Genomic DNA, 72,089 nt, shown 5'->3' on the forward strand with positions numbered 1-72,089 from the left:
TTTGCCTGAGAAAGGCTTGTAGCCTATCCCGCGAGTCAAAAAGAAGCTGTCTTATCATCTCGTGCATCCTGTACTCTATGTGCAATGCGCTCATCATAGAGACAAGCTTGCCTTCACCCAAACTGTTTAGATATTGCCATTGGAAGACTCTGATGATCGCATACAGTGGCTGTGCACCTATAAGAACGCTGGTCTGACCTCAGGATGTCTATCCAGTTTAGCCGTGGAGGAGATCTGTGTGCCGATCGCGTGCTTCACTGAAGACGCAGATGCTGCCATGTCTTGAAAGAGATCGAGGGTGTAGATCTAGACCAATTTCAGCAGGTTACACTGAATCATCACTTGCTGGCAGAGAGTCTTAACCGGATCATGTGGGTGATATTACCCGCTACCAGCGTACCCTGATTCACACATTGGATGCAAACCGGATGGCGGCATATTGGAAACAACCAATATTTGGGCATGGGGGCACAACTCTTGGCCAGGCCCAAGTGTTAAGGAGTATCGAGCATAAAGAAGAAAATTAGAGTAAATAGTAGTTCCACTCCTATTTGGAATTGAGGTTGCTAAACAGGTCATTGAAAAAAAATGCCCAAAATTTCCTGACGTAATGACCAAAACTTAATTGGATGACAATGGCAAGTTGCAAGACACAGGGTTGCTTCATGTGGAATGCATGTTATGCCTCACAGTATGTCGCTTTCCAGATGGTCCATGACGTCACTGTATGCTCCAGGACCATGAGTCATTCACCGGAACCATACAGCCCACGAGCTTGACACTGACCAACACAGGCCCGCCAGCTCGAAACTAGGTATCATTGCGCATGAGCTTGACACTTGGGCAAACCAGGCCCATAAGAGTCCGACACATGGGGGGAGGGGGAGGTCCACAAGACCTACACTGAATAGATTAAGCTTTCTGATGTAATACATGATTTATATTAATCTCGTGGGCCTTGTTTTCCGCGAGTGTCGAGCTCGCGGACCGCACAGCTTGTGGGCCTATTATATTTGATGTCGAGCTCATTGACCTTGTTCATCTACTAGTATAGTATTTAGGTCACGGGATGTATGACTCGTGGGCTGCGTAACTCATGGGCTGTACGACTCGGGTTGTTTGACTCGTGACGTACATCTGATGAGGTGGGCCTGTTGTTTTCTGGTTAGCATCTGTCACCCTTTCATCCAGTTCAAGGGACTTTGCCATATGCCTGTTCACAAACTATTAAGCATCAACCCAAAATATGGTACTCCTCTCCCCACCTTCCATGTTTAAGCGTAAAAATTTTGTCCTGTGCAAATTGGATAATGTTGCACATAATTTCATGCAAGCTAGTCTGCATAACTAACCCAAACATAAATATTATATTTGAGGTCACTGCCATCACTGAAGACACGTAAGCTTCATTTCTGAAGAAATTGACCGCTCACATTCCTGAGACCTGTTACTATGAACCAATGCTTTGTGGAATGTGAATACATACTTTGATTATAACGTCAAGGCGTGATTTGTACATGATTAAACATTTAGGATTAAACCAATGAAGCCAAACATCAATATTTGCAATCCTACACATTTTTTTAGTGATATTCTAAAAGTCTGACCTCACATTAGAGGTCAAAGTTGGATATACACAGGGTAATGACCAATGTTCTGTGAAATGAGAAGACACTTCTTGTACACAATTTAGTATAAATGCTAATAGCATAATGCATGATTGCACACCAGGTATACAGATAACCATCGAATATACATCAAATATCAATATTTTGATATTTTGAGGTCATATGACTTGCCACAGTCCTCAGAGGTTAAAGGTAGAGACTTGTAAATAATTTCCCTTGATCTGAGGAATAGGAAAACGATTCAGTTGTAACACAAATGAATTTTTAGGACATCGGTATGTTTATCATCAACCAATAATTGCACAAAATATCAAAATTCTGATAGTTTGAGGTCAATAATTGACCTCTGGAGGTCATTAGAGGTCAAAGGTAGAAACCTGTCAAAGATCTATGGAACATGAAGACAATTCCGCTGCAACAAAAATGAATTTTAGTGCATAATTACCATAATATTATTTAACATTAATCAATGACGCAAAATATCAATTTTTATCAAATTTTTAGGTCATTGACCTCTGGAGGTCATCAGAGGTCAAAGGTAGAAACCTGTCAGGGTTCTATGGAACATGAAGACAATTCCACTGTAACAAAAATGAGTTTTTAGTACATCATTACCATATTCATAATCAATGACGCAAAATATCAATTTTTATCAAATTTTGAGGTCATTGACCTTTGGGGGTCATCAGAGGTCAATTCAGACTTACCTCCCGATCTTAAAATGAATCTTATAACATGAACTAACACTGGTGAAAGTTTCATGCTTTTGTCAAATTTTGCACAATTTTTCGGCTTATCTGCTCTACTACAACCCCTTTCCCAACCAGATATTTTGTCAGTTTTTATACTTTTATGATGTACACCCATAGGACATTCTTTTACACCAAGTTTGGTCCATGGGCTCCATGGGGTAAATTACACCCGCCAAGGGCCCTCTTAGGGGGGTCCCTGGGGGCCGAACCCGCCCTCAGGGATCAGGCTGACGGGCATTTTGTGAATGAGGAGGGTAGTCCCTACAACTCTGAGGGGTCAAAAATTTTGGGCTTGATGGGGTAATTTGAGTGGTCGCTAGGGGTTACGCCATTTCCTGACCCACTTCATCTGACACACTCTTTCTGACACACTTTTTTTGCCATTCACTTTGTACACGGGGCAGTTTTCATGAGACGGCGTCTGTTATTGGCTACTGTGCTAATGAATATTCAAGACTATGGTATGGCTTGTCGAACGTCGCGCTCAAGGCCGGCCAATAAGAGGCGGCCAGGAGCTGGTGAGCTGGAGGCGCGCAGCAATTTCTAACCTCATCCACGTGTAGGCCTTGCTACTACGTGGGCTTCCAGTACCTTTTTTTTTTCAGCTGCTTAACCCATCCACGTACGGGCCTCTGTGTACTAGTAATCTTCGTGCCTGCCTAGTAAGTCGGCAATGAACTTGGGCGCGATCTTCCCTACGGCGCGATCTACACGCGAAGGGTATTCATGCTCCCAACCCACCCCCCCCCCCCCCCCCGAGATAGCTCTGGAACATTCCATTCAATGACGGGGGTTTTATTTTGCAATGTTATCAAATAACTCTCATGTAAGCAAATTCTTGCCATAGCTAATCTATTTTAGAATAAAATCGTAATCCATCTATGATTAGATAACCTAATTCAAATTGGCAGAGACATAGAAAAATATTTGTTTTACAATCGTGATACGTTCAACTACTCATCTGTGCTGAAATCCGCATGTCTGCTCCACACATGTTATCGCTATCGCTCAAACTTCGATCGCGGTGCCGGTGGCTTGTGTGTGTTTACAACATGTGTGCATTATTATGGAGGAAGCATGGGGCTGAAAAAACAGTACCACGTGGTGAGGTAAAAAACAAATCGGACGTTAAGAAGTCGTACATTCGAGAGCTAAACAGACAAATAGCGAAAACAAAGTCCACTGAAAAGGTCTTGACACTGCAATGTATGTTCCAAATTCATGTCTGGCTTAGTTTCGAGAGAATTTTCTACACTTGTAAAGGTTTTCTTTGCAAGAGATCAGGAGTGAGATCGGTGAAGTAGCTAAACATGTACTCTATGTGACTGTTGGTGACTGTTGCATGCATGCTTGCACGTGGCTGGGAGAGTGCGGCAAGAACGCTAGGAATGCACCACCAGCACGTACGGTGGGCTGCAAATTCTTGGGGCAAAATTAGACTTCATTGTTCAGCCCGTCTAGTATTTATATATTCATAATAATTCTAATTCTTCATGAAATCACGATAAAAATTCTTCATATTTATATTCATAATACATTTAAGAAGCGTAATATGAAATATTTTGACCTTTTTTTTTTGAAATCCAAAGAAAAAAAAATGTTTTGAATAAAAAATTGATAGTAAATAATAGTTCTTGACTCAAGTCTAAACTTCGTGCGTCTTCTTCCAGTTACCCCGCAGTTGCCCATGGATACGACGCATAAATAATCAGCTGTTTGCTGAGTCATTCCTACCCTACTGCCTCTGTTCAAATTGAGAGCGATTGTGATTTTATCGGTGGCATTTATAGTTTCATGACCTAATCCAATAAAACTAGACAAATTTAAACATCAAATGTTGTGACAGTTTTTGTCAGAATTTCCTATCAATATCACTTGTTGCCACGATAGTTTTGAGATTTCACTAGCTTAATTATCGAAGCTGTTCTGAGGCTGTTGGACATTCGAAAGAACTGCTTTGTAAGAAATCACCTTTTATTTATTATCTATTTTCACACACAAGAATTTTGATGACTTACATAATCTTTTAAAACTATTCTAATGTCATAATATTTCATGATGGTATGTGTTCTGTCTTTATATGGCAAGATGGGATTTTTTTTTTCTTCCGTCCAGGGTCAAAGAAGGAAGTGACAGGAAGGAAACCAACACGATAGGAAGGAAATGAAAAGGATAGAATGAAACACCTGCTCAGCGGGCTCTTTTTTATTGATTTTTACAATGGTGAATGCAGTACATCAGAATTTAAGTAAATTTACAGTTCTAAATAATTTATCATTTGAAAAATGAGCAAAGAAAATGGGATATAATCGAGTTCTTAAAATGAAAACTAAATTAGCATCGCCATTTAGATCTAATATTTACTAAAGAATAGCCCTGAGGCAACCTTATTGTCAAGCTTTTGGTTGAGTTTCTTTAGAGAAACGAATTTTTGGAGCACTAACCCAAGTGAACAACCAAAAGGTTAAAATAAAAAACTGATTAAATGCAGGTCTCTAGGTCTAGACCACTCCTGTGCATGAGCGAGCAACAGCCCCCGTGGACAGTGTCACTCTCGTCCTTGGCCTAGGCTAGGCTACTCGTGTCGTTCTCGCCATCATCAATGATCAACGTCATGGTCACACGAAATAAATTGCATCATCAAAAGGGTTCGTATATCATCACCAGAATCATTATGATCATCATCACTATCATCTCAACCACAGCAAAACCCTGAATATCATTCCCACCATAGTCACTCCCAGCTCACAAAAACACATCAGCATACAGACATCGCAGACTTTGTAGCTAACTACGTTAGACTTTAGATCAATGTTAGTTGTACACAAAATGAAACGGAGGTGGAAAACTAGTAATGAATACACGGAGATCATCAACGATGGCATTTTACCGTAGAAAAAATACACTGAACATCTTGCACCGCAAAAAAAAAAAAAAAAAAAAAAAAATGAGGTAAAAAACTACGTTGAGGAAAACTAGGGTGAAAACTCGCTGCTTGGAAGACGAACGATGAAGACACTGTACGGTAAAAATGCACACGGAAACAAACGAGTGGGTACCATGAATGTTCTCGCACACACGTAGATAATCTACATCGTGTTCAATCAAAAAACTCAACAAACACTCGAACAAAAACTCACCTCTAAATTGTTGCAAACGAGATAATCACTTCAAAAAATGGGGGAAAACACTTGTGGTAGTACGATTGTACTCTAAGAATAACAGAGATAAGATGATACGAAAGCAAAAGAGAGAAAAAGAGAGAGAAATGGACAGGAAACCTGCAGAAGTTATGCCACACTCACTGGCACTAAAACGCAATTCAACACACACACGCACACTGGTAATCAGATATCGTCATGGACCCCCTTGAGGAGATCGATATCACGCGTAAGTCAATAGCTAAAAGCCAATCACAGACACAGAATCAGACCGAGTGACTCATTATGAAAAAAATTATCGCAAGGCTGATGAATATTCATTAGCACAGTTGCCAATAACAGAGGCCGTCTCATGAAAACTGCCCCGTGTACAAAATGAATGGCAAAAAAAGTGTGTCAGAAAGAGTGTGTCAGATGAAGTGGGTCAGGAAATGGCGTAACCCGGTCGCTAGCTCTCTGGCTATAATGAACCGTTCTTTCGAATCGCCGCGTTCATGCCAGGGGATTGTGATGTATTTGCGGGGCAAGGCAAGAACATCTTTATCGCTCGTGTCGGTCGCTCCTCCTGCCAAAGACCTACTGAGATGATACACCCATGTCAACGATTTAGATTTTATCCCTTTATTAGAATATTATTGGATACTTAGTATGTCCATGTCAGAAAAAAAAAAAAGTTTTCTATCCTTTCTCTAACAGTATTTTGCAATGACGCGCCTGTTCTTCGCAGTGGACATGATTGGCTGTAGACAAGCTGAGGTGCTGAAAACTCGCTATTACTTCCTTGAGGTTCCAGTCCGCCGGCATGAAAATGATGATCCCACTGACCCAACGTTCCCCGGAAAAAGACGAAGCCCTTCATGATTGATTCCTACTCTGAGTCTTTAATGACAGCTTGAGAATGAACGCATCTCGGGGTTAACATTTTGTTCATTCAAACTCTTTAAGTGAATTGTGAGACAAAAAGAAAGGATTGAAGTTCTCTGAAAAGATCTTTATTCTTACCAGTAGCTACAGTTGAAAATGTATGTTTGAATGTAATATGTTTTGGTGTTCTGATTATTCGTGCATTATAATTCGACACTTATGTTTCTTTCCAATCTAATTAATCAGTCACCACAGGACACATGGTTCGTCCTTGTCGTATAATCACAAACTCTGCATGCCACAAAATGACTCTCATATATACTGTATATTGAATCTACCTCCCACTGAAAACAAGGCATACACAATCACGTAATATCCCATGTAAACTTTTTCTTCGTGTATAACTTGTGCATAAAATCATGGCGCCATCGTAATCACTGTATACATGGCTATACGTTACAACTCATTCGCCTCGTGAGTCAATGCAGTATTCAAATATTCCGCTCAAATGGTTTTATAAACCTCTGTGGCGTGAACTTGTGATTTTACAATATCAATATGGTTGCAACAGGGTTTTCGGTTGGCAATTCTCATTAGACCGATTCTTACAACATGTTTCTAGTATACGCTCCTGTTCCTGTACCAATAGTTTCACCCGGCCCATTTAGGCATGTAACATTTCCATGTACACGTACCATACACGTTTTGTTTCATCCATCGCAGCATTCTGAAAAGTGCCTGTGGCCAGCAAGAAAAAGAAAATGGACTTGTAAAGGCGTGTTAACAGCAAATTTATGCGTCGTTACAGGGCGAATATCATCTTTTTGAAATTATTCTATATCGACACCCAGGGAACCGGTAATGATGGTTCGTATGAGACAGCGTTGATAGACCAGGTAGTTAAGCTATTATTGGTCACTGAGACTTCAATGCGTTTTCTTCATCAAATGGGATATTGGATTTAGCATCAGCTAGAGTTGCTATTAATTCGGACCAAACGTTACGTTTTGTAATTATTAACTGTACGATTTGAATTACTTGTTCTGTTATACCTAGAAGTAACGATGTTGCCACACACACAATACACACATGCAGAGAAAAAAAAATACCCGCCCTCGAAGTGACTCTCATTTCCCCGTTGAATCGTACTAGCCAGTGGTTTACCTAGCCACAAAATGGCCCAACGATCACTTTTTGCTCACTATTCTAAAGTCAGCGACACGCGTCTGACACGATATGATATCCTTTATTTCTTTATGGCGAGCTCAAGACCTAAGTACATGCATATTTCACAGCGTTTAGGAAAACAATGGCATCCTGTTAATATTGCAGAGCGTTTGACTCAACCTCGACATCGCTATGACATTGCACCACATATCGAAATGAATGACGTCGTATACATTTTAAAAGTTGCGGCATGTGTCGGATGAAAATGGTGTGGGCTTGTGCTCTTCATCAACTGGCCATCCCGACACTTATCTGTATTTGCATATTGATACCATCTTCTGCCCAAACCCTCCCCCCCCCCCCCTTGGTAAACCAAAGATTCTTTGAAGAGCCACCAAGAAAGAACGTATAACGATGTCGTGGCATGATATTATGGCAGGGCAAGATAAATGGTCAGTTCTATGTTTAAATAATCATGCAAGAAATTCCCCGGTAGTCATTGTATGAATGCTGTAGGCTCGTGTGCATAATCAACTCGTATTTGGGATATACATGCGTCTATATCTATTTATTGATACCATCATCGGCAGCTTGTGGGCTCCCCTATTGATCATCTCACTTGTACATACGACGCTTACTTGTCCAGTAAGTTGACTGATATAGCTAGAAAGTGGCCAATGCAGCCGACAACACAGTCACATCGATGAAATGATAAAGACTTGCTCTCTCTGAGCTGTTTCTCCGTGCCTCTTGATATTTGTGATTGCACCATCTGTACGCAACGCAACACCTGCAAAATGCCCCCAGGAAGTAAACAAACAGGTAATTCTCCCTGTTACACACCGCCATGACATCAGTTTCCCCCATTGGCTCACGGTCAAAGCTCATAATAGGAAGCTTTAGATTTTAGACGCGCGGACGTTCAAAGAGAAAAAACATGATCTGAGCGTGCGCAGTAGCGCGGATCAAGTTACTGCGCACGCTCAGATCATGTTTTTTTTTTCTCTTTGAACGTCCGCGCGTCTAAAATCTAAAGCTCCCTATTAGCAGCGGCACGCGACCGGTGTAACGATTGACCTGTTGACCCATCTCCTCTCGCTCATTTCTCGGTTGCCATTTGACCTCAGCGGCACGCGACTTGGGGGCAGAGGTTTCCGTATTATGGAGCTTCCGTTGTAGCTTCATATCCTAATTGAAAAAAAAAAATACCCCTCTCTCGTTCACTTATTTCTCACTCTCTTCAATTCACTTCCCCCATCAGGCAATAATATGTAGGGGGCGTTTCTGCGAGCTACGACAATATCCACGATCAAACCAAATGATGGCATTACGTTGCGCCATGTGTCTTGGAATCGTTCATCTCATGATGTGCCTCGGCATAGTCTCCCGTGTCCTGTGCGCGACAAGCAATACTTTCTTGTTTCCTAGGCAAAAATCGAACTCTTCTTCCTGGACCTAGTGGACTACCTTCGCGACGAGAACCGTCGGAAACTCAACGCCTAAATCTCTCGGGCTTTCATCCAGATATACATTGTCTTGATACTTGATGTCCCACTGGTAAGCCAAAGGCTCTTTTAACCCGTTTAGGACGTGTCCCGAGTATACTCGGGCTGACGTTTTCCAGGCTGTGGACTGGTCCCGAGTATACTCGGGCTGAGAGAGTGAAATGAACACGCATTTTTAAACTTAGAATTTCACCAACAATACGATGCCTATGTTGAAAATGATTTATATTTTGTGGGACTACATACATCAAAGTTGCCATCTGTGAACATTTTGTGATGATTGGTCATATCTTATGTCCATAAACAAGCAAAATATTGACAAACATGAGTGCTATTTTCACGACATTCAGACCTTCGCAACGGTCGGGAAACTGACCAATGACGAGCGACCAGCCGCACGCTCTGGCGATCTCATTTGCATCGGTATGCAAATTGTCACACTCAAGTGAAAAGCGTGCGTGCAGCGGTCAAGACCGTTGCGTGCACGCAATTGCGTGCACGCACCTACCTTATTAGCACACATTTACATGATAAAGTATTGTAGCATACTACTTCGTGTTATATCAGGAATGCAATGTCGTACTTATGGATCTTCTATGAAAGCCACCTCGGCATGACAACCTGCTTACCATTATTGGCATGAAATGTTGGGCTTCTTCTTCCGCTGCCGAGTCCTGGGATTTGCCAAAACTCGGCGAATTGAATAAATTCAAAAGTAAATCTTTTGCGTGTCCCTGCATGCATGTGATGTGTGTGAATGTTTTTGTGTCTGTTTGTTATCATGACAGCGATGTTACTTGTAGTTGTTTGAAGAGTTTTACCGTCATGAATAATATTCTGATTATGTTATAAAATCGTTTAAAAAAAGAAACCACTTGGCCAAGAACAAACCGAGTAGGGGATGTACTGCATACAAACAACGCAGTCGATTGTGCTACTTCATCGAAGTCGTAAATTCATATAAATTGAATAGACCAGGTGGCCAGAGTATCAGGTTACATTGTACCTCCTTGAATAGACAGGATGTTGATACAAAGCATTCCTAAGACGCACTCGTAGACGCCATCTGAAAAGTTGGGAAGCGAATGTGCAAGTTCTCATGTGGTTGTAACCAACATATATGTATAGAATTTCAACTTCGACAACGAAATACGCTGCAATAAAGCGAGTAAACATCTGAAAAGTTGGGGATTATGAGCATAATAGAGAAGTTCAAAGGCCGATAACAGACAGTCTCTTTATTCTGCACCGGTCCATAGAATGCATTATAGTGATGTGCTTCGTATGTATTACTTAACCGCTTTTACGGACCCCAATGATTTTATGGTTGTTGAAAATCCAACGTGCAAGTTCTCATGTACTTGATACGAGCATGTATTACAGAATTTAAACTTCGACAATGACATACGCTGCAATAAAGCGAGAAACAAGACATACGGCAGAAGTTGTCTTTTTTCTCTCTCATACGCTTAGAATTCACAAATAAAAACTATGATGTTCAGTATTTGATGTTTGCAGCATTTCAAAGAGGCAGTCAAAATAAAATTACATCCCATATTACGACGATACCGACAATGGTGATGCTGACTGTTTAGTCTTTTTTGGTTCTAGTTTTGTATGAATTCTTCATAATATGCTAATTTTCGGCTATAGTCGCTCTGTCAATTATTTATACGTTTAGAAGTCTGGGTTTTTCAGTCCATCTCTTTCGGAAGTTCACAAGTCAAATGATTTCGCGATCATTGAGTTATAATGGTTTTAGCAACACACTACCGTTTTGTAGCTCAATCGATTTATAATCAGTAGAATATGGTAACTCATGCCTAAAAAAAAAAAAATGTATGTAAATTTGTAGAAAGCACTCCAAATTTGCGAAGTGATGATTCAGTTTTGCGAGAGACGGAGATGTGATAACCCGTCGCTTCAATTGAACACTCTACTTTGTTTAGGAGCAAGGAATTTCGAGCAATAAAAGCATGAAATGTTCTTGTCCATCTCATATATTGATGTGATCAAATGTTTTCATGCTGCTATTGAAGTGGTTTATGCACTTATCGTGGCTGCCTATTTTTTTATAATAATTGCATTATACATCTCTGTATTTACGTAGACCTACTTGCATTCATACCATTAGACTTCGTGAAATCGCATTGAAGCATTTTCATATTCATTAACGATTGCAGCAAATGCTCGTTTCCTTTATACATTATGCTTATTGAATGAGAATAGTACTTCATTTTCTGTCTTTTACCGGGCGATGACTGGTATACACAATAAAAAAAAAAATAATATTGATTTACACTCATGACATAAGAGAAGATCATTTCAGCAAAATTAACCGTCTGTTATGAGAGATCGAAGAATGTCGGGAGAAATGTCCTTTATTTTCAACAAACATATCATCTTTTCGTTATTTTCTGAAGTGATGTAATGATTTTAGACCTTCAAGCTCGTGTGACATGTGCTCGCCGTTCTCCCATGGTCATGTCGTCTTCTTCTATCAGCTGACGGGTGGTCAACCTTTTTGTTTCTAATATGAATGAACTTCTCCGACGAACTCGGAAATGCTCACCTGCTCTCTTACATTGATGCGAATCTGAATTCTCGATGGGAATTCTAATTTGAATTGTGCTAATGCTACATTTTTTGAAGTGATAGGACATAGTGAAAGGCAAACGAGGCAGTTGAATGAACATCTTCATGGCGCTATCTTTTTTTCTTTTTTGTTGGCTATTTTGAATTACGTAACTACGAAATTGGAAGGCAAACGTACACAAAAAATGACTGCAAAATCTTTGCATAATGTTGTACCCTTTTGCCCTTTTTTTGCCGTTTTGCTCTTCCTTTGTAATACATTTGTCTATGCCCATAAAATTTATATATATATATATATATATATATATATATATATATATATATATATACACATTACATATGTATTATATAAAACGTAGAAAGATATTACCAAAACACAGGTTGAAGGCAAACCTCATCTTGTATAATTTTACATTACGTTTGAAAAATCTTTTCATCTACCGTCAATCAAACAAAATTTAGATGACCAGCCTATTTTTCTCTCCTTTTTCTCTTCTCATCGTATAGACTCCCCTGTTTCATCTGAAGAGCTCATACATGTTCTGTCAACTGGCTTAAACAGGACCGGTGTTTTATTCTTAGTTTTTTTTTTTTCTATGTAAGAAATAACGATACTCATTTAGGTTGGTGATTACTTTTTATAATAACTAAATATATGTCTTGTATCACTGTGTGAAATCTCATTTCACTTGATACATAGTGAATAATCATTATCTTCCCGACATTACGTCGAAGTTGTAAAGGAATTGTAAGATCGCACAGAAAAATAGCAGCATCAAACCCCGATAATAAACTCACAAATCCACTCGGTGATATCTTGTATGCATCCAATGAAAACCTATGATCGAAATTTGTAGGTAGTCACGATTGATAATTTCAGGAAGCAAACTTCTTTATACAGACTTCTTCAGGGGATGGCAGGTATCGCGCAAGCGTGGATTATGCATTTTTATTCGTCTCAAAGAAAGTTAGAAAGATGCAAAGATTTGTTTGAATATTGAACATATTCCAGGCTCTTGTCAATTTTATGGGAATTACTGAAACAGAACCAAGAAATAAACTCAAGTGGACGTTATTCTATTACGAAATTCGACTTTGATAAATCAGTATCACCAATTCTACTTGTAATATTACATCGTTGATGGTTTGCCTAGTGTTGAAATAAAGCCACGTGCTTCTGTTACAGACACGCGAGCTTTGTATTTGGATACAAGTAGCGGGGACGAACAAGGTGTAACAGATTTTCAAATGTTGTATACAATGAATAAACTTCCTTCTGTTTCCAAAATTCATTGACTAGCTATGGTAAGGAATTTTGTGAACAACAGGAAGTCAAGAGTGGGTTCGTGTGCCTTTGATATCGCCACAATACGAGATTTACTTGGCGTGTCTTACAGTCGTGTAAATGGAAATACGCAAGCCTGTACACAATCCTCCGATCGATCGCTTTTCATTGAAAGACTTTGAAGGCTTGTGATCAACGGATTACAATTTCCATAAAAGATTGCCTCCATGAATCAGTAAATTCAAGACAATTATGTAGTAGAAACTTGCGACACCCTCGACATAGCCTGGTGCCCAATAATAAAAGACGCTATTCATTTGAGTTGACGAGGGAACGTAAATTGACGATCGTACAGTTCAAACCGCGCGCGAACCCAGTTCAAACCGCGCGCGAACCCAGATAGCGAAGGGAAGCGACATTATTATTCATGAGCGGTCGTTATTCATCCAATCAGAAAGCGGATTCCTACACCGCATACACGGCAATTTGATGATTGGGTAAAGCGGGACCGTAAGTCACACCCCCTTAGTAACCGTCGATTCGGGCTCGATTTTGGAAAACCTGTCCGTCTGTGGGGGTCTTCGCTCGCCAAAGCAAACCGTCCTAAACGGGCTAAGAGCCACTACACACAAAAAAAAAATAAAAAATAAAAAATAAAAACGAATAATAGGTCGATACGCTCTCATGGTATGTATGAAATTATATGAAATTCCAGCAGGGATTACACCGACAGAAATTCCCCGGTAGTCGTAGAACTGTCGTAAATGTTCGTGCTCACGATCAACTATACTCACACATCTACATAGGGCCTATATTTATTGATACCATTGTCATCTTACACACTCCATCGATCATCTTACTTGTACTCGCTATTCTATTATAGGTTAGATCCTAATACACGCGTCCGCTGCAGCGATTGACCGACGATTGGACCGCAATGGTATTGACCGTTAAACTCCATTTTGATAACCGCTTATACTTACATAAAAAAAAATAAAAATATATTTCTAAGCGCTTCGCAATATTCGCAATTGCGCCAACTGTACGCAACGCGACTTCAATGTTCCCAGAAGTTAACAAACCGGTAATTTCCCACCATGACCTCACTTACTCCCGATGACTCACGGTATAGGTTCAGACGGCACGCGTCCGGTGCAACTATTGACCTCTTGACATAGACGACACCTGACTGTCCCAGTTCCGTAGCAGGCACAGCTGACCTCGTTACCAATCCTCTCTCCCTCTCTCTCCCTCTCCCCTAGTCTGGGCTCCGTCCCCTTTTCCTTGGTGCGATAAACCAAGAGAGGGCGCAAATTTTCTGATTGCGATAATCGAGAGACTGCGCGCCCAACGAAAAAGGGTCCGGGAAGAAAGTTTCAGTTCCGATCGGATTTTGACCGAACGCGATAAATCATTCGCTCTGACAGGTCCCGCCCACCGAGTATGGTAGTAGTCTGTTCAGCCAGTCTCAGTAAATGGAATTTGCATCTATCTGGTTTCGTAATGTGATCTATATTAATGACATGTAGATCCATATAGGTCACAAATTGGTTTCAGAGTATTCAATTCTTCTGAAGAAAAGATACAGTACCTTTTTCTTCATAGTAGGCCTAATACGAACACATAATGCTGAATTTACTGCTGAAATTGGATTAGACTAGTCATCGACTGTTCCAGGTTATTACACAGTTCAGTACCTTTCTCCCAACACCCTGCAGATCTGTCCTTGGTTTCCTCTCACCTCCCTGGTCTCACCATGGGCGGATGGAGTACTGCATGCATGCATTGCATAATTATGTACATTACCCAGTATAAGTGTTTAGTTTGGCCATGGAGCTAAAAACGAATGGCGATCTACGATCGTTTATATCTAGTGATTTCTCTCTAATGTTTTTTTTTTTTCAACTTTGTACAAAAAATAGGGCCAAACAGTAGCCATGACTGCTCGTATCATAAGTAGAAATGTTCTTGATTTTGCGATCTTGTTTGTGCAACAGGATTTTGTAAGAGAGAGGTATTTCAGTCGGCTGCACTGTGTCCGAGTGAATCCATAAACACTTTGAAAATCGAGGCACTGATTCTAAATATCAAATTGATATTGTATGCAAATTGACTGGGTATACTACGACTGCAGTCGACTGTATGTTGTACTTGTGGGCCATGCTCACAAGATGAAGCCTTGAACTTCTGGAATCCCTTTTTTTTTATAGCCGAGTATAAACGTAAAGTAGGTTTACAATTGGATTTCTATGAGTATGTCTGGAGAACAATAATTCACAACACAACCACAATACTATCAGCATAGGGCCTAAATACCACGCAATTTCAAATAAAAACATCCACAAATCTTTCTGAGTGTGGCTCTGACGATGAAATTACTAGTAATAAGTGATTTCATCGATGAATAGCCATCAAAGCTTTATGTGTTATGAAATATAACAGGTTAGAATACAAAACACGCTTTGATTACGCGAGCATACAAAGGTTTACCGCGTTGAGCTTCACAAGGAATAGTATTTTATCAGTTTTGATTTAAAAAAAAATAAGCAGGTATTTTCTTCAGACCTAATTTACCAAAGGAAGATAAAGATATCACATGTTTGATGGAGAATTTACGTGGCAAACCTTATACACGCTATGTATCCAAAAATTGAATAGGCATTGTTTTCCCGAAGGTTCGTTAATCTGAAAATAAGAGAAACTTTATTATTTTGAAGGTTTGATAGCTCCCCCCCCCAAAAAAAAAAACAAAACAAAACAAAACAAAACAAAACAAAACAAAACAAGCAAACATCAAACAAACAAACAAACAAATGAAACAATGTTCGTAAATCCACAAATGGAAAAATTGCATACTTTTAACAAACATTCGGAATTACTAACCAATATCGTTTTAAATTAACGAACCTTCGGTATTGCAAACTTTTTTTTTCTTTATTTTTCTTTTAGGGGCTATACAAACGAACATTCGGAAGACCAATCCTTTAGTATTTTAAACGAACCTTATTTCGTTTTGGATTACCGAACCATCGTAATAATAAACCCTGAAAATGAACCTTCAGAAAAACAAACTGTAACCAGAAATAAGAAATTTCTGACTCCAGAATCAGCATTTACCAATCCCGGAGGGCAGCGGATATCATACAATTCTGATATTCACCTTGCATTATAATGATGATGCCATGTAACAATCAGGAGGTAAACTATAATCATCGAGAAGGCGAGAGAGCCTCCTTGATATAACAGGTAAACTCCACAACACCATGCTGAAGGGCATATAAATCAGACACTTGCTAATGAATATATCGTAGTGCAAAATAAATTCATTACTTATTCATTTAAAATTTATGATACCACAGTCTCCGGGGTTCACTCCTCAGAACAATACATATTACATGATAACAACATGGTATGGACTCCTATAAAGTTTATCTAGCTGCCCTAGATTTTTGATCCTTCATTGTTGGACGATAATTAAAGATGTTCATTAACAGCATGATTAAAGGAGAAATATCTGGTATTTCCAATGAAACAAAATAGTACGTTACCGTTAAGACAAATTGCAATATGTCGTGCCCCACACTGCGCATCATCAATTTTTATACAGATGTTCAATGCATATAAATGCAATTTTACTAATAGCTGGGTTCGAAAGTTATATCATTCTGTGATGTGTAAATATTTGCTAAACTATTTACTTCCGGGTGAGTTGCTTTCCAATAGGTGATCTTCAACCATACAGACAAGAGAAAGTCCACTCCCATTAAAAAAGAGAAGTAAAATGCATGTCTTTTCAACAGTATGGTTTTGCGGAGGTAATTTGCTAGTCGTATCTTATTCAATTTTGCCCCCCCCCCTTTTTTTGTGTGTGTATCAATGAGAATGACCTGTATTCCGTCCTGCATTCACATTGGTGAGCACCCATTAAAAAGAAGTGTTCGCTTTCAAAGTCATAAGACAATTTGAGTCACTGTGTACCTGCGTCTGTGAAGCATTCTCCTTCTCATCATTACAATGTCATGTTGTGTTATCATCCTTCGATCAACACGGCTTAATGTATACCATTACAAGTTTGTTTCCTTTTGCTTTGTTTTGCTTTACTGCTATAGGTTAGCACTAACACCTTTTCAGGGAAAATAGATGTGTGTAACCCTCCTGTTACTTCAAAATCCATTCAGTTAATAAAATTAAAAGAATTCACATATTGTTATCGCCACGTATCAGCACATGCCGTGTGAACATAACAGCGGGTATTGTTGTGATGGTTAAGTGTGTTATTTACAAGTACATAACTACAAACCCTTCTTTTAAGTTTCGGCTAATGAACGTTATTTCATTATCAGAATAAAAAAATTGTGAGCAATAGTTTATTTTCGAATAAATGAACCTTCGGAATAACAGACATAGCTTTTAACCAGCACCATATTCCTCACGAATATAGCACTATCAGCATACAAGTGTTTTGGTAAAAGGACGCAAGGAATAATGTTGCTTTTACGTTTAGATGAAGTAGTTTTGACTATGAAAGTTGTTACTATGAATAAATTCCCTCAGAGCGTTTGTATAAGTTTATAATTGGATGAATCCTGCGAGTTATGTTGGCCAGAGAGTGAGTTTTCGTAACGTATACGTTTCCCACCTGCGCTTTTTCCATGGAAATGAGATAATAAAGTTACTTTAATGTGTTCTATAGTGAGATATGGCAGTAGTTCCTTGCAGTCTCATAATCCTTGAGGAGAAATTTCATAGCAGGGTATCACGTATGTTTCGTTGAATCTTAAAATACCTTATGGAATTCGTCAGTGAAATCCGTCTGTATTTGACTCGATCTATATAAAAAAAGAAAAAATAACAAAAACACGAACCTCTTCGTTATCCTACCCGCAGGCGCAATCCAATGAATTTCACTTGCCTTTGTTGCTGACTTGGCATGACAATTTTTTTATTCCTATCTACAATCAGGCTTTCAAAGACAGAAATCTATTTTGGCACGATCGACTATTTGAATCTGGTTCCTACATTCGATATTTTGTGAATGATGATAATAATAATAATAATATTATTATTATTTTTTTTTTTTTTTGGGGGGGGGGGTCTGGTTTTTAATATCTTTGCTAGAGTTGCTTTACCAAAAATATGACTTCTGTGACACGGGATCCCTTAAATCTATTGGAATATTGATCAAAAGTCATGTATATGAAGATCACCTATTTTAGCGGATATAGTGGGATTGACCCTTTTACGGATGTCATTCTGTTATTCTCGGAGGAATCAATCTAAAATAAAGTCTGTAATCTGCAATAAGCCTATAATGTCCAATGAAACATTTTTCATCGTACTGTAAAATCGTGGTATACAGCTCCCCTATTTGGATGGAGGCTACGTTTCATGAAAAGACTTCTCTCTCATAAGACACACAGACTTTACTTCTCTTGTATACATAATATAGCTACATAATTATGAGAATCTTTGGAATTTCCTTGATTTTATGTAAAGACTTTTATATGATGACTTCATGAAATCATGGAATGGGCAGCTTGTCTCTCATCATGCATAAAGAAAGCACGTAGGCCTACATAATGCAGTATGCGCTGTCGATCGAAGTACAAGTTAGTGGGCTCAACTTCAGAACAAAACCCCCTATTTTGGTGGACAATGCTGTAGTGTAGTGGAGGTGGGCAGCACTACCACACACTACCAGCGGGAGTGCGATCAGCTGGTATTCTCATTAACTAGTAAAACTGTCTGGTTGACTGCGAGTCATGAATATTCATGACCACTCTAGCGTGAACTCTTGACCCTGCTCGATCCGGCGAAAGTATTTTACTGGACTCTTTTTTCTCGGGTATCGCAGTTCTCGGCGTATCGCAATCCTCGGTTGTCACGCCCTCATACGGCTTGTCGCGTACAATCACGGCTACGAGTAAAAAGAGTCCAGAAGCTAGACTACCTCTCCCCTCGCACAGAGACCGAAGCAGACCCAGTCGACCTCGTTAATGGCTTCTGACCTCTCTCCCTCACTCTCACTTACATCGCTCACTCTCTTCAATGCACCGGCTATAGGCAAACCACGATATCCTCATATCATCAAACGGCGCTGCTGCGAGCTACCATATCACACCGAATTATAGGACCTCATGTTGTCACTATGTATGCCCACGACCGTCACGTTATGTTGCGCCATACGTTGATGCAGCGTCATTTCATCCACGTTGCAATCGATTATCTCATCCCCCCAAAACAACCACGTAATTGATCATTATGATCTCATACTATGTCACGACATGTTGCGACATGGGCGGATATCTATCATAAATATTTTCTTGCGCCATGCGTTGCAATCGATGACTCATGATATGAACGCGGCCATGATGTCACCTTATATGGTTCAATCGATGAGGTCATCTGTTACGCAAGAAATGATGTCATCATTTGCCTAATATAGCCCCTGTTACGTAATACAACTGATGGCGCAATCTGGGTCTAACCAGTCTCTAACCCATATCTACTATAATTTCGTGTATAAAGTCTGAAAGCAATATTATTACTTGTGAATATAATGTGATCTGTACCAAAAAAAAAAATGTTAATGTGTGTATGAAATTTGAATCGATGTTTCTGCATTACAAGAAGCGCATGTATTTTTCAAAGTGATGTACCCTAATAAAAAAAAAAAAAAAGATAATTGTATCTATCTAAATGCCAAATGTTGCAGTCTTTTCCCCAATCCTTCCTGGAACCAGTGATATGTTCGATACATCCAGCATGTGTGTGAGTGTTGTTGAATAAAATGAGTACGGGAAAAATAATTGATACACATTCTTCTAACCAATAAAAAATGCATGCAGCAGATACAAAGAAAATGTACATTCATCAAAAATGTACAAATGGGGGAAATAGTTTCACGGGATACGTAGTGACGCATAAAATCTACTTTCACAAGCACAAGTTAGAACAAGTTTTATGTTGACCGGTAAACAAAAGCTATCACAAGCTAAAGATCTATCGCAGAAAAAAATACAACTTAGCAGAAAGAAATAAACAGTGAAAAAAGAAAACCTCTCAGAACATGTATCACAACACACAGGCATAGCTACAAAAAAATTGCTTACGCGTAAAGCACAACTGAATGCGAGAAATGCAAATATCATTCGCAAACAAAATCATTCTTAATGCTATTGTGCACGATGTAAACGTTCGCAAAATTATATTAAGAAAACGGGCTAATGTTTCAAGAGAGAGAGATTAAAAAAAAAGAAACTTTTTTTCGTTTACGGCACAGTATATTGAACCGACCAAACTACAAAAAACACGAAACGAAATAACCACCTTAAAAAAAAAAAAAAAAAAAAAAGAAATCTCGACAACGAATAAATGCGTCAATTCCATGTATTGTCGGGAAATATTTATAACGAGAGTTATCTATCTGATATCATAACTCGATAATAACAGACATGGATAATCATCTGTACTGCTTATTCAGCTTGAATTCCCTCAGGCTCTATTGTTTTGTTTTGTTTTGCTGTTGTTGTTGTTGTTGTTTTTTGTTTTATTGTTTTGAAGTTCAGAGGAAAATTCAATTATAACGTCACAGCAAAAAATTGCTCGCTCTGAATATCTGTCGATATTGCAAGCGATTTGCTCCACAGCCACCAAAAAGCTGAGCGAACGTGAACTCGAGTAAAGGAAGTTCAAATCTCCCGCCCCACCTCATGGCGATGATTTCTGGCACCAGCTTGCTTGCTTACTGTGAATATCCACGGGTAATGCGAGCGATACACTCAACACCCATGTAAAGGCCGAATGAACCTGAAATCGAGTAAAGGAGGTTTTAAATTTCCCGCCCCACTCCATAGACACCAGTTATTTCCTACGGGTTACGTAATACCATCGACTTTACTGGCCACTGTACAAAAGATACATGTACCACTGCGTTTAATGCGCACAGACACTTTCAAAACTTCGCCTCTATGGTTGCACAAGCTTGTACAATCAAAGGTTGATCAAAACACGCGTCATTATCAAAAATTACTGGTAGTCTATACTTCACATGTGGTGTTCGCGTTCAATTAATAGTTATGCCATTGTAACGCATGATCGAGTGAAATACTGGATAAAGTCATGGATTCACATTTAACAACACGCGAACTATGTCAAAAATACTGAAATAGTCTTCGATTCAAGTGATGCGCTGATAAGCTAAGGTTTTGTTTGTGTTGCGAATAGAGTAAACTGCCAATTTTGCTTACCAAAGCAAGTCATATTATTAAAACAACAGTAACAACAACAAATGGATCGTTTGTATAGATACTTGGTTTGTAGTTTGAATATTATGTATATCGCATGCGTTGATGACAGTTTCGTTTGTGTTGCTCATAAAGTAAACTGTATATATTTTTTTTCTTACCAAAACAATTCATATCATTAAAACAACAACAACAACAACAACAACAACAACAACTGGATCCGTTTGTAAACACTTGGTCTGTTATTTAAATAGCTATACCTGCATATCGCGTACGTATAAATCGGTTGACACTGTGATTTTCTTTTTCTTTCTTCGTATATGTAGGCTTAATCTAACTCTATAGATGCGAGTCATTTAAAACTTCTAAGTATTTTGTTCTTTATTTAGGCTACATCATGGTCCGTTATGTCCTCATAAACTTCAATGTTTTATGTATGCAATGTATCCTACTCATTGATACAATATGAACCAGCGATAATAAAGATCACTTTGCTGCACGACGCTTCGTACCAGGCTCCAGGCAACAACTTCGTTAAAAGTTGAGTGACACGTTCACGAATAAAATCGTCACTACAGCTCATTCGTTAAGCTCCGCACAGCGCTTACCCATTCAAAAAAAAAAAAAGCAACAACAACAACAAATGTAGCGTCCCACATCTCTGATAGCTTGTAAAGTCTCCACCCTCACCTTCCTAAAACAACAAACAAAACAAACGGAGCGCTCCACATCTCATAGTCACAACATCCTCAAATTCATAATAAAAGACAACAGCAACAAATGCGGCGCTCCACATCTCTGGTAGCTTATAAAGGTTCCACCCTCACCTTCCAAATAAAAGACAACAACAGCAACAAACGCAGCGCTCCACATCTCTCATAGCTTGTAAAGGCTCCACAAACGATAAATTTGCGTTCGTGGCAAGCTCATTTGCATATTCACTGGTAAATCATTGACAATACTTTGGCTTCACGCGTATTCATCAGGCTCCACAGCTAGGACTCTCACCTTTCCTTGAAACAAAATAAATGTAACGCTCCACATGTCGTAGTCACAGGGCTAAAGGCTCCACGCTTACCTTCCTAAACAAGCAAACAAATAATTAAACAAAAAGCAAGTTTGGTGCTCCACATCTGATAGTTACCGCGCATGTAAATGCTCCACGAACGATGGATTTGCGTTCATCGAAAGCTAATTTGCATATACACTGATAAATCATTGGCGATACTACGACTTCATGCAATATGTATCAGGCTCCACAACTAGAACTCTAAGAAACCAAGTAAATGTAACGCTCCACATGTCATAGTCACAACGCTAGTTCTTCACGCTCACTTTCCTTTTTTCAAAAGTCAACAACAACAACAACAACACCAGCAAAGGTAGCGCTCCACAATTTGATAGTCACCATGCGTGTAAAGGCTCCACGAATGATAAGATTTGCGTTTATGGAAAGCTAATTTGCATAAACACTGATAAATCATCGGTGATATTACGGCGTCATGCATATGCATCAGGCTCCACAGCTAGAACTCTCACCCTTTCTCTAATGCTCCACATGTCATAGTCACAACGCCAAGGCTCCACGCTCACTTTCTTTAAGAAAAGTCAACAACAACAACAGTAAAGGTAGTGCTCCACATCTCATGGTCGCATCGCTTGCCGAGGCTCCACACAACAAATATTCACGTTCATTGCACGCTGATTTGCATATTTACAAAAAACATCGTTAGAGATACTACGAACTCATGCACTTTCTTTTGGCTCCACATAGCGCACTCGCCTTTCCTCAACAAACGAATGTCATATCGCTTGCCACAAGCAAGGCTCCACGGTTACATTCACATCAGTGACACGCTGATTTACATAGTCGAGAATTAATCAACATAAATAACATTAACATTAACGAACAACAAAAAGAAATAATCTGCGAAGAATATCATATCATATACCCATGCGTATCAACAACACAGTGCGTCTGACAGCTAAAAACATCAAGCTTTCACAATCTTGTCGGAAGGATGCATTCATTCCCCCCCCCCCCCCTATTAACTCTTTATGTACCATGGTGGAAACCCCCTGTGTGCCACGTTATTCTGAGACACAAAGGTAGTCATACTTGAGAAGGAATTCTGTTTTTTTTTTCCAATTTGTATAACTTCTACAAATTTCTGTTAAGGTGGACATAATAGTGAGCAAAGATAAAGAGGAATGCTAAACTTCGCTTCGATATAAGTTGTATGACAAATCTACTTTCAATTTTTCTTTTGACTGACCAGTTGTTACATTACTGTAAAGGCATGGCTTTTGCACATAAAACCGTGAAAGAAACTTAGAATGTAAGCGCAAATCTAGTTTGGAACACCGCTTGATAGTCAATCACCACATAGAATACAAGCCGTATGTGAGAGTAACAAAAGCGCGAGAAACGCTTTCATTGTACCGCGGGATTAGCGATTTATCGATCGGTTTTTGGCGGCTTTGTTTGTTGAGCAGAATATGCGAAGTTGGCACGCCGTCGACTGAGTCGGAAGTGCGAACGTGGCACATAAAGAGTTAGCGCTAACCAATCCTACCAGCAAATAATGACATCATACATATTCATGTATGATGCCACATCATGCATATTCATTTTATGACCTCATCTCATGCATATGCAAATCACGGTGGAGCCCCCTTGCTCCACCTGCTCCACCGGGGTGCGAAAGGGTACGTATATATGTTTCCAGGTCAAATATCCGCAATATCAGATCAAGCGTCACGTTAGGTAATTCAAATGTCAATAGGGAAATCAAATGTCCACTCAGCAAACCAATATCCTGTAAGGTAAGTAAGATGTCCATATAGCCATGTCAAATATCCACACAATGTAAATTTTCGTGTCACCTCAGGTCAATGAGAGCATATCACGACATTCATAGGTCGGCCGTCAGATGGTAAAACGGTCTAACTCGAAAATTTGACTTTTTGAGGTAAGTTCACTTTCCGGGATATGTGAGGGTGCTCTTTCCAAGGGTGCTATCGAGAAAATCCCATCATGTCTTGTTTTAGAGATAATTTCCGCTATCTTGGTACTTTTTTGTATTTTTCCTTCAAATTTGATGGTAAAATGGTCTATCTTTGAGTTAGCCCATTGTCGGTAATATCGTTTGGAGGTAAAACGAGCTATCTTTTACATAAACCTTTTAACCCGTTTAGGACGCGTCCCGAGTATACTCGGGCTGACGTTTTCCAGGCTGTGGACTGGTCCCGAGTATACTCGGGCTGAGAGAGTGAAATGAACACGCATTTTTAAACTTAGAATTTCACCAACAATACGATACCTATGTTGAAAATGATTTATATTTTGTGGGACTACATACATCAAAGTTGCCATCTGTGAACATTTTGTGATGATTGGTCATATCTTATGTCTATAAACAAGCAAAATATTGACAAACATGAGTGCAATTTTCACGACATTCAGACCTTCGCAACGGTCGGGAAACTGACCAATGACGAGCGACCAGCCGCACGCTCTGGCGGTCTCATTTGCATCGGTATGCAAATTGTCACACTCAATTGAAAAGCGTGCGCGCGGCGGTCAAGACCGTTGCGTGCACGCACCTACCTTATTAGCACACATTTACATGATAAAGTATTGTAGCATACTACTTCGTGTTATATCAGGAATGCAATGTCGTACTTATGGATCTTCTATGAAAGCCATCTCGGCATGACAACCTGCTTATATTGGCATGAAATGTTGGCCTTCTTCTTCCGCTGCTGAGTCCTGGGATTTGCTAAAACTCGGCGAATTGAATAAATTCAAAAGTAAATCTTTTGCGTGTCCCTGCATGCATGTGATGTGTGTGAATGTTTTTTGTGTATGTTTTTTTATCATGACAGCGATGTTACTTGTAGTTGTTTGAAGAGTTTTACCGTCATGAATAATATTCTGATTATGTTATAAAATTGTTAAAAAAAAAGAAACCACTTGGCCAAGAACAAACCGAGTAGGGGATGTACTGCATACAAACAACGCAGTCGATTGTGCTACTTCATCGAAGTCGTAAATTCATATAAATTGAATAGACCAGGTGGCCAGAGTATCAGGTTACATTGTACCTCCTTGAATAGACAGGATGTTGATACAAAAACATTCCTTAGACGCACGCGTAGACGCCATCTGAAAAGTCGGGGATTATGAGCATAATAGAGAAGTTCAAAGGCCGATTACAGACAGTCTCTTTTTTCTGCATCGGTCCATAGAATGCAGTATAGTGATGTGCTTCGTATGTATTACGTAACCACTTTTACGTACCCCAATGATTTTATGGTTGTTGGGAAGCGAATGTGCAAGTTCTCATGTGGTTGTAACCAACATATATGTATAGAATTTAAACTTCGACAACGAAATACGCTGCAATAAAGTAAACAAGACATATGGCATTTTTTTCTCTCATACGCTTAGCATTCGCCAAAAAAATGTAGATATAATTATGATGTTCGGTATGATGTTTGCAGCATTTCAAAGAAGCAGTCAAAATAAAATAATATCCCATATTTCGATGATACCGACGATGGTGATGTCGACTGTTTAGTCTTTTTTGTTCTAGTTCTGTATGAATTCCTCATAATATGCTAATATTCGGCTATAGTCGCTCTGTCAATTACTTATACATTTAGAAGTCTGAGGTGTTTTCAGTCCACTTCTTTCGTAAGTTCACGAGTCAATTTTTTTCGATCATTGAGTTCAATCCATTTATAATCAGTCAAATATGACAACTTATACCGAAAAAAAAAACGATTTTTCTTTTTTTTTTCTTTGTAGAAAGCGCTCCAAATTTGCGAAGTGGTGATTCAATTTTGCGAGAGACGGAGATGTGATAACCACATCGCTTCAATTGAACAGTTTGTTTAGGAGCAAGGTATTTCGGGCAATAAAAACATGAAATTAATGTTCTTGTCTTATCTCATGTTTATCGATGTAATCAAATTTTTTCATGTTGCTATTGAAGTAATTTATGCACTTATCGTGCCCGTGTATTTTTTATATGCTCGTTTCCTTTATAGGCCTACATTATGCTTATTGAATGAGATTGTTAGTACTTCATTTTTGTTTTTGTCTTTTATCGGGGGATGACTGGTATACACAATAAAAAAATATTGATTTACACTCACGACATAAGAGAAGATCATTTCAGCAAAATTAGCCGTCTGTTATGAGATATCAAAGAATGCCGGGAGAAATGTCGTTTATTTCAACAAAAATATCGTCTTTTCCTTATTTTCTGAAGTGATGTAATAATTGTAGGTCGCAAGCCTGTGTGGGTTGTGCTTGCCATACTTCCATGATCATGTCGGCTTCTTCTACAGCTGCCGGATGGCCAACCTTTTTTGTTGCTAAATTGAATGAATTTCTCCGTCGAACTCGGGAATGCATGTAGCTCCATGGGAATGCTCACCTGCGACCCTGTTTGAAAAGACGCTCTCTCATATTGAGACGAATTTGAATTCTCAATGAACATTCTAATTTGAATTGTGTTAAGGCTACGTAATTTGAAGTGATATAGTGAAAGGAAACTGAGATTGAATGAACATCTTCATTGCGCGATCTTTTTTTTAGGCGCTTTTGAATTACCTAACTGTGAAATTAGAAGACAAACGTACTCACACACACACACACACACACACACACACACACAAATGACTGCAAAATCTTTGCATAATGTTGAACCATTTTGAACACTCGAATATGTCGTTTTGCTCTTCCTTTGTAATACATTTGCCTCGATTAGTGCTGCTTCGATTTATCTCATTGCATCTCATTACTTTCCTTTCCAGCTATACCCCGGCATTCCCATCATCTACAATTAATCGTTTAGATTGAATATCCCCATTGATGGTGGCGATCACCTTTCCAAGATACTTTGCCCGTATTATTATATATAATCTCATAAGATATCACCATAACACAGATTATAGGCAAACCTAGCCGTGTGTAATATTTCATTTCGTTTGCAAAAGTGTGTTCAGATTACCGTCCATGGAACTAAATTTAGAAGACCAGCCTATTTTTTTATCTCTTTATCTATCAATCTTTCTTCTTATCGCATAGACTCCGATGTTTCGTTTGCAGACCGGAAGAGCTCATAAATGCTCCATCAACTGACTTGAATAGGTGTTATATATAAATATATATATATATATATATATATATATATATATATATATATATATTATATATAACAATAATCTATCCCGTTTGCTGATGATTATCATATCGCTGTGTGACATTCAATTTCAAGCGATGTGCAGTGAACAATACCTTCCCGCCATTACGGTAGAGTTGTAAGGGAATCATGATTGCACATAAAATTTGCAACATACAACCCGACAGTAAACTTACAAATGCGCTCGTTGATCTCCTTTATTCATCTCATGGAAACCTAAGTCATATAATTATGGTCGAAATCTGGAGGCAGTCATGATGGATAATTTCACAAAGCAAACGTCTTTAAACAAAAATGCATGGAGTTCGCAGGTTTAGTCACCATTAGCTGTCAAAGATTGCAAGAAAGATGCAACGATTTATCTGAATATTGAACATCCCATCAGGCTCTTGTCAACATTATGAAAATTGTTGAAACAAAACCAAGAAACAAACTCAAATGGAAGATTGGTTTGAGAAACTCAACTTCGATGTTGCTTGAAGCTTTTTTTTTCTCTCTCTCATACTTATGAATGACAGCCTGATTATGTTATAAGATCGTTCAAAAATCTACTCGGTCAACGAACCAAATAGAGGATATTCTGTATAATAGTCATCATTTTCATACAATGCAAGAGCCAATATTGCCACTATGGGGTCTTACAATTATATTCATCATGGTGAAACAGCGTAACATGTGCGCGTGTTATAGGCAAGAACACTTTGAATAGACCAGGTGGCCAGAGTATCAGGTTACATTGTACCTCCTTGAATAGACAGGATGTTGATACAAAAACATTCCTAAGACGCACTCGTAGACGCCATCCGAAAAGTCGGGGATTATGAGCATAATAAAGAAGTTCAAAGGCCGATTACAGACAGTCTCTTTATTCTGCACCGGTCCATAGAATGCATTATAGTGATGTGCTTCGTATGTATTACGTAACCGCTTTCACGGACCCCAATGATTTTATGGTTGTTGAAAATCCAATGTGCAAGTTCTCATGTACTTGTTACGAACATGTATTACAGAATTTAAACCTCGACAATGACATACGCTGCAATAAAGTGAGAAACAAGACATACGGCAGAAGTTGTCTTTTTTTTTCTCTCTCTCTCTAATACGCTTAGAATTCACAAATAAAAATTATGATGTTCAGTATTTGATGTTTGCAGTATTTCAAAGAGGCAGTCAAAATAAAATTACATCCCATATTACGACGATACCGACAATGGTGATGTTGACTGTTTAGTCTTTTTTGGTTCTAGTTTTGTATGAATTCTTCATAATATGCTAATTTTCGGCTATAGTCGCTCTGTCAATTACTTATACGTTTAGAAGTCCGGGTTTTTCAGTCCATCTCTTTCGGAAGTTCACAAGTCAAATGATTTCGCGATCATTGAGTTATAATGGTTTTAGCAACACACTACCGTTTTGTAGCTCAATCGATTTATTATCAGTAGAATATGGTAACTCATGCCTAAAAAAAAATAAACTTTTTTTATGTAAATTTGTAGAAAGCACTCCAAATTTGCGAAGTGATGATTCAGTTTTGCGAGAGACGGAGATGTGATAACCCGTCGCTTCAATTGAACACTCTACTTTGTTTAGGAGCAAGGAATTTCGAGCAATAAAAGCATGAAATGTTCTTGTCCATCTCATATATTGATGTGATCAAATGTTTTCATGCTGCTATTGAAGTGGTTTATGCACTTATCGTGGCTGCGTATTTTTTATAATAATTGCATTATACATCTCTGTATTTACGTAGACCTACTTGCATTCATTCCTTTAGACTTCGTGAAATCGCATTGAAGCATTTTCATATTCATAAACGATTGCAGCAAATGCTCGTTTCCTTTATACATTATGCTTATTGAATGAGAATAGTACTTCATTTTCTGTCTTTTACCGGGCGATGACTCGTATACACAATAAAACAAAACAATATTGATTTACACTCATGACCTAAGAGAAGATCATTTCAGCAAAATTAACCGTCTGTTATGAGAGATCGAAGAATGTCGGGAGAAATGTCGTTTATTTCAACAAACATATCATCTTTTCGTTATTTTCTGAAGTGATGTAATGATTTTAGACCTTCAAGCTTGTGTGACATGTGCTCGCCGTTCTCCCATGGTCATGTCGTCTTCTTCTATCAGCTGGCGGGTGGTCAACCTTTTTGTTTCTAATATGAATGAACTTCTCCGACGAACTCGGAAATGCTCATCTGCGACCCTGTCTGAAAAGATACTCTCTCACATTGATGCGAATCTGAATTCTCGATGGGAATTCTAATTTGAATTGTGCTATTGCTACATTTTTTGAAGTGATAGGACATAGTGAAAGGCAAACGAGGTTGAATGAACATCTTCATGGCGCGGTCTTTTTTTCTTTTTTTTTTTTGTTGGCTATTTTGAATTACGTAACTACGAAATTGGAAGGCAAACGTACACAAAAAATGACTGCAACATCTTTGCATAATATTGTACCCTTTTGCCCTTTTTTGCCGTTTTGCTCTTCCTTTGTAATACATTTGTCTCAATTAGTGTTCCTTCATTTTATCTCATTACATCTCATCACTTTCCTTTCCAGCTATCCCCTTCTTCATTCCCATACAAACGTGTAGATTGAATATTATCATTGATGGTGATGATCGCTTCTCCAAGATACTCTGCCCAAAAAATTTATATATGAAGAGTTTGTTTGCAAAAACAGATATGTCCATATTTGCCAAATGGAGATATTTGCGATTAAAGGTCAAGAAAAATAAAGAGAATGATAAGAAAATCTTTGCTTCTTTTAACCATAACTTCAAAAATATACCTTTATATGTAGTGACCAATATATCACTTAAAAGGTATTATTTTGTACTTTATGACAGAGATCGTACTTCAAAATCTTCAAAAATGGACTTATCGATTTTTGCAAACAAACCCTTCATATGTATATATATATATATATATATATATATATATATATATATATATACATATATATATATATATATATATATACATATGTATTATATAAAACGTAGAAAGATATTACCAAAACACAGGTTGTAGGCAAACCTCATCTTGTATAATTTTACATTACGTTTGAAAAATCTTTTCAGATTATCTACCGTCAATCAAACAAAATTTAGATGACCAGCCTATTTTTCTCTCCTTTTTCTCTTCTCATCGTATAGACTTCCCTATTTCATCTGAAGAGCTCATACATGTTCTGTCAACTGGCTTAAACAGGACCGGTGTTTTATTCTTAGTTTTTTTTTTTTCTATGTAAGAAATAACGATACTCATTTAGGTTGGTGATTACTTTTTATAATAATTAAATATATGTCTTGTATCACTGTGAGAAATCTCATTTCACTTGATACATAGTGAATAATTAAATCATTATCTTCCCGACATTACGTCGAAGTTGTAAAGGAATTGTAAGATCGCACAGAAAAATAGCAGCATCAAACCCCGATAATAAACTCACAAATCGACTCGGTGATATCTTGTATGCATCCAATGAACACCTATTATAAGTCGCATGATCGAAATTTGTAGGTAGTCACGATTGATAATTTCAGGAAGCAGACTTCTTTATACAGACTTCTTCAGAGGATGGCAGGTATCGCGCAAGCGTGGATTATGCATTTTTATTCGTCTCAAAGAAAGTTAGAAAGATGCAAAGATTTGTTTGAATATTGAACATATTCCAGGCTCTTGTCAATTTTATGGGAATTACTGAAACAGAACCAAGAAATAAACTCAAGTGGACGTTATTCTATTACGAAATTCGACTTTGATAAATCAGTATCACCAATTCTACTTGTAATATTACATCGTTGATGGTTTGCCTAGTGTTGAAATAAAGCCACGTGCTTCTGTTACAGACACGCGAGCTTTGTATTTGGATACAAGTAGCGGGGACAAACAAGGTGTAACAGATTTTTAAATGTTGTATACAATGAATAAACTTCCTTCTGTTTCCAAAATTCATTGACTAGCTATGGTAAGGAATTTTGTGAACAACAGGAAGTCAAGAGTGGGTTCGTGTGCCTTTGATATCGCCACAATACGAGATTTACTTGGCGTGTCTTACAGTCGTGTAAATGGAAATACGCAAGCCTGTACACAATGCTCCGATCGATCGCTTTTCATTGAAAGACTTTGAAGGCTTGTGATCAGCGGATTACAGTTTCCATAAAAGATTGCCTCCATGAATCAGTAAATTCAAGACAATTATGTAGTAGAAATTTGTGACACCCTCGACATAGCCTGGTGCCCAATAATAAAAGACGCTATTCATTTGAGATGACGAGGGAACGTAAATTGACGATCGTATAGTACGTGAAGTTCAAACCGCGCGCGCGAACCCAGATAGCGAAGGGAAGCGACATTATTATTCATGAGCGGTCGTTATTCATCCAATCAGAAAGCGGATTCCTACACCGCATACACGGCAATTTGATGATTGGGTAAAGCGGGACCGTAAGTCACACCCCCTTAGTAACCCTCGGATCGGGCTCGATTTTGGAAAACCTGTCCGTCTGTGGGGGTGTTCGCTCGCCAAAGCAAACCGTCCTAAACGGGTTAACCTTCTTAAGTGAGATTTTTTGATCATCGCTGTCAGATGGTAAAATGGTCTATCTTCGAGTTAGACCAATTTACCACCTCATGGCCGCGCGCTGCTTGTATACGTGTGCGTACGTATGATCTAGGCCGTACAGGTAAAAATCTCTCGCGGGACTAAAATGTTGGAACAGTCGTTGAGTTGGAGACGTGGTGACTGAAAAGGGGACTATTTCCTTCGAATGTAAGTAAATTAGTAAATAAATACATAGTTCTCTACTGCACTGTATAAGGAAACTTTTAAATTTGTTTTGATCTAACAGTTAGATATATAACTTTGATTTGAGATTTGGTATAAAATATCAAGGTTCAAGCTCTAGTAGAATCTAACGTATTAGGCCGATGCCTTATGACTGCATTTCGCGCCGATCCAGCTGGCATGCCTACCAACCCCCGGGCCGCCACCCGACCGTGCCGGCGGTGTGGAACACCGATTATTCCGTAAGGCACGTCTTGACACGGTGCGAAAAGAGGCCTTGCTTGAGGTTTACGTCTAGATTTAGGTGTCTTGTTCGATCTAAGGTTTCTAATCTATGGCCTCATCACATGCAGTTAGACTGAATCCTCGTCTAACGTTAGGTCTATGGGATCTAACGATTACACTCTCTTTAACTCTGGACATTAGCTATCGTTAGGGGTTAGAATGTGTTAACTGTTAGGTGAATTAGGGCTCTACGCCTGTTGGTGTTAAGTGTTATGCCAAAACAATTATTCAATCGAGCTAACCGTTAGGCCTTAATCACAATGAAGTTAACACCTAACGTTAGCACATTAGCAGTTGTATACCGTAGACAGTACAGGCCCACCCTATCATAGGCCTACTATTAACGTTAGATGTACACTGTATTTGTAGGGCTAACGTTAGAGCCAGGTCCAGGGCAAGAGACTGTGCATAGTCTATACAGAAGGTACCGTATAGCGTAGTGCTCTAACGCTAGATCTACTATTACTAACGTTTAGAGTCTAATCAAATACAGTACTTACCCTAGTTAGACCTGTATAATTATCATAAAATCTAACGAGTCTTAAGTAGAAATATCTGGCGTCTAGTCAAAATCTGGGCCACTGATTCTACCTAACGTTAGAGGTTTCTAGTAACCGTACGCTAGTATATAATGGCAGTTTTATCGTAAGACCGAGCCTACCGGTAGATAGACCTAAGTTTAGACATCTAGACCCTCTTGAGGTTCTAAAATCTATGCATAAATGATACATATTATACATCTAACGTTAGGCTAACTTTGCTCCATAAAAGTAAGAGTTCACGTTAAATCTAACATTTCTAGATCTTGATCTGAATAGAATATCCTAACATTAGCTCTGAACGTTAGCACTAATTAATACTAGTCTCTAGAGTAAGGGTCTGCCAGATTGGAATGTCTTTTTTTTTTGGGGGGGGGGGTCAACAAAAGGGAAGTAAACTTTGCCTTTCTTCATCAGATGGAGGAAAATATATGATATGTTGGTCAGAAAAAAAAAAAACCTGCACATTAAAGTGCTTAAAAAGAGAAAACTTCACAAAGGAACAGTTGCTGAATCTGAAAGGAAATAGCACAGAGCATGTTTTTTTTTTCTAGTTTAAGATATAAAAGACATCAGCAAAAGGTTCCAACCCAAACACCAAGTACAAGAAGTAGTGAAAAGAATATGATCTGGTCAAGATGTATGTTTTTCCAGTTGTTTTTTTTTTCTTTTTTCGCATGTGCCATAATTGTCATGATGTTAGTAATACTATAATATAATTTATGTTAGCTATTCAGGGCCCCAGCAATGTATTCTGGTACTTGGGATAAGGGAAAGTATTAGAGGGAAGCATTACCCACATGTTTTGGAGAGGTGATTTTTTTTTTCTTCACTGAGAGACGAATGCTCAGTACAGATATCTTATCGCACTGGTCTGCAGAACACAAAAATAATATCAGACTAAAGGTAGAATTTTAAAATTTTGGCAGTCACCATTCTAATTTAGTTATACAGTGACGAAAGTTCAATGCAACAGCGTACAGTCATAATTAGCTAGGATATGTAACCAGGAACTGTGAAAAAGATAGAGATATTGAAATATCGCCTAAAGAGAAAATTTTGTTTTTCTAACTGGTGTAACGTTTGTGATGGTGGACACATAGAATACGTCACATTAAACAAATAGAGTTTATCAATGCAGTTAATGTAGTCAGTGCAATTTGTATTGTTGATTTTCAAAGTCTTTGGATGTATGTCACAGACGGGTCTAGGGCAATTACCCCCTGGGCAATTACCCCGGACCCTTCCCCTGTCCCTAATCCTAATCCTAATCCTGAAACTAATCCTAACCATAACCCAAACTCCTAACACTAAACCCAACCCTAACCCTAATCTTAACTCTAACCTTACCACTAACCAGTATTTAGCCGGGGGGTAATTGCCCTCTGGGGGTAATTGCCCGGATCACAGACATTTGTTCATGATAAAAAAAAAAAAAATCACTGAGGTCTCATTCTTTCATCTAAGAAGATTGCTTTCAGATGGAATTTTTGTTTTTGTTTTTAGATCGAGACTGAGGTTCTTTACCTTCAAAAACGAAATAGATAAAAAACATTTTTATAACCAACAACATAGATGTCAAGTGCTGCTTTTCTAGTAAATGTGCGCTGATGGCAAATCATTATTAAAAAAAAAAAGAGAGAAATTGCTTCATTTAGTGTTTACTGTATTTCATTGTGTGTTGATATAGTCCGTAAACGCAGTTTGAGACGATGGTTGCGAGCGTGTGCACATTGTGTAATACGTTTTGTTGGTTGACTGGGAATTTAGAGTGTTTATGATAACTGAAATGATTTTTTTTTTTAATCACAAAGATGTGATAATATAGAACACACACGCAAAAAAAAAAAAAAAAAAAAAAAAAAAAACCACAATCGAATTGCAAACAAACCATTTGTTACATGTCTGCTCCAAGGTCATAGAACTTGGCCAAGGATAAATATAATAGACTCGATGATTTAACCGACTTAATGATGGGAAGGGGAAATGAGGCTGTTATTGCATTGTTCGCATTTCATTTCTACCTTTTTACTTGTTGTTTTCTTTTTTTTTTAGGGTGATATTTGCCTTATTATTTCACACAAATATCTAGGATACATATATGATATTCTTATGTCGCCGAATAATTGTGCGTTCCAAACAACGCTCATGTAAACAATCAATCATCATAAAAGAAACATTTAGTAAGTCTTCTCCGGGAGGATAGATCAAAATAAAATGCAAACACCTCGCCTTAGAACATTACAAATGTAAAAGTGCTTTCGTGCCTATCCCTTGCAGGGCTGCGTTTCAGGGCCCGAGAATGCAAACTATATAGCATTGTATTGATAACCATGAATTCCCAAGCTTCTCGGGGGGGGGGGGGGGGGAAGGGGGAGGTTGAGTATGCAGGATGGGAGATTTAGTACCGTAATTTTGCCAAGTTAAACGTGATTTGTTATCACGGTTTCCATGACAACCATTTCCAAACATAGTAAGCAATCTATACATAACTGGTATAAGCAGGTTTCATTTTTAAACAGATTAGATAGATTAATACATTTCTCACACACACATACAAAAACATGTTTCAACACTTCTACGTTTTAAAATCATGAATATTTGAAATTTTCTGGGAGTGACCTAAATGATCAGTTGCCATGGTAACAACATTACTGACCAGCCCTCTTTGTATTTTTTTTTTCTGGCAAATAAGCACATTTCAGTCATATCAAGGTGTCACAAAGGGTTTTTGCAGTCAGCTATCCAACCTGTCCATTGACTTCGCCGATTATGTAAGATAAGTATACCTACACGCACTATACCATGTACAATATATATGGGCCTATTCCTACGCTATACATTCGATTTTCCATTCAAAATGCGCGTCCAGTAAAAAATACATCGTCCAATTTAGAATAACACAAAACGAGTTATCTTTCGCCTTATCTTATAATTTCTTTGCTGCATAAGATATCAGAACATAAATTATATTTCGAGCAAATAAAAACGTTTGAATAGACTGATTTCGGTAGTTAAAAAAAAGCAAAACAACTGAAATATTGGTAGATTCTGCAAAGTAAAATTTTAAGTAAATCACGGTTTTATGTTTCATTGCGCCATATATGTGCGTGTAATATTCTACTTTCAAATGTATATTAGTTAGGTTCTACACTTGAAATGGAAGATAACACATTTCTAGTTTAAAAGGTACTTATAAACTATTAATTTTTTCGATAAAAAAGTAAAAATCTTGATTTTTTGATATTCTTTCAAATTTTTGGCTAAGTAAGTCATTTTTCGGCAAAAACGCGCTTGACATCAGGCCGTACGCTAAACTTCAGTATTTTTGCAAAACTTTCATCTGGGAAGAAAGACCACTTTAAAACCACAAGATAAAACGGTAAAATGGTCTAACTAAAAGATAGACCATTTTACCATAGTATGGTAATAGTGTTTGTGGTCTATCTAGAAGATAGACCATTTTACCATCTTATGATGTGTAGCGGGGTGTATACATGTGCTGTGGTTAAACAGTCTATCTGCACAAAAATCTCATTTATTTTATAATTAAAACCCCAAATAAGCACAAAAATCTTCAGTTATCAGTGTTTGATATGCTTCTTCTTGTCCCATTGCTAAAAATGCATTATACCCATCTCGTAAAAAAGCTCAAACCTCTAAACTTTAAAGTCATTTTTCTCAGAACAGCAATTTTCGAGATAGACCGTTTTACCATCTGACGGCCGAGGTGATTCAGATGCCAGGTAAGTAATTTTGACATCAATCGCTCCAAAAACACAGCAAAGAGAATTATCTTTCTCAAGAATATGAAATCCTGATGAATATTATCAGGTGCAGACAACTGCGTTTTCATTCACAGACAATGTGTCATGACTTTATTAAAACAAAGCGAGTCTCGCTCATTTTTTTTTCTTTTTCTGAAGAACACGGTTTTTATCTTAATCCAGCTAGGGAATTCAAAAGAGCGATGATACATAAATATAGAAATTTGAAACTCGAGAAGCAATTTTGCATTTGCAGTAAAATGGCAGCAAAATATCTATGAACTGCAAGAAAATGAACAAAAGAAGTATCACATATTCATGGTGTGAAGCAAAAGAGTTAAGAATCATTATCACAAAGAGTGACGTCCTATTTTTTATTCTGACCAAAGAAGTAAATAGTCCGACCTTGGAAAATCATATGCTTAGAAAATAAAGATATTCGATGAAATTTCTATAATATAATAAGATTCACAAATATATTTTCTTTTTCGGTTATTATTTGTATGTGTGCAAAGATTTCAATAAATTTCATATTTCTTTTTACCGTAGTCTGGCATTTGATGTTGTTTGCTCTGCAGGCACAAGAACATAAAATTGTAGGCTATCTGAATCAAATTCATTAGCGAAGCAAGTATGATATAGTCATTCCAATGCCATTAGGGAAATCAAATTTCCAAATAGGTATATAAGCAGTCCATAGTCAAGTCAAATGTCCACACAAAAGAAATTCTTTCGTCATCTCAGGTCAATGAGAGTATCATGTCGGTCATAGGGAATTCAAATGTTACATAGGTAATTCAAATATCCTTTGACTCGAAAACACGATGATAAGTATTGCCTATGGAGACAATGCCAACATTATGCAACACAATTAAGGTGACATCACCGAAATAACTTCGTTTCTCTGGTTGATTCTCAATTTCCTATCTAAAAAACAAGAAAGCAAAACTTTTTTTTTCAGGTAATACAAAAGCAGGACCTTCAAAATGAATGGCAAGGTATGCATTGTACCACTTTTTAACCGAAAAAAAAAGAAAAAGAGAGAGAGAAAAATGGGGAAGAGAAATGAGATGGAGGGAGAAGAAAAGAGTTAGAAAAAACAAGAAGATAAAAATGGTGATAAGTGAACATTTGAACTGCCTATATAGGCAGTTCAAATGTCCATGTAGGTATGGAATGTCCATGTAGCAGATGTCAATCAGACTAGGCAGTTTATATGCCGCATAGCCAAATAAGTATCCAAATGACTGGAGCAATGTCCCATAAGGGAGATCGAATGTGAAATAGTGATTTCAAATGTCAAATAGTCTTAAAAACTGCTTATTTACATGTACTTGCTACATACACAAACACAGGTCCATACGATGTCAAGATAAAAACATATTATTATTGAAACTTTTAAACAAATGCATACAAACAAAATCAGTAGGGCTAAACTAACATTGATCTCATGATAGCATTATTATTACTAATTTATTATTTCATACGAAAGAATGACGATTTCTGGCATGAGACTTTTATTGTCTAAAACATAAAGGAACTCATTTTCTTCAGTGTCTTATTTCACTTTTTTTTGTGATATTTTGCATCATCTCATACATAGAAAGAAATAGTTCATATATATACAGAACGGCCATTCTTGTATTCCCCTAATACGATTAGTAGCTCAGATACAAATAATGTAAACTTGTCATTTTGATGTCAATTCTTAAGTTTCGGTTTTCTAAAGAACGTTTCCTGTCCGGCTTTTCGGACGGAATTTGAAAGTTGGACGGTTTCAATTAGGGCTATAACTAATTATCATTTATTACCATTTTTATCTTCTTGTTGTTTTTTTCTAACTCTTTTCTTCTCCCTCCATCCTCTCATTTCTTTTCCTCATTTTTCTCTCTCTCTCTTTTTCTTTTTTTTTTTCGGTTAAAAAGTGGTACAATGCATACCTTGCCATTCATTTTGAAGGTCCTGCTTTGGTATTACCTGAAAAAAAATTGTTTTCTTGTTTTTTAGATAGGACATTGAGAATCAACAAGAGAAACGAAGTTATTTCGGTGATGTCACCTTAATTGTGTTGCATAATGTTGGCATTGTCTCCATAGGCAATACTTATCATCGTGTTTTCGAGTCAAAGGATATTTGAATTACCTATGTAACATTTGAATTCCCTATGACCGACATGATACTCTCATTGACCTGAGATGACGAAAGAATTTCTTTTGTGTGGACATTTGACTTGACTATGGACTGCTTATATACCTATTTGGACATTTGATTTCCCTAATGGCATTGGAATGACTATATCATACTTGCTTCGCTAATGAATTTGATTCAGATAGCCTACAATTTTATGTTCTTGTGCCTGCAGAGCAAACAACATCAAATGCCAGACTACGGTAAAAAGAAATATGAAATTTATTGAAATCTTTGCACACATACAAATAATAACCGAAAAAGAAAATATATTTGTGAATCTTATTATATTATAGGAATTTCATCGAATATCTTTATTTTCTAAGCATATGATTTTCCAAGGTCGGACTATCTACTTCTTTGGTCAGAATAAAAAATAGGACGTCACTCTTTGTGATAATGATTCTTAACTCTTTTGCTTCACACCATGAATATGTGATACTTCTTTTGTTCATTTTCTTGCAGTTCATAGTTATTTTGCTGCCATTTTACTGCAAATGCAAAATTGCTTCTCGAGTTTCAAATTTCTATATTTATGTATCATCACTCTTTTGAATTCCCTGGATAAAGATAAAAACCGTGTTCTTCAGAAAATGAAAAAAAAATGAGCGAGACTCGCTTTGTTTTAATAAAGTCATGACAGATTGCCTGTGAATGAAAACGCAGTTGTCTGCACCTGATAATATTCATCAGGATTTCATATTCTTGAGAAAGATAATTCTCTTTGCTGTGTTTTAGAGCAACTGATGTCAAAATTACTTACCTGGCATCTGAATCACCTATGAATGTCGTGATATGCTCTCATTGACCTGAGGTGACACGAAAATTTACATTGTGTGGATATTTGACATGGCTATATGGACATCTTACTTACCTTACAGGATATTGGTTTGCTAAGTGGACATTTGATTTCCCTATTGACATTTGATTTACCTAATGTGACGCCTGATCTGATATTGCGGATATTTGACCTGGAAAACCTATATATACTAAGAAAGATAGCTCTTTCAGAAAAAATGAAAAACTCAAGATTGACTTAGTTGATCCATTTCACCTGTTTTTAGTCCTTACGTAAAATTAAGGGGTGCGACTTTTTGTTTGTTTTGTGGTGCACGGTCACATTTAGAGAGTTTTCTATCAAAAAAGTAAGAAATTTCCACACCTCGGAAGTTACGAGGAGGAGCAAAATGTCATGTTTGTCCCCAATACTTATATAGGGGAACCTTACCCACTCCCCCCCCCCCTTCTGCATATGAGGGAGCTTTTGTAAGTGAAAACTTTCCTGTAACTCTTTGATAAAATATTAGGAAATACGTCAATCTCAAAATTGTGCAAAATGATAAAGGGACCCGCTAGTGGAGCTTTTGCATGTTTATGATTGCAATTCAACGATCTGGTGCATAGTTCTGGCGACATTTGGACAGTTTTCCTTAAAGAAAGTTCGAGATTTGTCCTCATCTCGGGAATTGCTTGGGGGACAAATGATTTGTCTGCCCCCAACATTTCGTAGGGGCGGGGCAAATGCTCCTCCCCCCCCCCCCCGAGATGGAATCGACGCCCCTGTGTATGCCCATAGAGGTATCCTGACTGAGTCAGCAGTCATCATCGTTTCAGGAATGATTCAGGAAATGGGGGGGGGGGTCAATTATGACTGTATAGTTTTTTGTTATTGTTTGTTTGTTTGTATTCGTACATAATTTGCAAATGCATGGTGCCGAGTTGCTCGCGTCATAGCATGTTTACATGTAGGCCTATACTATATGACGTTGTCATCGTCTGGACCGTATACTATGGTCGATATTACTTCCTTCGCAAGCGAGCGCTTGAGAAAAGTATGTATATATTATCCTACAAGACAGAATACTGTTCAGCTCTGATACCTCTCTAAAGGTGGGCTTACGAACGTCATGCAATATGCCAAAATTGATATAATCACATTTCTGCTTACTCCATATGGTTTTTTTTTTTTGTTTTGTTTTTTTGTTTCAAATTTCGGGGGGGGGGATGATTGTACAGGCCATCCCCCTCCTCCATGTTAGGGGGGATTCATACCCCATCCCCCCCCCCCTCCCCCCCCCCCCCCCGGATTTACGCCCATGAAATCAGTGAAACAAGACTGAAATGAGGGTAAAGATTCTTTTGCTAGTGACGATACATGATCACACAATCGTTATTGTCCAGACACCTGAATGTACTCAATGAGATGCACATAATCAGGTGTCGGCGAAGATTATTAAAGAAAGACTGCAGTGGACAGTCCATATTAGGTCCATGGTTTAATTGCTCCAAGGAATCAACTGGTATGCTATTTAGCGTGGCAGTCCGTTTAACCGGAGGGCCAAACTCCAAAAACTCGCTTACTTAACGAGTGAGTTCCACTCTCTCTACAAACTAAGTAGATCACGCTTATTTTCAAGTTTTTATTGTAACAAACAACATTTCACTGGTCTACCTCAAACAATTTGTTGAGAAAGCCTCGAAATCCAAGATGCCGTCCAAGATGGCCGCCATATTTACTGAATTTGTTATTTTAAAGATAGAATTGGATAGAAACATCCAATTTCAACAAATGTGATGTCATATGAAAAGAAATAAAACTTTCTACAAGTTGATACCATTTTTGTTGGTTATTGTGATAGCTGGATTGAGATTTTAAGGAAAAAACACTCATTTATTGATATTTTTCTGGAAAAAATGAAAATTATGAAAATGCTTGATTCAGCATAAATCAAAGAATGACTGAAGGATCATTTTGAAACGTTTCAAGAATTTTGTTTGACATATAATTGATATTTGGAGAAAATTAGGGGTCAGTACCACTTTCGGTTCAGGAGTTATAATGTCTCAAACTTGAAAACTCACTATGTAAAAATGACCACTTTAGTTGTGACAAGACCTTGTCGTAAAAAGTCGTAAAAAGAGTCTGCGCGCGCCAAGACTACTACACGCACAACTGGAACTGGCGCTTGTAGCAGTGCCAGTGGTGTGTGTAGTAGCCTTGGCAAACGCAGACTTTTCTTTGGCAAACAAGGGTTTGTACCTGCAAACTAACTTTTCATACCAAGTGGTAGCTCAGGCGACGCTGATCGCTAATATTTCAAAGTAGATTGTTCTGAAGCAGATGCGATGAAGCAAAAAATAATTATCTTTCAAATAGAGGTAGAAGCTTGAAACAACCTTGCTATAAAAAGTTTAAAACAAAATTTGAATCAATCACTCAAAAAAATTCAAGATTGCAGGCCATTAAAGCTGACATAGTGTATTGCGCCAAAGTAAATGTATTATTTCGATTTTGATACAATTTTGTCTGTTTTGCTGTCTATTCATATGGTTTTTATGTATTCTGAACATTGTAATGCTATTTCAGACCATTCCAGGTTTTCATGGAGACATTTTGTCTTGTATACTTATTTACATAATTTATGCAAAAATGCCTATTTTAACTAAACAATCTGGAAACACTTCAGGCAACAGAAGAGTATTGTCCTATCTTATTAGCTTTTGGCATATCAAGTTCAAAGCGATTTAAGACATTGTCACATGATTGCTTTTTGTTTGTTCTGATTATCTATGTATAGATATTAACATGCATATTATGCAGATAACAGGTTGTATGTAAAAGAGATAGTTTGTCTCTTTAGATTAATCATGTGCTATTGGCCCAAGGAACATTAATCCCAGGTTCAAACTTTGTACTACAAGATCCAGTGCTTAATAGATTAGAAATTCTTTTAAAAATGCAGATTTTTTTGCACAATAACTTGCATAATCATGCAAATTTTATGCTTATTTACATAGGTATGAAATTAATTTTTGCAGGATTGTTTCCACATACTCTATAGAATACCTCTTCCAAATTAGGTATTCCTGCTGAATGCATATAATATATATTTTTAATGATATTTATATGTATTTTTACATAGATTATGCAAATCAAGGCTTATTTGCATAGATATAGATTGTCTCTTTAGATGAAAATTTTCCAGTTGTGACCGGCGACAACGGTTTCAGGCAAAAGTCGGGTATTTTGAAAATTCATTTTTTCACTGAATCACATTGCCCATTTCCTAAGCTTTGCATTGATATAAAACACTTGCATTCTTTGGCACCATAAGTGCCAGACAAAATTGCGAGAAAACGGGCTTTGAAGATTCACCTCTTTCTCAAAGACAATGTCCGAGCGGCGATGCGAGGTGAGAATCACCCATCCGTACGATGGTGCCAATCGATGTTAAGCTCCGCCTCTAGCAACCACATCACCTTCTGATTGGCTCACTGAGAGAGTCAAATTTCCCGGGCACCCTTCCTAGGAGCTCAGCGTATGGAGCCGAAAATCAATGCGGTTCGCTCACCACGGGTTATATTTTGTTTATACCATTACGTCTTTCAAGATGGCGGATACGATAATTGCACGTATGGTGTACATGTGTATGGGCGCACGCATTACGCAATGGCATCCACACGCCATGACCATGGGCATGTAACAGGAGCGGGTGGCGAATCCACACATTTACAAATCGCGTTTTCATTGTTGTTGATTTGACTTTATCATTGGCGACCCTTTTGTAGGCAGAAAAATGCCAGTGCTGGCAAAGGTCAAGCTTCCTGTTTGTTTTGCTTTTACAAGCCGTGCATATGTTGCCTTGTTCAGTGGTGTTAATTATAGTAAAACAAACAAACAAACACGACTCGTTAGTTTCGTGCGATCTTGATGTGTAGTATTTGAATATAACTGGTTTCATGTGACCTCTCCTTTCCTCTCATCTATACCTTCACTTGAGTCAGTCTGCTGTCATAATTTTTACTACATGTACAAGAAGACTATTGTTTTTTTCTTTTCACACGATTATGTCGTGCTAAATGATAATTGTTTCACTGCCGTTGTCAAACATTGCGGTAGAATAGTTTGGATAGAAAGCCAAACGAAGAGCACGCACTACAGCGTATAAACCACATAGCAAGAACAATGGAGCATGTAATCATGCATGCGTGGACAAAGCATTCCCCAAACGCTGCAACTGGTGTCTGCGAAAGCCGAATTATGTAAATGTGTGCGACGCACCAGCCAATCGCATGCGAGACCTTGCGCCGTAGCAACGCTGGGGATATTGGCGCGGCGTTCGAAAGAAGCTCGAAACTGACGAGTGCGATCCAACATAGGGTGCTTAAAATTCCATTTTCGATAGGAAAAACGTAGTCTTATGCTATGAAATTTAGTGTAGATGTAGAAAACATATCAAAGATTCGATTTCTGCAAAAAACCTAAATCGACAAAAATAATGGTAAAGATCTTTGTACCCCGCCTAGGAGGAAATTTGCTCTTGCGACTTTTGCCTGAAACCGTTGTCGCGGGTCACAATTGCCCCAGGGAACATCTGTGCTAATTAGGAGATTCGTACTAAAAATGCAGCGTTTACTCCCTTAGCAAGTCTACTAATACAGCATATACAAGAAATGTGACATGGCCTCCAAGTCCGAACACTGAGGGCGCCGTCACCACAAACTGTTGTGTCCTTCATGTAGAAAGACCACCCATACACCTCTTTAGCAAGTCTGAGTAAAATCCACTAACAATCAAGTTATCGGCTAAATAAGCATGAATTTTTGCAAATGTTGACATAATCAGGGTGACCTTTGACCCTGTAAAAGGTGGAACACTGAGGGCAGCATTATCAATAGGTGTAGGTGTATAGATTTGACTATGATGCATTTACATACCAAATTTGAATGGTTAAGAAACAAGGCCAGCGTCGCACACAAAAGCAAACCCTGTTAAATTTACCTTTTCATGTATATTAAAAGGCGGAACAAGCGAGGGCGCCATCACCAAAAACAATAGGCTTCTTCGTCTTTCCATAATACACACCTTCATGCCAAATTTGAAGATGATCGAAGAATAACTGCAGCCAGTAAAGCGTTCACAATAAAATCTCTGCGGCAGACGCGGCGCAACGAGGCCAAATTCATGGTATCCTCCGAACTCTGTTCGGGGGATACAATGATCTTGAATTTGGTGAAACCCGAGTCGCTTTATTAAAGGCAGCAATGCAAGTAGAAGATGTCAGGTTCTATTAAAGCTACACACATAAACCTTCACTGTCACGCAGTAAAGAAGCTTTATAGCTTGCGATGATATCATACTTTCAAAAGGGCGAATACAATTTCAATTCAATTTCAATTCAAAGTTTATTTCATTTTTCGGCAAAACATATGTTACACTTCTTTTGACCACAGAGAATAAGGTAAATAGAACCTTATGTATCGAAAACAATGTGAAACAATTGAGGAGGACCTTATAGTAATTATACATTGTAGTTACAAAAAAAACAAAAACAGAAGTGATCGAAATAATTTTGCTTAAAGTGCGAAAAATGGAGAGACCCACTAAAAAGACAGAGCTTGTAGAATGTGGGCCCCTCTGGAATAATAACATCAACGGAAAGATTAATTGAAGCATCATACACCACCAGACCATTGATGGAATTTTCGCATTCTCTGCAAATATTCATAACAAATGCATCACAACATATACAACCACATTTGGAAATAAGTCTTATATTCATAATGAAGAGTACTACATGTATCACTTTTATATTGTCATCCTAAGCTTTCCACAGGCAAGTTTGATTCTATCTTTTTAATTAACAATCGGATACAAAGACCCCAAGAATACAGGATGAAATATGTAACAAAAATATATTATCAACTAAGAAAGACATGAATAAGATGTATCTCAGGAATTGTAAACATCTTTTAGTTTATCATGAAGTACAATAATTATTCATTGACATATTGTAAAAGACACGTAACTCCTCTAATACTAGTCCAGATGCATAATTTATGCTTGAAAGGAAAGCAGAATACAGTAGATATCATTTCAATGCGTATTCAAAATCTTCTAAAAAGACTGGGCTATTTTGATGCTTCGCAGGACTGGAGTGGGGGCCTCATTGCCCCTCCCCCCAAGATCTTGGCCATAAACAGCGTGTTCCCAAGGTAAATTGGCACGCACGTCACCCGAAAGTTAATTGACAAAATTGAATAGGCAATTTTTTCACAATTATTCAGATTTATTTGTAAGAAATTGATTATCCTATCTTATGCATGAAATTTGAAAAAAGTAGCTGATAATCTGTGAGAAAAAAGATTCAAAACTGCTCACATTTGGTCTAGGTACTGTTTGTAGGATTCTTATTGAGTGTACGTCAAAAAAAAAAACCCGGCGGTATCAGATTTTTTCTTATGTATTTTATTGTTCAGTTGCTAAATTGTAAATTTCTTAAGTATTCAATTGTTTTTGACTTGTTGCTTTTAGTTTTCTTTTTTCGAGTGAAATCATCGGCACAACTATCAGATCATAAAAAATATGAAATTATTGATATTCATCAGTAAAAGTGAAAATAATGTACATTAATGAATTTTGGTCAGAAACAAAATTTGCATTGGATTTGTACATGAAATCACGTTTTTTGAGCAATTTCAGGTCTCACATGCACTTACAAAATATTGCGTAACTTTAAAACCGCGTACCCGGGCGCCGCGAATTTGATCTCAAAAGTTGCGCAAGACTTAAAAGAAAAAAGTAATGAAACGATGCGACGCGAGATTTTCACATTACATATTTATCGTGGAAAAACTCGAGGGGGGAACCCCCCCCCCCTCCAGTCTTTTCCTTTCCAATTTCCTTGTTGAAATAATCCAAAGTACACTTATATTTTCCACAATCATTAAACTTTCCTCATCAATTTTGCAGTTTTGCCAAAAGCATCAATGACCGTCATGATTATATTTTGTTTGACATTAGCCTTGAGGCAACTGCTCCTCCTGCAACCCGACAATGATACATCCAACACCTCTTGAAGATTTTCAAGAATTTTTTTTTCCGCTATCTCAGGAAAAACACAACATAAATCTATTTTAGATGAAAGAAATGCATATATCAATTTATTTATGACTTTTTTTTTACTCAAGAAATTGCAAATTTGGGTCATTTTTTAAATGCAGACAAAGATGAACAACAGACCCTTTTCTCCTGATCTTTACGTTGCAAGTGCTAATCCATGTGAATGCCCAGATTTAAGGGTGCAGGTTTGAATGAATTTTTGCTGGAAAATCTTTATTTTTTTTTTGTCTTTAATGGGTACCTTTTTAATGATAACAACATTGTTAATCTGAACACTGGTAATGCTTTAGTACACCATCATGAATAGATGCTTAAGGTGCAGGGAAAGGTAGATAGAAAATATCTATGGAGAGAAGTATAAGAAAAGGGATGAAGGGAATATTTTAGGACAAGTCCACCGTCATATACATGTGGTTTGAGTGAATGCACCAATATCAGCAGAACACATCAGTGAAATTTTGGGAGAAATTGGAAAATCCGTACAATAGTAGTGAATATTTAAAGTATCTATGAAGTCACTACTGAATGAGAAGACTACTACAGTGTATGATGTCACATGCATGGAACGAGTAAACAGAAATTCATTTTTTTTTTAAGTACACATTTCCTCGACTTCTTAATGATGTACGTTACGGATGATATTATTCCCCGTCTTCTGAAACAGGCAAGTCAAGTGTTCTTTAATTGTGCAAGAAAAGTGAAAATATTGTTAAGGTCAGTAACTTGTCCTGTATACTGGTTACACTTCTTAGTCAGGGTCAATGTCCTAATTCTTATCAGTATTCTCCCACACATATATCTTGTACAGATTGAATATCCTTTGTCCTAAAGTCATAAACTGGAGAGCTTAGTTAGCCCCTAGGTGTTAATTGAACCAAGACTCACAAGTATAAGCTTAGTGTTGGTGCCTAGAATAAAGCAGTAATTGTATAGCCCTTTCCTCATCTACTATACTGACTATGCAATTTCCTATCCTTTTGTCCTCCCCTAGTAGCTAAAACGTTTGATGTCACCCCTTTTGTAATAGTCTCAGCGTAATGTCTCTTTGTCCTATTGTTGTAGCCATGCCTCCCTCCAATTACCACCCTATTGCCCGATTGCACCTGTATTAGTTTCTCACTTAATCCCAAGCTTCTATGATGGAAGTAGCCAACTGGTTAATTGTTTGTATACTTGGCTGGGAATGATGCCAAGCTAAAACTCCTGTTTGGGAGTCAGTCTGAATTTGGTCCTCCTGAAGTCAAGACGCCGATAAATGTTCTCTCCGTAAATGCAATGATTTTATGTTGGTGTGACTGATTCATTGACTCTTGTTTGAAACTCAACACTGGTGAGCAGCGGTGGGATCCAAACTTATACACGCCAAAGAAATACGTTAGTTTAAGTAACCAAGATGCCGCAAACTCGAAGACAAAAGCGCCAAGCAGATGTGAAGCTGGAGAGAGGAAACAACGACCATGCTGAGGACGAAATTGAAGCTCTAAAGAAGGAAATTGCGCAGTTAAAGTTGTCAAAACCTGAGTTGGGGAATGTACCCCTCCCCCGTCAGACACCGTATGAGGGCACCACTTCCTTTGACGCCTTCAAACACCAGTTCCTGGGTTTATCGAAATGTAGTCGGTGGAGCGAGGAGGAAAAACGACTAAGACTCCTATCGTCGTTGAAAGGCGATGCAGCTGATTATGTATTCCAGCTCCCAGACTTTTCAGAACTATCCTTTGAAGAGCTGATTGACAGCCTTGAAAGAAGGTTTGGAGATCATCGAAAGACAAGCTACTTCCTCTCACGATTGGAAACACGCCGACTGGGAAGGACAGAGAGCATAGCAGAGTATGTTGCTGACATCAGAACACTAGCCACCAAGGGATACCCTACAGCGGATCGAGAGACTATTGAATCAATATGCATTCGTCATTTTATCCGAGGGCTTGGCGACCAGCAATTGCCTATCACCGTGGGCATGCGAGAGCCTGCATCGCTGGAGGATGCCAGAGACATCGTTGAGATGTATAGGAGTTTGAGGGAGGATGAGGCTACCCCAGCTGGAACACGAGTCAGGCAGATCAACGTGTCTGACAGTGCAATAACAGAGGAAAGACTCAAAGAATTCGGGGAGCAGCTCTCTGCCTCAGTAACTGGAAATGTCATCGCGCATTTGGGCAACATGGCACAATTTTCTCGGGGGAGCTATCGTGGACGAGGTCGAGGATATCGACCGCGAAATACTGAACACATTCGCTGTTTCAACTGTGGCGAAATGGGTCATTATGCTCGTGACTGCAATGTAAACCAGCAGGAGGGTGCAAAGTACGGTGCCAGCTCAGCCACTCATCCTTCGGGAAACTAGTGGAGACCGGGTCATCCGGCCCGACACCGGTCTTACACACAGTGCAAGTGAGAAGGAGTGAGACAAACGCAGGAGCTTCAGCATCGGTGAGAGCTAAAGTCAATCAAGTCAGAGCAAATTTACTCATCGACACGGGAGCGGCAGTCACCATCATCTCAAAAAAAACTGTATGATAAGATTCCAAGTGAATATAAGCCACCTCTCATAAATTCATCTGACAAAACAGTGTTAAAAACTGCCGATGACAATACAATGGATGTCACTGGACAGGTTACACTTCAAATTGAAATCGCTGGCAGAATATTCACTTGGGATGCATACGTGGCACCAATCCAAGATGATGCTCTCATTGGATTCGATTTCTTGTATCATTTTGATTGTGTTCTTGAAATGAGGAGAGGACTCAAGATTGGTGGTGTGTGGATCAACTGTGACTTCAGTGGAAATAATTTCCTAGTTGGGCGTGTGACTTTACATTCACCTGCAGTCATCCCAGCACAAAGTGAAATATTCACAATTGGAAATGTTGAAAAGGACGTCATAGACCCATGTCAGGAAATACTTATTGAACCGTTACCATCTGGACTTGATTTTCACCAAAACACTATTATAGTGGCTGCGACATTATGCAATTATGAACAAATTGAAAATGGTGTCCCTGTTCGAATTATGAACACATCAACCGAGGATGTTACCTTACCTAAAGGAAAAACTGTTGGTCTTGCTAGTGCGGTGGAGGATGTGCAAAAGTTTGACAATCAAGAAAATGACGCTAGTGTTATCATTAATCGTATCCGTCGAGTGAAGCCTAACACTACGCATGCAACTTGTCTTCCAGAATCTATCCCTTCCCCTCCCGTCGAAATTCTTCACCCAGCCTTAAATGAACTCTGGCAAAATAGCTCTCAAGGACTTGATGAGGCAAGCAAAGATAAGCTACATGCCTTATTACATACGCATTCAGATACATTTGCTAAGTCACCGAGTGACATGGGTAGGACAGGACTTCTACAACATGAAATTAGAACAGGAGACGCTCAACCGATCCGCCAGCCAGCTCGCAGACCACCCCGTGCGTTTGAACATGAGGAAGACAAAATAATCCAAGAACAATTGGATGCTGGGATCATTCAACCTTCTTCATCGCCATGGGCATCACCACTGGTTTTTGTGAAAAAGAAAGACGGCACTACTCGACCATGTGTTGACTACAGGAAATTGAATGCTGTAACTCAGTTTGACTGCTTCCCTCTGCCAAAAATTGATGAGTGCCTAGACAGTCTTGGCGGCAGCAAGTATTTTTCTACTTTGGACTTGCAATCAGGATACTGGCAGATCGAGGTAAAAGAAGAAGACAGACCGAAAACAGCATTCCGTACGCGATCTGGTCTATACGAATATGTCGTCATGCCCTTCCAGGCCCGTAGCCAGGATTTTTCAAGGGGGGGTGCGGTCACTAAAAAAACGGACCTTCGGTTCCAATACCAATGATGACACACACACACACACACACACACACACACAATTTTTTTTTCTTTGGACGACCGAACTACAAAAGTTGTATAAGAATTTGCGCGCGAAGCGCGCCGCAAATTGTGAATTTTGACTGTTTTAATGACGTTTTAAAGTCTCGAGGAAATTTGTATTTTTGTCTGTTGCATGCAATCGCGTTACGGTATTTCATCTAGGAAATAGTAAAAACTCATTTTGCCAGGAAGTTGCAAAGTTTAATTGTGTTCGAGACTCTGCGCGCGTAGCGCGCCGCAAAATTGAGAATAGTGATTTTCCTGGTGTTGTTTTAACTTTTATTTTTTCTATTGTATACCCGCGTTAGCAGGCCTGAAGCCAGGATTTTTAAAGGAAGGGGAGATTGCGTTAATTAACAAAACGGTCCTTTGATACTGTCCCGGGAGGGGTAGCGACAATCAAAAGGTGGACACCATGCTCATACATGGACTTTCAAAATGGCCCCTAAACGAGTAATGATCATATGATTTCTTCGGGCCTTAAAAACAAGTATTCCTTAAATGTTTCCTGCACCCTAAAGAAGTACTTCATCATGATTGAACAATGTACCATTTTCCCAAATTTCGGCCTTTTTGATACCCTTTGATTATATACGCTCGTACATCACACTTTCCATCTAATCCGTGAGAAAAAACGACCCCTATTACGCGTTTTCTTTAGCGAGTATGGTCACGGTGTCCACCTTTCAGTTGGAGTTTTCCATCCCATTGGATGCTGTTTGGAAGATGAAACATTCACTTTACTATACAGTATATCAGCCGTTGGTATGCGAGTTTGTCAAAAACGAAAATGAATAAGAAAATTTTTAAAACAAAATTAATTGTAAATGTGAACCATTTATATTTTGCCTCCTTGTGGTAGGATATTTCCAGCATTTCCGAACTTTCAAATAATCATTTTAGATTTAATAATATTAAAGGTAGTAGATCCGATTCGCAAACATCTCCAATATCAGTCAAATGTCATATTAACCATCATGCTAAGAAGGCTTTCTTTGTGAAATTTGGAGGTCAGTGAAATTCAAAAATTAAACATCCGTTCGCCATTGGAAGAAGTTGAGTGCAAATTCAGACCTCAGGCTTAGTGCTCAGATGTTTTCCTATTTGATTTGATCTGTCTTACTGTGCACACTAAGATACATACTGGAATGGTTATTTCTTATTTATTAAATTATAGTAGCATATTTGGTTACTAGCTGTCTCTAGGCTTTTTCGAATTTGGGCTGCAAAGAGATCCACTACCTTTAAGTTAGAAGAGAGATAAGTAAATAATGATAAAATAAACAAACAAAAAAGAATGAGTTTCTTTTGTAATAGCTAGATACTATCTGACAAACTTTTTACTTTACCATTTTACTTCATAGCTCAGCACTTTCCATTCTCTCTCATACCCTCTTACCACTGGCGTATCTAGGGAAAACGGCGCCCGGGGCAAGCACGAAAATTGCGCCCCTAATTTCTGAAAAAGTGTTCAACCCCAACACCATCCCAGTAGGGACTTTAAACAAAGTCCACATGATGCTTTTTCAAGCACTTAAAAGGAATCTTTTGAGGGTGATTTAAATGTAATGAATTTTGATAGATTTTGGCGAGCGAGCGCAGCGAGCGAGCCGAAAATTTTTGTATTTCAGCTTACAAAACATGGAATTCTTGTCATTTTTTGCTTACCAAATCTTACAAAATCTAATCAAGATATAGTGACGGCCTTATAGATAACGATTTATACCCAAAAACTGCAGTACGTATGAGGACTTTAAAAAATACTCTAAATTAGTGCGTGCGAGTGAGCTGAAATTTGTATATGTCCTCGTCATCATCATGTATTGTTCTTATCTTTTTTTATATAAATTTTGGCGAGCGAGCGCAGCGACCGAGCCGAAAATTTTTGTAATTCAGCTTACAAAACATGGAATTCTTGTCATTTTTTGCTTATCAAATCTCACAATTATATTGACGACCTTATAGATAACGATTTATACCAACAAACTGAGGACTTGAAAAAATACTCTTAATCAGTACGAGCGAGTGAGCCGAAATTTGTATATTTCTGCGTCATCATTACGTTTTTTTCTTATCTTTTTTGATTTTTTTTTGCGCCCCCCTCCCTGTATGTTCGAAATCGTTGGCGTCCTCTTTTGATCCAATCGGCGATCGCTTCAGAACGAATGAAATTGCAGTCGCTGCTCCGTGTAACATTTTTCCTGCTAAATATAAAATGACATGAGTGAACACAATAGACTTAATCATTTTGTCCGCGTCATCGTCACGTTTTGTTCTTATCTTCTTCTCTTTTTTTTATACAAATTTTGGCGAGCGAGCGCAGCGAGAGAGCCGAAAATTTTTGTATTGCAGCTTACAATCATGAAACTCTTGTCATTTTTTACTTATTAAATCTTACAATTCTAATCAAGATATAGTGACGGCCTTATAGATAACGATTTATAGCAACAAACTGAGGACTTGAAAAAATACTCTAAATTAGTACGAGCGAGTGAGCCGAAATTTGTATATTTCCGCGTCATCATTACGTATTGTTGTTATCTTGTTTGATTCGGGTTTTTTGCGCCCCCCTCCCCCAATTGGCGATCGCTTCAGAACGAAAGAAATTGCAGCCGCTGCTCCGTGAAAACATTTTGCCTGCTAAATATAAAATGACATGTGTGAACACAATGACACTGTCATTTTGTCATCATCACGTTTTGTTCTTATCTTTTTTATATACATTTTGGCGAGGGAGCGCAGCGAGCGAGTCAAAAATTTTTGTATTTCAGATCACAGAACATGGAATTTTTGTGTGAACACAATAAACATTGTCATTTTGTCCGCGTTATCATCATGTTTTGTTTTTATCTTGTGTGATTTGGTTTTCTGCCCCCCCCCCCCCACCATTCTCCCTCCCCCCTTCCGAGCGATTTTTTTTCCTTCTTCTTTTTTTCCTTCTTCTTCTCCTTTTCTTTTTTTCTTCTTCTTTTTCGTTTCTTCCCCTTTTTTTTTCTTCTTCTTCTTCGTTTTTTTTTTCGTTTTTTTGCGCCCCCAAGGAGTGGCGCCGGGGCACGTGCCCCCCTTGCCCCCCCCCCCCCCCTAGATACGCCACTGCCTCTTACCCATTACATTTAAATGAAATACAACTAAAATGAGTTTGCGTGCCTGCATAATACTCTTTGGAAATTATAAGTGAAAATGTTCTTAGGTTTTGGCTCACTTTAAAATGAGAACCAATAGAACTGTCACAACATGAGAAAATGTATAAGTAATAATCAACACTACATTTCCGAATTTGGCCTGCAAAGAAATCCGCTACCTGTAAGTTAGAAAAGAGATTAGTAAATAATGATAAAATAAACAAAAAAAAAGAATGAGTTTCTACCGCCGTATCCAGAACAGAGCCTGAAACGGTGCAGGCTCAAGAAATCGTTTGTACTATAATACGTCTTGAAGTACTGTGTGATACTGTTGACTCAGACTTCTACAAAGCTGTAAGTGAGAATTGTAATCCAATCCGACTCATTACCTGAGATATTTATGAAAATATATCAATAAAGAATGTAAATTAAATAACGATGCGTCACAATGCAGTCTAACGCTCTCACAATGCTATCATACATAGGGTTTTTCACTGACTGTTTTTACTCCGGAGCTCTTGCAATATTCAGGCTTTTGTAATACTATCTGACAAACATTTTACTTTACCATTTTACTTCATAGCTCAGCACTTTCCATTCTCTCTCATACCCTCTTACCCATTACATTTAAATGAAATACAACTAAAATGAGTTTGCGTGCCTGCATAATACTCTTTGGAAATTATAAGTGAAAATGTTCTTAGGTTTTGGCTCACTTTAAAATAAGAACCAATAGAACTGTCACAACATGAGAAAATGTATAAGTAATAATCAACACTACATTTCCGAATTTGGCCTGCAAAGAAATCCGCTACCTGTAAGTTAGAAAAGAGATTAGTAAATAATGATAAAATAAACAAAAAAAAAAAGAATGAGTTTCTACCGCCGTATCCAGAACAGAGCCTGAAACGGTGCAGGCTCAAGAAATCGTTTGTACTATAATACGTCTTGAAGTACTGTGTGATACTGTTGACTCAGACTTCTACAAAGCTGTAAGTGAGAATTGTAATCCAATCCGACTCATTACCTGAGATATTTATGAAAATATATCAATAAAGAATGTAAATTAAATAACGATGCGTCACAATGCAGTCTAACGCTCTCACAATGCTATCATACATAGGGTTTTTCACTGACTGTTTTTACTCCGGAGCTCTTGCAATATTCAGGCTTTTGTAATACTATCTGACAAACTTTTTACTTTACCATTTTACTTCATAGCTCAGCACTTTCCATGCTCTCTCATACCCTCTTACCCATACATTTAAATGAAATACAACTAAAATGAGTTTGCGTGCCTACATAATACTCTTTGGAAATTATAAGTGAGAATGTTCTTAGGTTTTGGCTCACTTTAAAATGAGAACCAATAGAACTGTCACACTGCTGACAACGGCAGACAGTGAAGGTCAACGGCTCAAATTTTCGTTGGTAGTCTCGTCACGTGATAGTTCTGTATGGATTGTACACGTTCCCTATGACAGCAATTGTGAATGGGTAGTCTAGCTTTACTGCAAATTTTCGTCAGGACTGCTCAACCAATGGACAAGATTCTTATGTCACAAAAATGGGCAGAACCTCTACTTTCTGAAACCGTGCGCCCCAAGTTTGTGCGATCTTCCGTTCTCGAGATATCCCGTCTGGAAGAATTGCAAGACGGCAAAATATGCTCAAATTCGTCAAATTTGGACTGTTCGCCATAGACAATTCTACTCATAAGGTACTTTTCTGATCTAATTTGCATCACTGCTACAAATGTTACAATAAAGATATATACACATAGATAATCCCTAAAGTGTCCACTTTCAGAATCCGGGTGCCCCAAGTTTGCTTCTTAAACAGTTTAAAAGTTATGGCAGATTTTGTGGAAAAATGCGTCGATTTTTGACCCGTTTTACGTGTTGTATATAGCGTTCGCGCGGAAGCGCGGCTTCGCAGATGACCGAAAGTTTTCAATATGTAATAGCTCGCACAAATTGATACATAACATTTGTGTTTGTGTGCATGGGGACGATCCGATGGTTCATACGACAAAAGGGTTTCGTACAATTATTTTTAACATTGTTAAACGTACTCTTCCACATTTACGTAGCATATAATATGTCTTTATATTCATTTGGATTGTTAACTTGAGAATTGCTAAAAACCGTTATTATGAAAAAGTGGACCTTTCAGAATTTGGGGGGGGGGGGGGGGTGCGTACGCACCCGACGCACCCCCCCCCCCCCCCCCCTGGCTACGGGCCTGCCCTTCGGCCTTTCTAATGCTCCAAGTACCTTTGAGCGATGTATGGAACTTGTGCTGAAAGGTCTCCAGTGGAAGACACTGTTAGTTTACCTAGACGATATCATCATTTTCAGCAGGACATTTGATGAACATTTGACACATTTGGATGAGGTTTTGAATCGTTTGAGCGGGGCCGGTCTCAAACTCAAACCCAGTAAATGTGCACTCTTTCAGTCAGAAGTTCTCTACCTAGGACATATTGTGACAGCAAGTGGAGTTAAGCCTAACCCAGACAAAGTGAAGGCAGTCGCCGATTGGCCCATCCCTACTAATGTCGGAGATGTGCGCTCCTTTTTGGGACTGTGTTCCTACTATCGAAAATTAATCCCTGGATTTGCCACAATATCTCGTCCGCTGAACCGCCTTCTTGAATCTGGTGTGAAGTTTGAATGGAACGAGGAGTGTGGAAGTGCTTTCTCCCAACTTAAAAACACTTTCACATGTGACACGGTCATGGCTTACCCTTGCGACACCGGAAAATTCATTCTGGACACTGATGCATCGGCATTTGGTATCGGCGCCACTCTGTCGCAGGTGCAGACAAATCCAATAACGGGGAGGACTGAGGAAAGGCCGATAGCATTCGCTAGCCGGACACTAACAAAAACCCAATGTCGCTATTGTGTAACACGCCGAGAGCTGCTAGCTGTAGTGACCTTCGTTCACCACTTCAGACACTATTTGCTGGGCCAGAAGTTCACTGTTCGGACTGATCACAGCTCTTTGAGATGGCTAATGTCGTTTCGCGAGCCTGCAGACCAGATGGCAAGGTGGCTCGAGATGTTATCCCAATTCAACTTCGACATGGAGTATAGCGAGCGGGGAAGAGCCATTCCAACGCAGATGCCCTCTCACGAGCCCCATGCAGTCCAGACTCTTGCTCCTGCTACAATGGTCATGATATTGTTGATGCTCTACCATGCGGAGGATGCACACACTGCGAGAAACAACATGCTGCGTGGTCTTCATTCGTCAACCACGAGGACGTAATTCCACTCACAGCGAGAAGAGTGAGACATACCAAGGAGGATGGATTGCAGAAGAACAATAGCGAATGTGTGGCCAATGCATCAACACAAACACATGACACCAAAGATGAAGACAGGTCAACAAGCAGTGTGTATGGCCCGTATTTATGTTCTGCAATATGGTATGTCTCCTTTGTTTTGAATGTTCTTCTTACAATTTTTGTGGGTTCCCCTCTGCACATATGCAAGGTTATAAGAAATTTCTGTCTACACCCTCTTCAGGCAAAGTATGTAAGAGCAGTGACCACAAGATGGCAGTCCTCACAAAACAAAAGACCTTGTAACACCAAATATGGGGCTGGTAGTAAACAGAACGCAAAACAGAAAGTACAGTCACAGAATAGCGATGCAAATCGTATACTCAATGCTATGGGCTTTACTAACATAAGTATGTCATCTCTCCAAAAGCAAGACAAAGATGTTGGTACCATCATTACTTGGCTTTCTGAATCAAACACAAGACCAGATAGACAAAGGGTGCAAGATAAGAGCCCAACTGTACGGCATCTTTGGTTGCTATGGGAACAGCTCGTTTTGATTGACGGTATCTTGTATAAGAAGTGGGATGATGGGCCCACACGATAACATCTTACTCTTGTCACACCCAAAACCTTAATCAACACTATTCTCGAAGCAAACCATGATGCCGTACTGTCAGGCCATTTAGGCTTTAAGAAATCACTCAGTCGAATCCGTCAAAACTATTACTGGTACAGAATGAGAGACTCAGTCAGAAACTATGTACGGGCTTGTAGTGTGTGTGGCGCTCGTAAAAGACCTTCAAAACTTCCACGTGCCCCTCTCAAAAATTATCAACAAGGTTCCCCGTTAGACAGAATTGCGATGGATATTCTCGGGCCTTTCCCCAAATCTGAGAAAGGCAACAAGTACATTCTTGTTGTCGGTGACACTTTCACTAAATGGATTGAGGCCTACCCCATTCCTGACCAGTGCTCACCTACGATTGCCAACAAATTTGTCCATGAATTCATTTCGCGATATGGGGTCCCCTTTGAAGTTCATACTGACCAGGGCAGGTCATTTGAATCATCATTATTTCAGGATGTTTGCAAAATTTTAGAAACCCACAAAACCAGAACTTCGAGCTATCATCCCCAATCAAACGGATTCATTGAGCGTTTCAATCAGACTCTTGTTAACATGATATCTGCTTACGTCAGCAAACACCAACATAACTGGGATGCAAACCTCAATCTGCTAACTGCTGCATACCGTAGTTCAGTCCACGAGACCACAGGGTTTTCCCCTAATTATTTGATGCTAGGGCGAGAAGTGAATACTCCTCTTGAAGTCACCTTAGGCCTAAGAGCCAACCCCCTGCCTCATAGTTATGAAGAGTATGCTGTCAACCTACAGGAGCAGCTAAGTGAGGCCTATCAACTCGCTAGAGAGCATATTGGGAAATCCGCCGAAGGGCAGAAAAGGGATCATGACGTCAGAGTAGCTTATAATTCTTTCGAATGTGGCGATTTAGTGTACTGCCTTGACACGACCAGACGGAAGGGCCTCAGTCCTAAACTAAATTCTGAAAAATGGCAGGGACCCTTTGTCATAACCAGAAAATTGAATGACCTACTGTTTGAAATTCGCCAAAATAAATCCCGAATGAAGATAGTACATCATGATAGATTGAAGCCATACTTGAGTAACGATTTGCCCCAGTGGGTCCCAAAATTGAGGGAACAGATTTTATTGGGCCTACATAGTGCTTCTCAGTCACGTGCTGTACAAACTGACCATTAGATCCCAATGCTTCGTTGTGTGTGAATAGTTTGTATATATGTGTAATTTAGTGCACCAATTCGCATTTTATCATTTAGATTTCACATGCACATTGTTTTGGTTATGCTTTATTTTATGCGCTCTACTTACTGTTGCACATTGCTCATTGTGATATCTCGAGCATTCGTTAGATTATGGCCTTTGATTTTTTTTTTTTTAAGATGTCACATGGGGTGGGACAAAAGGAAGTTCAAAATAGTGATGCTGAAACTAATTAGAATTTAGCATTAACAAGTAATTGAAGTGATGAGTTGATTGATTTTTTTTTTAATAAACCTATCAGTGATTTAAATTGGTGAGGGAATGACGGTAAAATCCAACAATGGGGAAATTGGGAATCCTGTGTGTAGAGTGCATGGAGATTGGATTTACGATTACGATATGAATGACAATGCGATTGTTTTTTCTTTTCTCTTTTTTTCCGTTTTACATGCAGTAAATTGTCCATCTATAATTTTTCTTACTTTTTTTTTATCAAGAGTTTGCAGTAGAGATTTATAAAGTGTATAAAATAATATTAGGCAGCTGGGACAAATGGGCCATGCCCATAAGCAGATGTTGAAAATGTGGCTATTGCAGTTACATGTATAGAAAGTTTAATCGGTGTTATGGACAAGACATGCATATTGTTACTTGGGAAGTGAAACTCACAGGCGTGTTGAGTGTGTAACCATGTGATGAAGTTGGGATAATCTGCCCTGCATCTATACAAAGATGCCTTAGCCGGATATTTCCGGGCAGCAGTGATTTCCCCTGGAATTAGTGTAGATTATGTTACAAAGTTTACTGTGGAGGTGTATGCACTGTAGCTCTTGACTTAAACACACTTGTCCATATACCATACATATTTTATAATATTTTATAAGCATTTTTTTTTGCGTAATGTATAATCCATTTCAGCTGGGAATTATTTTGCTATGGACTATGCACTTTCATTACAATTCTTATTTCATGTTTGTTCTAACATGGGATTGGGTGCATTTTTCTGTATGTGTTTGGAACAGTGATCAATTTGTTTTTCACATATGGCAACATGTGAGCAAGGTTAAAACTTTAAGGATTTTTTTTTATTATTTCAATAATACTCTTGAGTGATTATGGTACTCTTTGTTTGTAACTGTCATTTCCGACGTAGCCTTTCACTTTATGATTGATATACAGTATACTGTATCTCGTGTTTTTATTTAGCTGTATACACAAGTGACCTCCTTTGATTGTGTCATATGTTTAGACTTAGAGGTATATATCTGCACATGTACATATGTACATTAATTTTCTTTTCTGTCTTCCTAATTGATGGCACATTTTGCCCTCATGTTCCTACCCTTCTTCTGCTTAAAACTTGATCTATGTACATGTAGTTGTCTACTGATATCTTAGTTGATTATTGATTTTTTTTTTTTTTGCATATTTGTACAGGTCAAGTCCAGTGACAAAACGTTTGGTTTAGACATGTTACTGCTCTGTCAGTACCGCTTATGAAATCATTATTTGGTGGTTTGTTCTCATTCTTTTGATATCATGTGATGTTAGGTTCCAGGTCAATGTATATATAGTGCGCACTATTTTTCACCGGCAGTCCGTTTTTCTTGTTGTCTTTGCCTTCTTCATTTCTATGCCTTCATGCTTCTAATAGCTCCCTTCCCGACTGATTCTTTATCCAGTAACTGTGATTCTTACTTCTTTACCCTTCTCTGTTCACTATGGTATCACTTCTTTTAACTTTTCTTCCACGTTACTCTAACTCGATAACAAGTATTAGGAAAAAAAAAAGATCCTTATTGCAGTATCCTTATGATTTGCTTTTAAGGTAATTCAATTAAAATGTATTAGTGAGCGAATGATAAATATGGAAGTGTATGTTTTTTTTTTCTCTCTCTCATTATGCTCCACATGTCACTATTATCAATGGTATGCGTTACATTTTCTATGATGAGTCTTTTGTGTATGTTAGTTTTGCTATTTGCAATGACGCATTGTTTTGCATTTGACAATCCAAGCTATTCATGATGTTAGCTTTTTATCGTCTCTCATGTTCTCTTCCTTTTCTCTTTCCTCTGTTTTCTTTCTTCATTTCATGTAATCAGTTCTCCTGAGCACGAGGACATTTGACTCAATCGTTATGACCTGAAGTCATGATGGAGCAATCTACTTAATGTCAATGTTTTTTTTTTTCTATAATTTGTGTATCGTGTATTGAGGACAATACCTTTTCTTTCAAAGGGGGGAGAAGTGTTAAGGTCAGTAACTTGTCCTGTATACTGGTTACACTTCTTAGTCAGGGTCAATGTCCTAATTCTTATCAGTATTCTCCCACACATATATCTTGTACAGATTGAATATCCTTTGTCCTAAAGTCATAAACTGGAGAGCTTAGTTAGCCCCTAGGTGTTAATTGAACCAAGACACACAAGTATAAGCTTAGTGTTGGTGCCTAGAATAAAGCAGTAATTGTATAGCCCTTTCCTCATCTACTATACTGACTATGCAATTTCCTATCCTTTTGTCCTCCCCTAGTAGCTAAAACGTTTGATGTCACCCCTTTTGTAATAGTCTCAACGTAATGTCTCTTTGTCCTATTGTTGTAGCCATGCCTCCCTCCAATTACCACCCTATTGCCCGATTGCACCTGTATTAGTTTCTCACTTAATCCCAAGCTTCTATGATGGAAGTAGCCAACTGGTTAATTGTTTGTATACTTGGCTGGGAATGATGCCAAGCTAAAACTCCTGTTTGGGAGTCAGTCTGAATTTGGTCCTCCTGAAGTCAAGACGCCAATAAATGTTCTCTCCGTACATGCAATGATTTTATGTTGGTGTGACTGATTCATTGACTCTTGTTTCAAACTCAACAATATGTTGAAATTCATTCAAGTTCTCCTTATATCGTTCTACACATGTAACATCACAAGCTGTTGTAGTCTTCTCATCCAGCAGTTACTGAGAAGAAACTGCAAAATTCATACCTTTGGAATGGAATGTCCAATTTACATCAAACTCTCACATATTCGTTCTATTGATATTGTTGATTTCATTTAATCCACATGTCTATGAAGGTGAAAAAAAAAAAGAAAACAAACCCTGACCCTATTGCATGGGCTGGGCTGTGCATGGGTGGGGAGAGGTTACATTAGCACTACATCTATGGGACCTGTGTCTGGATTGTCCTTGGATGATTTCGCCTAGTCATCTTGGATATGTATGTCATCCTCCTGACCCAGTTGTTATGGATGTTGTAGAGCAGCATTAGGCCCAATCCCGTACTCAGTTGTTATCATCTTCTTTCTTCAGATCACTGGTATACAAGATTTTCTTCTGAGAATGTCACGTAGAAATGAGCATGGAGATGGAAAAATCATTTCTCTGTACATCTTGGATATATGGGGGGGGGGGTATTAACTGGACTTGGTATGCCAGGAAGTCAGCAGTACAACAACATTAAACATTCTGTTAATATGAAAATTACGCTTAAATTTTTCACAAAAGATCTGCCAGCATGTTTGACCATTTATGGAACTTGGACAGGCAAATTGTAAATGTGGAACATAACTGGTAGACTGTTAGACTCCTACATGTGGGCACTGTTTCATGAAGGCTGTCAGCCTTGACAAGTATCAGTCTTTGACAATTTCAGCAAAAGCTCTGGTCACTGCCTGTTACTATGGTAATTGTCAGAGACTGACAACTTGTCAGGGCTGGCAACTTTCATAAAATAGTACCAAAATGTCACTTAACTCTTATGTGCCACATTCGCACGCCCAACTCAGTCGACGGCGTGCCAACTTCACATATTTGCTCAAACGTACAATCCCACCAAAGCAGATCAAGAAATCGCCAAATGCCATGGTACATCTACGTCCGCATTCATGATTCCATTCCTCTAACATGTAGCTCTCAGTGCCTGGTGATTGATTATCATACAGTGGTCCCCATTGTTTGTTTGTTGTTGTTGTTGTTGTTTGAGTAAATTTTTATTTTTTGTCATGGTTTTCTGTGCAAAAGTCATGCCTCACAGACCTGGAAAATCATTTATAAGAAAAATAATCGTAAATCTGTCCTAAAATTCACACTGCAGCAAAGCTTGGAATTTTCTGTAAAATTTGCTCATTGCGTATCAACCACAACAAATTCGATAAAAAGTTACATTGGCTTTCACAACATTGTTTCCCCAAGGGTGCCTGTTTTGCAGTTTCAGAATATATGGCACACAGGGGATTTACAACGTGGCACATGAAGAGTTAAGATATTTTTACTTTGTGTTCTGATGAATCACAAGCATTACAACCTCATTGAAAGTGAAAATATATCTGTGTGCATTTGGTCCTTAGATATGCCCTGTTTCTTTAAATGTTCATCGACGTGTCGACTTTACCGTGACTTCCACCATAGAGATATTGGGAGCATGAGATGCTATGGCTGTCTTCTAAGACAAAACTTGGAAACCCTATTAGTTATATTATCTTCCGTTCTTTGTCCATGAATCCGTTTTATTTCTTTCGTTTTGTTCTACTTCAAAGCCTTGGGTATCTGCTTACCTTTGGGGAAGATGTGGAAGACGGTGAAGCACGCTTGGAAGAATAACAAGTAGCTTCATCTTCTGGTCTCTTATTCTAAATAAAATAGTAGAAATTAAAATCAAGTACATCTACCCACGAAGAAGAAATAAAATGACAGGAAAATACATTAAAGATGAAAATTGATAATTGTAGTGGTTAAATCTATAATGGATGTCAAACTTTGCACAATAGGCTGTACAACTGTATTCAATAGGATTAACTAACACACCCATGAACACAAAATCTAGGTTACAGAAGTTTTGAAAATTATGATGTTGTTATCAAGACATTAATGCCTACATTACACCGTGCTAATGGACTCAACTACAGCATTCATTCTGACAATGCTATGTTGTGAGAAAACTGAGTATACTTGGTATGCTCACCAACATTAATGCCTATTAGAATGTTCAGTTTTCACCATTATAAAAAATATATCACACTGTCGTTTGCCAGTTTTTGCTTCATTATTCAGTAATCGATGCAAACCTGACCTATGGGTAACAAGCCCAATCGGGTTTATCAGTCCAACTGCAGAAAAAAAAAAATCACTCCAGTGGGTGTGCCAATCAGCAAACCAAAGCAAAGCAATACTATATGTTCACATTTATGTTTATGAATCTTAAAAGTTTTGGTGATGCTATCACTGGATGAGAAGATGACATCAGTTTGTAACTTAAGAGCAAAACTATAAAGATACATTATCTTCTATTTTTTATGAAAAGAACACATTCCCTTGACTTGTAACTGACATATCTCATGGGTAATATCATTCCCCTTGCTTCCTTAAAGAGGATAAGACAATTACTTTTCTGTTACGCCAGAAAATTTGAATTTTGTTGAATTCTCTATATATTTTTTACATCGTTGATCTGCCTTGACGTTCCATGACTGTGTTTTCATCCAGTGATGGCGCAAAAACTGTAATAATACATAACTTTCTGAACGGATTGTCTGATTGTCATCACACTTAACTGATGTGTTCTACTAATATTGCTTCCTTCACTTAATCCAATCTAGATTGGGGAAACTGCCTCCCCCGTTATGTTTTAACAGTTGACAAACCTGCTCCAAGGCAGTCTGCAACATGTGAGCAACATGCACTTCTCCCGCTCTCCGCAAAGCAGCGTCCAGTTCCTCAAGCTGGTTGGCAAGTGGTATGTCATTTTTCAGTCGTGCCCACTCGCAAAAGGCTTTGAATATCGCGTCACCAATGTTGTTGGGACAATCAATCCGGATGCGTTCCAGTGCTGTACTTGGTATACCTAGTTCAATTCCCACTGACAAGTAGTTATGTGGATTAATCTTCTTTGCAACATTGCGTAGAAGATTTTCTAGTTTCTCTTGACTTGAGTCCGGTAGTGGAGAAGACATGATTTATCAACACTCCTCCTGTAATCTCTAAAGAATAAATAAATAATATATAAGTAATACCTTTTTTTGTTTTTCAAACATCTTTGTCATTTCCTTTTCTTGACTAATGAATGTACGCTTTGGATCAGCAAAAGAAAGCGCTTATGGTTTCTTTCCTCATCAAATTCTAAGGAGCTGAATATCAAACTCATCGAATGCCTTGTTTCTCATGTCATTTAAAAACTGAATTCTTGCATCAGTTTCCCTGTCACCTTCTGTAAGTTTGCTCAAAATAGCTAGCGTCTTCTAATATGCTGGATCAATTAGTTTTTCTAAATTTTACATGCTGCCATGGTGCCTACAAACTCAATATGGATACACATTTTGTTTACACATGATATGTGCGGTTTTTTTTATCCCGAGTGCGAGCCATTATTTCTTGTGTTCCAATGACTGAATTTTATTCACAATATTCAGTCTGTGTCCTTCTGAATAAGGCTGCGTTTAGTCCTTCAATCTGTTCCTGATCTGTTCCTCTATCTGTTTCGTTATGAAGCATGAGAAAATCAGAGAGCAATTGATCACTCATCGAATTTCAAAGCTCAACCATTTTTGTTGGATGCCGGGTGAAATGGAGAAATTAACATCATTACTGATATTATATAATGTAATTAATAAACAAAATTACATACTTAATGATTTTAACTCAAACTATTTTCTCCATGATTGCGCTAAAGACTCTTTTGAGGGGTGGGGATCATGTTTTCTCACTTAAACCACGTCACAGAGTCAACAGATTCTTACAATTGGGTGGGGCTGAGGTTACAAGGTAGATGTAGATTATTGCATGGTTACATCACTCATATAACCACAATGTCATTGATTAAACACCTGCTGGGGTGTCATTTTAGCTCAGCTCCAGCTAAGAATAACACTAAAAATTTTGAAAACTGTCTTTTCTGGTTGCCACACTTTGCTCGTATCTCAACTTTATATATATATATATATATATATATATATATACATATATATATATATACATATATAATGTATATATATATATTTATAGATTACATATATATATATATATATATATATATATATATATATATATATTACATATATTATATATATATTTACATATACAGTGTGCATGTATACATATATATATATATATACCTCCCTGATATATGCACGTACTACAGCTGTACATGTTTGTTTGATAGATACTTTATTTTCTGCAAATCAATAAATCAATCTGCAAATCAATATACATAAAGCACATAATCATGAGCATGTGGGAAATATACAAAGTAAATTCAAAACAGAGTCGTTTGACTTGCATAAACAAGGATATGAAAGGAAATTAATGATATGATATACAGTATGCATATCTATGCAGCGGGGATTACAACAGCAATTACAATTATGGAGCGATTATGCAGAGGGCAGCCATTGTAAGCATAGCTTGAAAAGATGGCCGGCCCGAGGAAAGGTAGGGGCGTATACTATAGATTCGTAACAATACAATACAATACAATACAATACAATACAATACAATACAATACAATACAATGCAAATTCTGCTGCGAAGATAGCAGGGGAAAATAAACTCTGATGTGTGATGGTGGTGAATGTGCGTGCAAGTGCTAGAAAGTGCACAAGGGCAGATACGCTGGAATATAGAATAATAGAATTGGTTTGTTGGAAGAGGGAACGATATGCGATGTTGCTATTGGGAGACCAACATTAATCATATAAATTATTAGTTTTTAATTCGTATTGGAAGTATACTGTAATAAAATGTGCTTCTGTAAGTTTGCTTTGAATGAAAACAAGGAGGCACACTGTTTCAACTCCTCAGGAAGAGTGTTCCATGTATCCGGACCGTGATGTCTGATCGACTTTTGAGCAAGTAGAAGCTTTGGATTACTTAAATGAAAATCCTGGGAACGACGGGTTGGGTATGAGTGAAAATGGTCATTGGTTACTAAGGCATTATGAAAAAATGGTAATAATTTTCGAGTGTGTTTATACATAAATATGGCAGTTAGGTACAAATGTATATCATGGGCCTTTAGAGTTTTTAGGCGATAAAATATGGGATCAGTGTGAGCCAAGAAATTTGAGTATGTGCATATTACTATATGAAGAGCCTTTTTCTGAAGAATAAAAATTGTGTTCAATTTAGTTTTGCTACAGTTGCCCCATACAATATTGCAGTACATTACACATGGTAAAAATAAAATGTTATATAACATTATTAAGGTTTAATCATTAATTAAATACTTTATTCTCCTTAAAACACCAGTTGCTTTAGATATTGCTGTAGTAATGTTCTGAACATGAGTATTCCAAGTTAGATTGCTATCTAGGGTCACTCCTAGAAACTTGGTTGAGTGTTTCTCAGCAATGTTTATATCATCAATAGAAATACTTTTGGAAAGGGTGGATTGGGATTGAAGAGTATGAAAATGTATAAAGCATGTCTTATCAATATCCAATGAAAGCTTGTTACTTCTAAACTATTTCGAGATGTTGCTTAATTCCATATTAAGTGTATCAACCAGTGTTGCAATGTCCTTGTGGGAGTAAAAAACGTTAGTGTCGTCTGCAAATAAGATGAAGTTCAAACTAGGGGAGGAATTGATAATGTCATTAATGTAAATCAAGAAAAGTAGGGGCCCGAGGATAGATCCCTGAGGGACACCATATAACACGTAAGAATATAATGAGTGACTGGATTTAAATGCAACATATTGTTTGCGATGACTTAGATAACTTCTGAACCATGACAAAGTAATCCCTCTCGCACCATAATTATGTAATTTTTCAAGTAAATGAAATTCAGGCCTCCAGGAACTGTCGTGCATTTCCTGAAAAGGATAAAATTAATACAAAGATAAGGGCGTGTAAATGTTTTGATCTCTATATTTTGTCAACATGAAATTAAAACGCTTCCACTAGTAACCTGTGGATGGACAGCGAAATGTGAAATCTTTTGAAGGAAAATTTAACATAGTAATCCTACACCAATAAAGCTATGCCAAACAGTCTGGACATTATTGAGTCAAATGCGACTATATCTCATGCAGCTCTGGTAGCACAAGAGTCTACGTCTTTCGCAACATTTAAATTTCCCTCGTTAATGTGTACACAAAGTTGAGCCCAGGAGCACTCCTGACTTTTGCCCCTCTGGGTTTGTTCCTACATGTACAACGTACTAGTAGGCTTGCTATCGGTTAAAAGAAGGGAGTGATTGCTGTATTTTATCTAAGAAATGTCTTATTTTGCACGCATGTTCCTTGGGGCATTTCGAATTTTTCATCTAAAAAGACACTCTATGATAATTTGCATAATTCGTGCAGACAGATTTGTAGGAAGAAGAAAAACCCTAAAATATATCACCCCAGACAAATATGTAACATGTATGAAACAATATACGGAACGGAAGGAGAAAAAAACAGTTAAAGGCATAATTTACACATAATACTATGCAAATAAATTAGGTTAAAACATGAATTCTCTTACAGGTGAGGTCACCTCCCTGGAATGATTCATGGGTGATAATGATACTGCAAGTGTGGGTGGTTCTTGATCTGCAAACGATTTACCGGTACATACACTCAAAGTCAGTGGTGCCACTTAAAAATCTGAGAAGTTAAAAAGGCCAAAAAAAAAAAGTTGATCTATTTTTCAAGTTATCCATATACTTATTTACTTACATATTTGTGCAATATTCACCGTTATAACGGGGTCATCCCACGAGACCGGCACCCACGAGTCATACGGTCTACGAGCCGACATCAGAAATAGGTCCATGAGTCATACAGCCCATGAGTTATACGGCTCACGAGTCATACAGCCCATGATGAGTTCGACACTACGCTAAAAAGGCTAACAAGGCCGACACTAAGCAAAGAAAGCCCACGAGACCGACACTACACAATTAAAGGCTCACGAGACCGACAGTTCGCAAAAGAGGCTCACGAGACCGACACTAGGCAAAGAAGGCTCACGAGAGCGACACTAGACAAAGAAGGCCCACAAGACCGACACTAGGCAAAGAAGGCTCACGAGACCGACAGGATGAACACCACCATCTACATGTCAATTACCTGTACAGGGTGTTCCATGAAAGGGAAAATTACATACTGGGGGTGCAATTTCGTCACGCTTTCGAGCGAGAGATTGTTACTTATTGAACAGCAATATCTCCATATCAACGATATCAAGTAACTACATGTATAAATATTTCTACACGTGTGGCTTTTAGAGGGCAGTTCTGTCACGCTACGGGGTAGCGACATTGTTACCAATTTACGCCTATTTCTTTTTTAATTAAAATAATGTAACTAATTTATCTCTTTTTAAAATATGAAATTGTCATCTTTATGGGGACCCCTCCAAAAAAAATGTATGAAAGAAAAAGTAATAGAGGACAAAAACGATTTTTGATGCCATCGTGACATTTCTAATATGCTTTATTTCTAGATAGACGGTGGACAGGATGTATTATTTTTTTTTCGCCTTTTTCTTTCTCGTTTCACTAGTAAAGTATTCGTTATTAGATACCCTATCCTAAACGAGGGTGTTCAGGCATTTTTTTTTTTTTTTTTTACTAATGTTGAAACATCTCATGCACTTTTACTGAGTTTTGTTTATGTCTTCACAAACACTCAAACGCACAAACACAATTAAAAAAATCTTGAACAGTTCAGAGGGCGAGGGAGGGCAATTGACGGGGTAATCCCCTAGCAACTCCCCTTTTCCATCTCTCATATCTTATGCCATTATCTGGACACCCTATACAATTAATTGGTCTATAGGTGGCGCTGTTAATCCTGTCGGTCTCGTGGGCCTTCTTTGCCTAGTGACGGTCTCGTGAGCCTCTTTTGCGTATTAATGTCGGTCTCGTGAGCCTTGTATGCGTAGCGTCGGTCTCGTGGGAATTTTAACTCTTAATGTGCCGGACCTAAAACCCCTAACGTGCAAGACGTTTTTACCCAACGCCAGAAAGTTTGCAACCTGGATTGACAATGTAATTTGAAACTGCCATATCTTTGTAACTATTGACTGTTTTGATTTGAGTTCTACACAACAAATATCAAGAAATGATTGTTCTTTAGTGTCATGTAGTCAGTTTGCTGTAATATCTATCTGAACCTGAAATATTGCAGAAATCATCGATATCATTAAAAAATATATATATAAATTTTTGTGTAGTATGGAAAGAAAGAGTCAGTCGTGGTTTTTCTTCAATAGAATGTTCCCTTGACTCTGTGTGAAAGTTTTAGAACTACATTTCTTCTTTCAAATGATAACAAATTTATCTTCTAGAGTTGTATAATTTCAAAGATATTGGCAGTTCATTTTGTCTTTTCAATTTCTTTTTCTGCCTCGGTAATTCATTCCCAAATCTGAGTCCTTTAGTCCCAGATCCTGTATTTGAAACTAAAGTAAATCCCAGGTCCTAGAAGAGTATCTTTTGTCCACTTAGGAAGGAAATACCTACTAATCTTTCTTTTGTCTCTACTACTGGCGGGCGTACTCTATTGAAATCGGCAGACCTTTGGTCTGCGAGGGGTTTGTGCTCGCCCAATTCCTTGGTTTACGGGTCTACTTTCCGTCCACTCTACATGTGCATAGACAAGAACAAAAGCGTTTTCTTTTTTTGTATAAGCTAGCGTAGGGACGATTAGTGAAGTTCACCAAGACAAAAGGATGAAAGACTTGACCGACGAACGAAAGCTTGACCCTCTTTGAGGAACAAAATGAAAGCCGCTCCCGCAGGAGAGCACCCAAGCAGAACAATGCGAGTGGAAATGCATAGACAACATACGCAGATTCAGTAGCATACACACGCGTGGTTTATCAATGAGACTTTTGATCTATACACAGCTTGCAGAGGGTGCGCTCTCTGCAGATTTTCCCGACGCGAAAAAAATACATCTAGCTGAAAAATCACGTATTTACTCAAAATTTACCCATGTAAGCATACTCATATTTTTAGTGGAAACGATGGCTACGCTAATCAGCTACCAGTACATTATCAGTTGCATCAAGTTTCTTGGTGTAACGCATTATGGTACCACAAGAACTTAAATGACCAATGTTTTTCGCGCTCTTCTTTGTCGCCGATCGGCGACCATGGCACGTCAGGACTAAGGTCGCCGTTCGGCGACCATGGCACGTTAACAGTTAAGTGTAGTGTCGGACTCGTGAGCTTTGTTTGCCTAGTGTCGGTCTCGTGAGCCTTTTAAGCGTAGTGTCGGTCTCGTGAATTTGTTTGCTTAGTGTCAGTCTCGTGAGCCTTTTGTGTATAGTGTCGAACTCATGGGCTGTATAACTCGTGGGGTTATTTTACTTGATGTCGAACTCGTGGGCTTTATTTACTCAGTGTCGAACTCGTGGTCTGTATAACTAGTGGGCTGTATGACTTGTGAGCTGTATGACTCGTGGAGTCGTGGGTTGTATGACTTGTGAGCTGTATGACTTGTGGGCTGTATGACTTGTGGGCTGTATGACTCGTGGGTGTCGGTCTCGTGACGTGCGCCCGAAATTCGTTAGATGATGGCCAAAGTTGCTTTATTTGTTGTAACACGTTAACTGAACGATTTGTTATTAGAAAGATAAATAATCTTCAGCTGTTTATAATTAGACAGATTAAGTCTCAGCCAAAATTGGTCCACCACGATAGATTGAAGCCGTACCTTAGCAGTAACTTTCCAGATTGGGTTCCCAAGGTACAATACACGTAAAGATTCGCAGTATTTCATTTGACTTAAGCTTATAATTGTGTGTATATTGTAAATAGAGTTATGGTTATCAATCGGCTCTGATGAACAACATTTTATCTTTGTTGTAGCTTAGATCATGTCAAAGTATTGCAGAAAGATTATGAGTAACGGAGAAGATGTGGGCGTGACTAAGAAGGAGAAATAACACACTAGTTTTAGTACTTTCTGCTATGTCGAAATATTGGATCCCGTGAGATTTTTGTGCCAAAATTGATTTTTTTTTTTTTTTTTGGCTAACTAGGTCAATTTTGGAGGTGCTGAATCCAAAAAACTTTTGGTTCCATTTTTTCCGACCACGTCTTCAGCTGCCATTTTTTTAATTTCAAATTGGCCGCCATAGCAAAATGCATTTTGACCCAGTTCT

Source organism: Diadema setosum (assembly GCF_964275005.1).
Source record: "Diadema setosum chromosome 21 unlocalized genomic scaffold, eeDiaSeto1 Scaffold_21_unloc_1, whole genome shotgun sequence".
Taxonomy (NCBI): domain Eukaryota; kingdom Metazoa; phylum Echinodermata; class Echinoidea; order Diadematoida; family Diadematidae; genus Diadema; species Diadema setosum.